Source organism: Eleutherodactylus coqui, chromosome 11, assembly GCF_035609145.1.
Source record: "Eleutherodactylus coqui strain aEleCoq1 chromosome 11, aEleCoq1.hap1, whole genome shotgun sequence".
Taxonomy (NCBI): Eukaryota; Metazoa; Chordata; class Amphibia; order Anura; family Eleutherodactylidae; genus Eleutherodactylus; species Eleutherodactylus coqui.
In genome coordinates this window covers 107408813-107480901 of record NC_089847.1, presented here as the reverse complement: position 1 = coordinate 107480901, position 72089 = coordinate 107408813, and the positions used below count along the sequence as shown (strand labels likewise).

General features: G+C 44.1%; 1 protein-coding gene across 3 annotated transcripts; it reads left to right on the top strand.

Annotated features, from left to right (window-relative positions):
- Positions 1–12784: 12784 nt before the first annotated feature.
- On the top strand, positions 12785–54914 carry CCDC34 (coiled-coil domain containing 34). 3 transcript variants are annotated; one of them, XM_066583225.1, is made up of 8 exons: positions 12785–12868; positions 14561–14804; positions 17564–17693; positions 20351–20458; positions 44759–44917; positions 47769–47910; positions 52160–52267; positions 53366–54914. In XM_066583225.1, exons 2-8 carry the CDS (start codon positions 14563–14565, stop codon positions 53395–53397), a joined length of 921 nt encoding a protein of 306 aa, XP_066439322.1. In that variant the 5' UTR covers positions 12785–12868; positions 14561–14562; the 3' UTR covers positions 53398–54914. The 3 variants fall into 3 exon arrangements, with proteins under 3 accessions (XP_066439322.1, XP_066439320.1, XP_066439321.1); XM_066583223.1 differs by having other exon boundaries at positions 52160–54914; XM_066583224.1 differs by having other exon boundaries at positions 12806–12894; positions 52160–54914.
- Positions 54915–72089: the final 17175 nt, after the last annotated feature.

The window sequence follows — 72089 nt, the reverse complement described above, 5'->3', positions numbered from 1 at the left end:
CCACGTCTAAACCCATCACTATCCACCTCCACGTCTAAACCCATCACTACCTACTGCCATTTCTAAACCCATCACTACCCACCGCCACTTCTAAACCCATCACCACCCACCGCCACTTCTAAACCCATCACTACCCACCGCCACTTCTGAAACCATCACTACCCAACTTCACATCTGAACCCATCACTACCCACCTTCATATCTAAACCTATCACTACCCACCAACACTTGTAAACCTATCACTACCCATCTCCATGTCTAAACCCATCACTACCCACCTCCACGTCTAAACCCATCACTACCCACCGCCACTTCTAAACCCATCACTACCCACCGCCACTTCTAAACCCATCACTACCCACTGCCACTTCTCAAACCATCACTACCCAACTCCATATCTGAACCCATCACTACCCACCTTCATATCTAAACCTATCACTACCCACCAACACTTGTAAACCTATCACTACCCATCTCCATGTCTAAACCCATCACTACCCGCCCATTGGACTGTTCAGTTCGGAATGGGCACTGATATAAATGAATACAAGTTATACTAAATCTTTCCCCATAAACCTATATATCAATCTGCTCAGCTACTCCTGCTCTATAACATCACGCCAGCAGTGTGGACAGCATGTTACAGCTGACATTCCCTTTAACAACTCCTGCATCATATACAAGTTGGTCTGTAAGTGTCCTGTGATGTCGGTGGCAAACTCTAGGCTTGATGGACATCTGCTGCCATCTACAATAAGCACTGTCTCTTGCAGATATGTTTAGAAAGGTCTCTCTAGCCCCTTTATAGCAGTGATAGTGGTCAAAAGGGTACAAAACCACTAGCAGGTTCCCTTTAACACAATGTCAGGAGAAGCATTAAAGGGGTTATACCATGAAATAAAGTTACCTCCTATCCACAGGATAGGGGATAACTATCTGGTCAGTGGGGATCCAACTGCTGGGACCCTCACTGGTCATGAGAATGGGGATCCGAAATGAATGGAGAGGTGGTCATGCATGTATATTGTCACTCAGCTCATTTCAGTGGGAATGCCAGACGTAGCCAAGCACTTGAACTCTGCTATCTCTGTCAGTTCCATTAAAATGAATTGCGCAAAAGTGTGCATATGTGATCACTGTTCCTTTCCTAGTAGTCACATCCCCATCAATCAGAAACTTATCTATCCTGTAGGTAAGGGATAACTTCATTTTGTGGGACAACTCTTAAAAAATGCATGAAAGAAAAATGCTATTGCAAATATTAAAGAATTTGACAGCTTTAGGTGATTTTTTTTGCTAGAAGGGTCCCCTGAAAATAAGCGAATCACAAGGTGTCAGACTGCTCAAAAGTTCAGCAATCACCACCAATCTACTTCAGAACCTGGCAACAAGTGTTCCAATATACGGGAGTGAGTAAAAAACTATCCACACTACAGTTATATTAAAACTTCTGTTGGCTGCACCAACATGCGACGGGCCGAAGAAAGAAGATCCGGCCGTGAAGAAGAGAAGACCTGCTCGGTCCGCTGTGGGTAAGTTATTCTTATTTTAGGTCTCCCGCGGATCCGGACGGCTTCCATAAGCTTCAATAGAAGCCTGCGGGAGCCATCCCCGCGGGAGACCCGCACGAAAATGGAGCATGTCACGTTTTTTTCCATGCTCCATTTTCTTTAAATTCACTTTTATTGACCATCCGCGGGTATTTATCTACCCACGGGTGGTCAATGCATCCCTATGAGTTGCGGATCCGCATGCGGGTGATCCGCTGTGGATTTAAAATCATATTTTGCTCGTGGACATGAGGCCTTAGGGTGTGTCTGGCGCCAATTTTTTATCAATGACTTTGTGCACAGTATGGAGAAAGTGTTCTGTCATGAAGAAGTGTGTATGAACGGATATAGAAGTTCAAGGAAGGTCGCACAAGTGTCAGCTATGAAGAAGGAGCCGGACATTAAAAGGTTCAACAATCAACAGTGCTCGTTATAGTGAGATGCTCACTAAAGAGCTGAAGCTTAAAATTCAAACAAAACGCAGAGGACTGCTATCCAAGGGTATTGTGTTGTTGCTTGACAATGCCTATCCGCGCACCGCTGCCTATATTGTCAACACCCTCAAAGACTTTGTTTTGAGATGTTAAAGACTCCTCCCTATAGTCCTGATCTTGCCCCATTGGATTATTATCACCTGTTTGGTCACCTGAAAGAAGCCCTAAGAGGATGCAGATTCATGTTTGATGAAGAGGTGAAGACAGTGGAGCATTTTTGGCTCGCAGCTTAGCCTAATACATTTTTTAATGAGGGACAGATAGACAAAGTTTATTGAAAAGCATGGAGATTATGTCAAAAAGTAATGTCTTTGTCTTTTTTGAAAGATGATTATGCAGCGTCCCGTAGGGTGACTTGTCACGGTGGCACTTACCAGGCTCCCTCCCGGAGGGACACACACAGCCTCGGCCAGAGCAGCGCTGGGCCTCTTCCGGACACCCTCAGGAAAGGGATGGCCAATAAACATGGAAACAGGATATAAGGTTGTCATGGGTGATGCCACCATTCCGTTACCCACCGGAATGACCCTCAGTGGTAAATAAATAAAGGAGCTGCAGACAGTATTAAAGTACCTCAAGTCCCTGGAAACGGTCTGGGCCTGGCAAAACTTTACTTGTAAAAAACGTTGTACTAGGTACAAATTGCAAAAGACGGTCAGGCAGGCAATACAGCAGATTTGAGGTCAAGGAGGAAACAGGATGACAATGGTCTTGCAGTCTCAGTTATCTGACAGGAACCGCTCCTGGCAGGCGAACTCTCCAGAGGAGGATAGGGGTGCCTTTTCTGGACACGCTCACTCTCAATCTCTCTCACTCTCTCTTACTTCTCTTGCGCTCTCTCCTCCACGGTTCCTAGCATATGAACCCTCAGGAACCGCTCCTCTTCTTCCATACTTCACCACATGAGGGTTGAAGGTTACCCCCATGTGGCTTTCTAGACTCCAACTCCATGAGGGGTTCACTCTTGCTGACTGACTACCAAACCCAAAGTACTCATACTTATAGACGACATAGATCACATGCCTAGACAAATATTGATACTTTGCAGACATCTGCAGTCCCATGCACACATTAAAGGGGTTGTCCCGCGCCGAAACAATTTTTTTTTTTTTTTTTTGCATAGGCCCCCCGTTCAGCGCAGGACAAACCCAAGGGATGTGTTGAAATTTAAAAAAAAAAAAAAATTACTTACCGGAATCCCCTCTCTGCAACTTCTTCCTTCTTTTCCTCCAAGATGGCCGCCGGGATCTTCACCCACGATGCACCGCGGGTCTTCTCCCATGGTGCACCGTGGGCTCTGTGCAGTCCATTGCCGATTCCAGCCTCCTGATTGGCTGGAATCGGCGCATGTGACGGGGCGGAGCTACGCGATGACGCGTAGAAGGGGGCGGAGCCAGAACGCCGCTCGTGCTCGGACCGACCAGAAGGGAGAAGACCCTTCTGCGCAAGCGCGTCTGATCAGGCAATTAGACGCTGAAATTAGACGGCACCATGGAGACGGGGACGCCAGCGCAGGGAAGGTGAGTATATAACTTCTGTATGGCTCATATTTCATGCACGATGTATATTACAAAGTGCATGTATATGGCCATACAGAAGTGTTTAACTTAACTTGTCATCGCGGGACAACCCCTTTAACCTCTCATTTGCTGCAGGTCTGCAATACACATAACAAAATGACTAGACAACTTTGCACGGCGCATCCACAAAAGACATGACTTTTATGGAGGTGTCAGGAATATACATTCTGGGCCACTACAATTAAAATAAATTCTACAGCCAGAGTGCAGATAATTTTTGATGCACCCTCGTGTATATACACATATATAAGTCAGGTAGTCCTTAACCAGTTAAAATGATAACAAGGCCATCTTCTCCATCACCACCCCCATGAAAGATATTGTTTGTGATTGAGAATGTGTCTGGAACCTCATAAATATGCTTTCCTCTAGATAAGCCATCATTATTTGGTGAAGATTGGACCATCAAGATCCCCGTTGATAAGTACAATGAAGGCACCATGGTGCTCCTGCACGAGCCGCACCCCCAATTTTTTTTTTCGATAGGTACAGTGGCTTGTCCAAATCGGCAACTCAGACCATCAATATTTTAATCCCGTAAGACCTCTGTAAATAAGCTATAATGAGCCATTAGCATCCGGGGACACCTATAGTGCCTGTAGGTCATGATGGTTTAGTTTTTGGCTGCTTACTCTTCATTTTTGTATCTACTAGACTCAGTGCATGTAACGTACCTGCGAGCACAAGACACACCACAGGAACTACACACCCACATAGATACTTAAGCATTCATACGACGGCGCCAGTGTGATTTACTCTATATTGTTTAGTGTTTTAAGAAATAAAAGTTAACAATGTTTGACAGCTGAACTAATTGTCTTAAGACAGTTTACTGTATGCAGTTTGTGGGAACATTTCTTAAAAGATTATCAGTTTTAATGAGAAGCATAACAGGGGCTTAAGGAACGATTCCTTCCAGTTATCCCAGGAAAGCCTTTGGGTTTGTCAGTTATCGTTTTAACATGTTATCTACCGATACGTTCGGATTTGACCTGCAATACTTTTGTTTTATTGCTTCTGAGAAAGATCAAAATTTCATTCTTGTTACATACAGAATTTTATAGAAGGAAATCTGTCATCATACCAGTTTATAGTGTTTAAAGCCTTAGGTGATGTACGGCTTTTTCTTTCTGGAATGTCAATTTTCAGTTTTGCCATTTACATTCATTTTTTCTCAATATATAATAATGGCAATTTTGTTCTCCGGATTAAAATTGTATATTTAACATAAAACTTTATTAGGGGCTTTTTTAATAGAAGACTCCCCCGTTGATAAGTTGATCACAACATGTCCCGATGCTGGCCTCACTGCCATTGATATGTTATAATCTGTGGAGAAACCCGGCAACATCACAACAGTACCCAATTAGCCTGCCCAGCAGGGTGACCTAGTGATGTACACCTTCCAATGGCCACCAGGTCTGAGAAGAAGACCACTCAAACAATGTCCACACAGGCTACTATAGAGACTGTTACATAAATCAGTTTCATAATATACGTTGACATTGCACATTAAACCTTAGCAACAATGCAATAATCCCTGCCAACCATAGAATTTCCTATAATAAACTCCAGTATTTACATCTTAAACATTATGGCATTTATCCGACTATGCTGAGTTCACTTTTTCTAATCTCTCTTACAAATAGGCTGTGTAAGGTATGGACAGACTAGATCCAATAAGCGCTTTAGATGCTTTCTGCCTTGACTGATAGATGAGGGTCCTGAATGAGAAGCCCCCCTCTATTAACTAAAAAAATTCCCTAACAGAGTATTTGAAAATGAATTTTCTAAAGCAGGTGACTTCATTACTACATATACTAAGCTAGTAGAAATGCCATCCCAGGACGGTGACTGCAATCTGTATAACTCTCCAGGCTCAGAAAGACTATTTAGTGGAATTAGGAACAACAGAATTCAAAGGTGTTATGGATTTTTAAAATCCATAACCTTTTTATTTTTCCGTCACCATGGCCATATGCGGACTTGTTTACTGTATGGCAAACTGTAGTTTTTAAGTGCCATTTTTGGGTACATATAACGTATTGGAAAACTTTTATACAATTTTTTTAGAGGGCTTGTTTTTTTGCATGACAAACTATAGATTTTATTTGTACCATTTGGGGACACATATGGCTTTTTAAAATCACTTTTTTTAAAGGTTTTTTAATTATGTTTTTTGCCAAGCAGGATAAATAGTGCGTCCAATTTATTGTATAGGTCATTATAATGGAATATTGTGTCCAGTTTTGGGCACCAGTACTTGAGAAGGACATGTCTGAGCTCGAGCGGTTACAAAGGCAGGTGTAGTGGCCCAGTACATCTATTCCTGGCCCCTTCTATAATGTCAAACAGGTCATGCCTTTTGTAGGTGCACTGTGCAAATCGTCTAGTCATTTTGTTATGTGTATTGCACAGCTGCAGCAAGTGAGAGGTTAAGTATTGCATGAGCCTGGGAGATGTTTGCAATGTATCATTTATGTTCTGTCACGTGGTATGATTGAAATTATAAATATGAGTGTTTTGGTTGTTGTTGAGGTTCTTGGCTCGATTCTTTTAAGGTCCTGAGAGAGAGTGCCAACCACATGGGGGTACCTTCAACTCCCATGTGGTGAAGAATGGAGGAGGAAGAGCGGTTCCTGATCATCTGTATGCTAGTGACCGTGAGAGAGTAGGTGTGTTGGTGGTGAGTCAAGGCCAAAATCCTCATGCAAAGGGACTCCCCTACTACTGTTCCTACGTGGCCGTCCTGTGCCTGGGATCACCACGTAGAGGTACTTAAATTCTACTGTTTCCCACATGGCCATCCCGTGCCGGGGATCACTGTGTAGAGGTACCATCCTATTGTTTGGCTCCCAGCACCTCAACTTTGTTTAAATTGTGCCTTTCACCCAATGTACATAAGTAAGGTTTTGCCAGGCCCTGACCATTCCCGGGGACCTAAGGTATGTGATACAAGTCTGCGGCTCATTTATTTACTGCCGAGGGTCTTTCCGGTGGGTAACGAAATGGTGGCGTCACCTGTGACAATCCCTATGTCTGTTTGCAAGTTTATTGGTTATCCCTCACCTAGGGGTGCCCAGAAGAGGCCCAGTGCTGCCCTGGCCAAAGCTATGTGTGTCCCTCCGGGAGGGAGCGTGGTAAGTGCCGCTGTGACAAGCAACCATATTATCCTCCCAGCTCCTCGGTATTATGGTATCTTGATGCTAACAGGAACTCCTGGTGGAGAGAAGACTGACAGGGAGTGACACCCCCTGTACCTCATTGGCTGCATACAACGCTGCCCTGCAGGTCCTGGCAGGCCACTAATCTGCTGCAGTCCCAGGTGGCCTTGCTGATGGAAGTTGGCCGCTGGTGCTATAAGGTGCCTGCTGTTCCAGCGCCCGCTGTATTTGTTCCCACTTGTCCCGGCTCCCGGCCCTGAAGAACCGTCCCCGTTGCTGCTGTAACTGTGCATGGACTCCCCGGGGCTGTGCTGTCCTCCTGCATTCAGCTTCTGTTCGAGCCTTGTGGCGATGTGGCCTCCATGCTTCCCACCGTGCTGAGCGGTGACATGCAGACATGGGGGGTGGGGGCCGCCAGGGAAGCCTCTGCGGTGAACCCTCTGCAGTGAAAGACAGAGGGGGTGCGGGGGCTCCTTCTTGAGCCCCGGCTGCAGGGAACCCGATTCCTGTTGTGGGTATGGGTATGCGCAGGAGGGCAGCGGGGCCCTGGGGAGCCCATGCACAGTTACAGCAGCAGCGGGGACGTTCCTTCAGGACCGGCAGGCGGGACAACAGGGACCAAATACAGCGGTAACAGGGACCTAACGCACAGCGGCAGCAGCAGCGGGTAATGGCCACAGATACTTACAGGACCAGCGGGGCAGCAGCAGCCAACTTCCATCAGCAAGGCCAGCCAGAACAGCAGCAGATTATTGGGCTGCCAGCACCTACACGAGGAGCGTTGTCTGCAGCCAATGAGGTACAGGGGGCGTCACCCCCCCTGTCAATCTTGTCTCTACCAGGACTTCCTGGTGGCATCAAGATACAATAATACCCAGCTCCTCAATGTACACCCTGTGTCCGGGGTCACCCTACAGGATGCTGCACTGGCAACTAAAGTAATTACCAGAATGGAAGAACTACAATACCCAAAGCGGTTATCAAAATTGGGATTATTTAGTTTACAAAAAAGACAGCTGAGGGGCAACCTAATAACTATATATAAATACATCAGGGGTCAATACAGAGATCTCTCCGATCATCTACTTATACCCAGGACTGTGACTGTAACAAGCGGTCGCCCTCTGTATCTAAAGGAAAGAAGGTTTCTCCACAACATAGAAGGGAATTCTTTACTGTAAGAGCACTGAGACTATGGAACTCTTTGCCTGAGGACGTGGTGATGGCGAATTCAATAAAAAAGTTCAATAGGGGCCTGCACGCCTTTTTTGAGAGATACAATATTACATGTTATAATCTTAACTTCAAAAGGGTTGTTGATCCAGGAATTATTCCGATTGCCAGATTAGAGTTGGGAAGGAATTTTTTTACCTAAATGGGGAAAATTTGCTTCTACCTAATAGGGTTTTTTTTCCCCTTCCTCTGGAATAGTAATTACATACCATGGCAGACCTGGATACCAGTGTATGGCGTCCAGTTGCCATCGCAACCCATCAGCTCTCTGCAATTACATTGTGGAGTGCCGATGACATCACAGAGGGAGCCCACTCCCTCTGTGAACCTTTTACGTGCCGCAATGTACATTGATCACGGCATGTAAGGAGTTGAGAGCAGAGATCTATGATCTCATCGATTCCCACTGTGAGTCGCCTCCTGCTCCAGTATAGCGCAAGCTGACTTCTGAGCCCATGCCATCCACAGTACGTAAGTTTACGCCCTGTTGCATTAAATACCATGAGCCCAGGACATAAACTAAAGTCCTGTATCATTAGATGGTTAAAGGCACTGAATTAACCCCTTCCCACTCCAGGACGTACATTTACGTCCTGGAGCGTCGGGCTATGTATAAAGAGAGGTCGCAGGAGCGATCAAAGCATCGCATGTTATTGTCCCCTAGGAGGGCTTAAAAGTAAAGTAAAGTAAAAAAAAGATCAATAAAGATTTTTTAATTGCAAAAAAAAAAGTAATGAAAGTTTAAATCACCCCCTTTTGCCATATCTGTAATTAAAAAACCTAAATCAAAAAATAAAAATACATATTTGGTATCGTCGTGTCCATAAAAGTCCGATCTATCAAAGCAGTACATTAATTTCCCCGCACAGAGAACGTCGTCCGAAAAAAAAAAAGAACGCCAAAAATGCACTTTTTCAGTTACCCTGTTTCCCAGAAAAAATGCAATAAAAAGCGATCAAAAAGTCGTATGTATTCCGAATTAGTACTAATGGAAACTACAGGACATCCCGCAAAAAACGAGCCCTCGCACAACTAAGTCAACGGAAAAATCAAAAAGTTATTGCGCGCACAAGATGACCGCAGAAAATAATTGAAAAAAATGAAATGTCTTTGAAAAAAAAAATTAAAAATACTATAGTAAAGAAAAAACCTCTACAGGTTTGGTATCGTAGTAATCGCACCGAACCATCGAATAAAGTCATCATGTCGCTTTTGTTGCAGTTTGTGTGCCGTACAAACAAGACTCACTGAAAGATGGTGGAATGTTTTTTTTTATTTTTTTTAATTTTACTCCACTTAGAATTTTTTAAAACTTTTTCAGTACATTACATGGTACATTAAATAGCACCATTGAAAACTACAACTCGTCCGGCAAAAAACAAGCCCTCATACAGCGACGTCGATGAATAAATGAAGGAGTTATGACTAGAGATGAGCGAACGTACTCGGATAGGCACTACTCGTCCGAGTAATGTGCCTTATCCGAGTACCGCTGTGTTCGTGCTCAAAGATTCGGGACGCGCTGCGGAGCGGGGAGCTGCAGGGGAGAGCGGGGAGGAACGGAGGGGAGATCTTTCTCTCCTTCTCTCCCGGCCGCTCTGCCCCGCTCCCCGCTCCGACTCACCTGTCAGCAGCGGAGCGCCCCGAATCTTTGAGCACGAACACAGCGGTACTCGGATAAGGCACATTACTCGGACGAGTAGTGCCTATCCGAGTACGTTCGCTCATCTCTAGTTATGACTTTTTTTTTAAAGAGGGGAGGAAAAAACAAAAATGTAACACAATGAACACTTTCCATAGGATAACTATGGAAAGCGTAGCCTGATGTACACGAGCGGAAAATTGCGGCGATTTTCAGCTCGCGTATAAAAATCGCGGCATGCCACGATAAGAAGTTCTATAATGCCATAATGATCGTGGTGACAAAGTGTTCTTCCGCAGCGGTATATCGCTACGCCCGTGGACAGCCGAACTATTACATGGGGTCCTCTACGTCGTGACACAAGAGTAATAAATAACAATAATCAGTAATAAACACACAAACCGCGCAATTTGGATTCTAAAAGGCCAATCAGTAACTTATAAAACACGTCCAAAGATTATGCTGCGTTCAGACTGAAGGATCACACTGGGAACAGTGTTTGGTGACTGAGATGTTAGAACTTTTTTGTGCCGCAAATGCCCCCATGAGAGTCTATGGGAGATGCACAAATATGCAAGGGAATGCGTGAAACGCTGCGCAAAACTGTGAAGAAAAAGAGCAGCTCTGGACCTTATCAGGCTAAATAACCCTTTGTACCACAGACAGGGTGAACAGGCCCCATGGGCGCAAAAAGTACAGTATGATGTGCTGACATGCGCGCAAATCTACCTCATCCAACCTCGTTCATGCACAAATACATTGCGCCACGAAGATTGTTTTTGTGCATAAGGTCGCGTGAAGCTGTGGCGAGCGTTCTTGCGCATATGGTCATGTGAAGAAGCCTTTATTGTAAGATTCACTGATACACGTGCAAAAAAAGCCTTGTGCATTGCGCAAATACGTTGCACGCAATTGGGTACACGCCCATGTGAAGGAGCACTTAGCCTGGGTTCTCACATGCCGGATTCCCGGCGGAAATCTCACGGTTTGGCCGCAGCAAAAAAACGCGAGATTTCCGCCGGGAGAAGCGCTGCTTTAAAACCCGCTGCACTTAGTCGCGGGTTTTGAAGCGGCCTGACCGCTCACTATTCCGCTGCAGCCGCAGCGGATTCGCCGTCCCGAGAAATCTCGTCCATATGGCTGGCTAAACCCGGGATTAGCAGCCGCAGGACGATGTGCCATGGCGACATTCCGGACGGAATTTCCGCGGCAAATCCGCCCTGTGTGAACCCAGCCATAGGCCGCCTGCAGACAGCCGGGTCGGATCTGGCTGCGGGAATTCTGGCAGCGGGACCTGACCCGAGCGTCTGCAGAGAGCAGCGGGTCACTCACCTGCTCCCACGGCCCCGGCTCTTTCATGTGCCCGCGGCCGGGCAGCCGGCGCATGCGCAGAGCGGATTCAGCGGCCGGTGAGTGACGTTTCAGTGTGGGGCTCTGCAAGCCCCGCACAGAAATAGAGCATGCCGCGATTTGTTTGCCGCGCGAGATTTTGCGCGGCCAAATCGCGGCCGTCTGCATAAGATTGCGTTTGTTAAGCAGCTTCTAGGGGCGGAAATTCCGTGGGAAATCCCGCCGTGGAATTTCCGCCCGTCTGCAGGCGGCCTTAAAGGAGTTCTGTCATTAGAAAACACAAAGTCTATACTTACCTATTCCTCCCCAGGCAGCCTTCTTGCTGCACCTTCTCCCTGCCGATCTTCTCCTGTCTCCTGCAGTCCCCCCGGGTCACCCCACCTCCAGCCGGCCAATTCTTCGTCTTCCGGTGACAAAGCATCCATTGCCGGCATTCTCCTTCCTCAGGGCAATGTACCCGGTCACTAGTGATGTAGCATTCACAGCCTAGAAGGGAGTGCTGAGCTATTGCCGAGACTGCATGCGCGTTGTCTCTCTGTAATAGTATATGAACTCTCGCGGCGAGACAGCACTCATGCGCAGTCTCGGCAATTGCTCGGCATTCCTTCCCAGGCAGTGAACGTTGTGTCACTAGTGACATAACCGACGCTGACCTGCCGGAAGAGGAATGCAGAGAATGGATGCATCCTAACAAGAAGAAGAGGATCCGGTCGGCTGACGGTGAGGTAACCCGGGCAACTGGAGAAGAGCAGCGAGGAGAAGATGCGGTAAGAAGACTAACGGGGGAGAGATAGGGAATAGAGATGAGCGAGCATACTCGCTAAGGGCAATTGCTCGAGCGAGCATTGCCCTTAGCGAGTACCTGCCCGCTGAAGATAAAGGTTCGGGCGCCGGCGCGGGGGAGCGGTGAGTTGGGAGATCTCCTCTCCGTTCCTCCCTGCTCTCCCCCGCAGCTCCCTGCCCACCGCAGGGACACCCGAACCTTTTCTCTCGAGCGGGCAGGTACTCGCTAATTGCTGGAGCAATTGCCCTTAGCGAGTATGCGCGCTCATCACTAATAGGGAAATGTTGTTTTTTTTTTTTAACGACAGGACACCTTTAAGGCTTATTCACATGATTATATTTGCCCGTGCAATACACAGTGAATTTCAGTGGGTTCGTTCACACAAATATATTTAGCGAACACAGTATGATTGCTCAAAGAAATACGCAGCGTGCTCCATTTTCCTGCATATTTGCGCATATTAAACTAATTACACTAATTGCCCGTTTCAATTAATGGCAGCATGGTAGAGTGTTTTTTGCAAAAGATACAGCGAAATATACCGATCCGCACGAAAACACACAACGCCCATTCCGCCAACACGCAAGTGTGAATCTGTCTTTTTTATTTCCGTGCTGTATGGCGGTGTTCGGTTTGCACTATATGACAGTACAGATCCGCTTGGCTCATATCCACTTTATGTCTATTAACTCCCTCGGCACCCCGGGCTTATTATATATTTATTATTACACATTTCTATCTCATTGTCTCAGCAGCTGAATACACCGCACAGAGCTGGGAGGAGTGATTGGCTCCTGACCGCACGTGACATCCAGCTGCCAGCAGTTGTTATGGACTGAGCGTCACGCGTAACCAGGAAGTGGTCCGAGGACGGTTTTCCGTTCCCTTGACAACGGAGGCGGGGCCTCGTCAGCGTGTGGAAGCGTGCCTTTTCATTGGACGCATTTCGCAGTGGCCGACGGGATAGCGTTTAGCGCCCGCCATTTTGAAAGCTGGCTGCACTTTGTTGATACCTGTAAGCTGTTGGCGATGCTGCGCCGGTGATAACGGCGGACAGAACTGAGGTGTCCGGTGAGTCAGGGAACGGACAGCAGGATGTAGGTTGCCTGGGCGTCTTCATGGGGTTTGGGCTGGAACCCTCTGCATGTATGCTATTATCTCTATATGTTAAATAGGCTTATTAGGATATATGTGTGTATAGTGTGTGTGTGTATATATATATATATGCCTTTTGAGGTCTTGAATGTCTCCTAACTTTAGAGATACGAAGTCCAGAGGATTCCAAGCAGATATGTTAAAGAGTAGCTGCGCCTTCTCGCTGGAGCGCCTCCGCACTGTCATCCGTTTTTTGGTTTTTCTGGCAGCTGATGACAGCCCCCTGTAATTCTCACATAGTATTGTAGGGGTCGTCCTCGGCTGCCAAGAGGAGATGAAAATGGCCGATGGAGCAGGAGCTGCAAGTGAAGGTAGTCTTAGTGTTGTGCGGAACGCTCCTTGAAGTGTTGTGCCATATGCCCCGCCCCTTTATATAGACGCACTCGAACCGAACGTATTTGACTTACAAGTAATGAATACGACTCCTTAATTACACCCCAAAATGCATCCAGATAGACCTTTAATACGGATTGGGATCAGACCCCTTAAATAATTAGAGACCGAAGAACAGACCCTGCAAACAAATGCAGATCCTCTAAGTGTGCGCAGGGGCGCGGCGCAGGGGGCATGAGTGTGCGCAGGGGGCGTGAGTGTGCGCAGGGGGCGTGAGTGTGCGCAGGGGGCGTGAGTGTGCGCAGGGGGCGTGAGTGTGCGCAGGGGGCGTGAGTGTGCGCAGGGGGCGTGAGTGTGCGCAGGGGCCCAGCGCAGGGGGCATGAGTGTGCGCAGGGGGCATGAGTGTGCGCAGGAGCCCGGCGCAGGGGGCATGAGTGTGCGCAGGGGGCATGAGTGTGCGCAGGGGGCATGAGTGTGCGCAGGGGGCATGAGTGTGCGCAGGAGCCCGGCGCAGGGGGCATGAGTGTGCGCAGGAGCCCGGCGCAGGGGGCATGAGTGTGCGCAGGAGCCCGGCGCAGGGGGCATGAGTGTGCGCAGGAGCCCGGCGCAGGGGGCATGAGTGTGCGCAGGAGCCCGGCGCAGGGGGCATGAGTGTGCGCAGGAGCCCGGCGCAGGGGGCATGAGTGTGCGCGGGGGGCATAAGTGTGCGCAGGGGCCCGGCGCAGGGGCATGAGTGTGCGCAGGGGGCATAAGTGTGCGCAGGGGCCCGGCGCAGGGGCATGAGTGTGCGCAGGGGGCATAAGTGTGCGCAGGGGCCCGGCGCAGGGGCATGAGTGTGCGCAGGGGGCATGAGTGTGCGCAGGAGCCCGGCGCAGGTGGCATGAGTGTGCGCAGGAGCCCGGCGCAGGCGTATTTCTGCTGGCCGCGAGGCACATGGGATACTTACCCGATCTTCTGTGAGACTCCCCCTCTCTGTTTTTTGAGGACTTTCCTGGACATTCCAGCAATCTTGGTAAATATGGGATGTATTTATTCTGTGGTACATCTAGCACAAGGATAAGGTGGCGAAATGTCCGCAGTAACCAATCGGATCTCAGCTCTGATTTTTCAGAAGCCATTTGGAAAATGAAAGCAGCGATCTGATTGGTTGTTGTGGGCAACTGCTCAAGTATAATGAATGTACCCCGTATATAAAGACTGTGATCATAAAACGCATTAAAATAGCAGAATTGTCTTTTATTTTATTTTTTCCATCTCTGTTACTGCCGATCTAGACATGTCTTCCACCACCAGCAATATACCATCTGCTGAAGTGAGGCGCTCTCATTCCACCCCTCAGAAGCCAAGCACAAGTGACTCCTTAATGGGGCGTTCCAAGAGTTGCGATGTGAGCAGCAGCGGCGACTCCACCTATTCTTTGTTGTCACCCATCTATCATGACAGCTTTGAAAGTGACATCGAAGATCATTCGTTCCATGCGGACATTTTGGCCAAGGAAGCTGAAACAAAGAAACCTGGGTAATCGTATAGGTTTTGGCTTCAGCATTAAGCACACTGTTGTCTCCTAACATATTCTGATTGGCTTTGGGGACCTTCTACATGGCCCAACGATTGGGTAAGAACACTCATAGGAGTGTTCATTTGCCTGATCATTGAGACTTGTGATACTGCTCCCGATCAACCAACGAGCAAGCAAACACTTATTCATTGGCTAACAGCATCTTCACGTATATCCAGAAAAACAATCAACTGCTTACAGTTGCACATCTCCACATGCAACAATGCAGAAACCGCACGCAGAAGAACGATTATAACACGTTTTCTCTGAAATTAAGTCTTACCCCTAAAATAAGCCCTATCCTGATTTTTAGAGGGGTTGGAGGGGTTTAAATAAATACTCTATCCTGAGAATAAGCCCTAGCTACACTATATGGGGGGGGGGGGAAGCAATACTTACCTAGAAGGCGCCGTCCAGGTCCCTTCTGTTCGTCTCCGCAGTTCTGTCAGGCTTCCTTGCAGTTCTCAGTGCCAACAGGTCGCTTGCTGGCAATGGAGTTTGTAAACCCCGCCTCCTGCAAGTGATTGCGCTGATTGGTTCTTGAGCGCTGCGGCTCAGCCAATATTGCATTGAATGGCTGTGATTGGTTCATCAAGCGCCGCAATGATTGGCTGAGCCGCGGAGCTCGATAACCAATCAGAGCAATCGCTTGCTGGAGACGGCATTTACAAACCGCGTTACCTGCAAGCGATCTTCTGTCAGCAGCTGAGAACTGCAAGTAAGTCTACTGGAACTGTGGAGACCAGAGGGAGGGACTCGGACGGTGCCTGCTAGGTAAGCATGATAGGATTTTCCCTGAAAATAAGACCCTGTGCCTCTTTTGGGGCAAAAATTATTATAAGACAGGGTCTTATTTTCAGCGAAATATGGAACATACAATCTTTTATCTCATATAAATTCTGAATTTAGCCTGTATGAAGACCAGGCAAACAAGTATAGATCTTATTGATTGGTGGTTGTTACATCGCTCAAATGAGTCGAGTAAAGGGTCCTTAACCGATTTGTCCAACTTTTAGCTGTTTTGCTGCAGGAAGCAGACAGCTCCATACATTTCACAGTGGCCCGCGTTGGTACTGCAGGCTGAATCCCATTTACTTCAATAGGACTCAGCTTGCAGTACCAAGTAGAGTTCGATCTGCTGCTCAGAATTGCCGATAATGCGACAAATAATCCTCTTAATACTTGTGTCATGGGAATGCTGGGCCACAATGTACATAGACCAGTGTGTGAAGTGTTTGACTTTACTAGAAGTGCAGTCTACTAAAGATAATGCAATATCTGCTCAGCGTGGCCTAACTTTGTTATACACGCAGTCCTTTAATACGTTTCGCCATGCTTACTGCACCTTGTTTAAACCTGCATACATGTACTCTGAGACCGAGAGCTACTTCGTACATGTGTGCTGGAAGAGCGCCAGGAGAAAGCCTTATCATTAAATGAAACGTAACTGATCATAATCTCATTTACGAAATCCTCATCCATATTATCTTGGCTAACTCCAGTTCCAGACAATGAGAACACCCTAAGGCCATATTCAGACGGCCGTATGCAAGTTGTGTCCGAGAATTTTTGGCGTAGCGGGCAGTGCACGGCTGCTCATCTGAGTACTGTGCAATCTGCCTGGATTGTAGACCTTGCATGTCGTATTCTCGTCCAGGACATGGGTGAGAATAGAACTTCTCTTTTTTTCGCACATGGACCATCGATCCTTGTGGAAAAGTGCTAATTTCTATAGCCTCGTAGGCTGTGATGGGTCTGCGTGCCGTCCGTGAAATACACTACATTGACGGAAAATAAGGCCTAAGGCTGCCCATACTCATTAGGATTGTTTGCCCGATAGTCATCTCTGCTGACACCCCCAGACGCATGCGCGATCGGCTTGGATGAGCCTTCATGTGGAAGAGAGGGAGATGGAAGCGGGCAGACACGCTTATGAGCAAAACAAAAAAGGTCGGCCAGTTGAAATCCAACTGTCTAATCCTTATCTTCCCCCAAATCTGCTGTCGGGAAAGAGTTGGGAGGCCCCCATACACATCAGGTGATCATCTGGTACTGCGGATATTGGCGGGTCTGCCCAATTAGTATCTAATGTGCATGGCCACCATAAGGTCTTGTAGTAGGCTGCTTTTCCCAAAAACTTCTCTGTAACCCAGTGATTGTATAGAAGGGCAGGAGTGCCCCAAGCTTAGCTACATTTTGGGCATTTACTATCGATAACCTATCCTCAGGATAAGCCATCAGTAGTTGATTGTCCGGGTCCCCAGCTGCTTAGGATCCCTGCCAATAAGCTGATCTGCCTGTCAGTGCATTGGGGTTGGAGCCAGAAGTGTACTAGAAGGCTTCGCTCCCATTGAAATCAATGGAAGCAATGCCTTCTATTACACTTCTTGCTCCAACCACAGTGAGAAGCCAGAAGTATAATGAAAGGCACCCCTCCCATTGATTTCAATGGGAGTGAAGCCTTCTATTAGACTTCTAGCTCTGACCCCAGTGCGGATGTCTGCACTGACAGTGGACTGAGGAATCAGCTGATTGGCTGGGATCCTCAGCGGCAAATCCCTGTCGATCGACTATTGATCACCTATCTTGAGGATAAGTCATGAATAGTAAATGCCCGGAAAACCCCTTTAATAAATGCATACCTCCAATATTGATGATACAGAACAATGGATATAGCACAGGCCAAACTAATGTGTTGTAAACTTCACTTCTCTTTCAGTAATCGGACCCAAGAAGGGACCAGCGCGATAGAACAAACATTAGCTGATTTGAAGCTCTCTCCTTGGGAAACATGGCTGCTTAGCAAGGAAAGACGAGGACGAATTGAACTGCAAAAGAAGCTATCAGAGGTGAGTGCGCACACAACTATCAGGTCTACCATTCACAAACCTTCTACTGAAGCAAGACCGTTCTTGTCATGCCAGTTGGTTGAGGGTCGCAATAACTTGTGTGACTCAAGTTGTCTAGCCTCAACCTTACATTTATCATAAAAACCCAAAACAATAACTCTAATGACCTATAATGGATATGAACGTGGGGTGTAAGCAGCAGGCCGAATGGGGAAGCCCCTCCGATGTCACATCGTCTTGCTCATGACACAATTTTGGGATGCCAAGGCAGCATGGAGCCTTATGAAGGCTTCTGGGCCTGTCGTAGATTTCAGGGTTAAAGCTTAAAGGAGTTGTCCAGTTGTAAACTATTGAAGGCCTAGACTCAGGATAGGCAATCAATAGTAGATCGGCAAATGCCTTTTGCCCGGGACCCCTGCCCATCAGCTGTATTCTGAGCTGGTGCTCCTATGCACTGAACTGACTTCTGCAGAAAGCCTACTGCTCCCTTCCCACTGCTGTGGCCTGGCTTGGTATTGCAGGCCAAGATCCCATGCATTTAAGTGAGAATTTGGCTTGCAATACCTAGGCATATTGCAGTATATTGTATAAACTATCAGGTGATCACAAGTTCAAGTTCCCCATAGGAACTAAAAAAAAAAAGAATTTTGAAAACTTTGACTATTAGGGCTCATTTACCCAGTGTATATACGCAGTTAATTTACGCACGTCTTTTTGCAAGCATAACTCCGTGAATAGAACCCATTGATTTCAATGGGTTCATTCATAATTGCGTATTTTGACAGCGTAAAAATAAATCCCGGCGTCTCCTATCTTTGTGCATATTTTCGTGCCAAAATACTAGTATTAAAGGGGTTGTCCCGCGAAACAAAGTTGGGGTATACACTTCTGTATGGCCATATTAATGCACTTTGTAATGTACATCGTGCATTAATTATGAGCCATACAGAAGTTATTCACTTACCTGCTCCGTTGCTAGCGTCCTCGTCTCCATGGTGCCGTCTAATTTTCAGCGTCTAATCGCCCGATTAGACGCGCTTGCGCAGTCCGGTCTTCTCCGTGTTGAATGGGGCTGCTCGTGCTGGAGAGCTGCTCCTCGTAGCTCCACCCCGTCACGTGTGCCGATTCCAGCCAATCAGGAGGCTGGAATCGGCAATGGAACGCACAGAAGACCTGCGGTCCACCGAGGGTGAAGATCCCGGCGGCCATCTTCGCAAGGTAAGTAAGAAGTCACCGGAGCGCGGGGATTCGGGTAAGTACTATCTGTTTTTTTTTTTTTTCAACACATGCATCGGGTTTGTCTCGCGCCGAACGGGGGGGGCTATTGAAAAAAAAAAAAAACCCGTTTCGGCGCGGGACAACCCCTTTAAGCATATGGAGAGCGTAAATACGTTGCACAAGAACGCGCACAATTGTGTAAATATGCTGCGTTTATCTTTACACGACCGAAACCTGCATTACACCTGTTTGAATGCACCCTTAGAAAAAATAAAAAATATTAGAAATTCAGCCCCCCTCTTTCCAGTCTTCACTTCCAAAAAAAAATTAAAGCCATAAAAAATGTACATAATTGGTATCGCCTTTTCTGTAAAGTCTTAAATTGCAAAATGTTGCGTTTTTTTATCCCCGATGTTGAATGTCATATAAAAAAATATAATGCCAGAATAACTACTGATCCAAAGTCCTACGTATCCCATTATAGACCACTAAACTACAGCTCGCCCCACAAATAACAAGCCTTCATGTAGCTTAATCAAAGGAGGAAAAAAAAAGGAGTTACGGCTCAAAATGTGGCTGCAAAGTGCAAAACCTTAGTAAAATATATAATAAAAACTACATATTCTTAGTATCGCTGTAATCGTACTGAGGGTGCATTCACAGGACCGTATATCGGCTGGGTTTTCACGCCCAGCCGATATACGGCGTCTCTCTCTGCAGGGGGAGGAGGCTGGAAGAGCCGGGAGTAGTGCTCTGAGCTCCTGCCCCCTCTCTGCCTCCTCTCCACCTTCCTGCACTATTTTCAATGAGGAAAGGCGGGAGGGGGGGTCGAGCTAATTCCTTGAACTTAGCCCTGCCCCTGTTCCGCCCCCTCTCATTGCAAATAGTGCAGAGGGGGTAGAGAGGGGGCGGGAGCTCAGAGCACTGCTCCTGGATCTTCCAGTCTCCTCCCCCTGCAGAGAGAGACACCGTATATCGGCTGGGCGTGAAAACCCAGCCGATATACGATCGTCTGAATGCGCCTGACTCGCGGAATAAAAAGAGAACGCCCGTTTTATTTCACCATAATGACCAAAAATGGCAGAAATGCATTTTTTTCCATGTCACCCCAATCTGACATGTTTAAAAGTTTTCCCAATACCTGAAATCTTTATCAAATCCGTAGCTAATTCACATCTCCTAAGCGCTCCACGTGAATCTGCGCCGTAGTCTGTACATCATCTAAAACCTGTCACTCCTTAATGCGGATTACGTAGTTGAAAATCCACTTGCTGATTTGCAAATTGAAAAAGGGTTCAATCTGCATGCGGATCCATGGCTCAGCTGGGGCTATGGAGGTGGGATCCATGTAGAAGACCCCAGCGAGGATGCCACTGTCTGAACATACCCTGTTATTTCACTATTTAGATCTTACGTCTTAAGTTACGTCTTTGATTCAGGAATTAAAAGAAGAGGAAGAAAGAAGAAAGCGGGAACAGAGGAAAGAGCAGAAAAAACGTTTGGCTGAAGAACAACACAAGGAATGGGTCTGGAAGAAACAAGAACAGGTAAAGCTGTAAATCAAACGCTCTCACATCATTGCCGACTTCATGAATTAATATTAAGTTGCAGATTATATTGCATAAGTCTTTACTAGGTGGTTTGCACCTTGGGCACATAGTTTTCTAATTACCCCCCTGTGTTTTTAGATGAGAGTTCAGCCTCTTCAGAGTAGATTGGTTGGCTATTAGAATATCTTTCTTGTATAACTTGTATAATTTCTTAATTAGCCACATGAAAGATATGCAAAACATTTGGAAATGACTATATATACATATGCTGAGAAACGAGTAATGCTGATCAATTTATAGAAGATTGTTACTAAAGTTAAAGGGTTTGTCTCGCGGCAAACATCAAAATTTTACATTAGCCCATTCCCCCTGTCACCCCCCCCCCCCCCCTGGCATAAAATAGCATTTTAAAGCGGTTTTTAAACCGCTTGCTACTCACCGGTGTGATGAAAGATGAACTTATAAAATTCTTCTCCCAAGATGGCCGCCGGTCCTTTCCCAGGGATGCACTGCAGTTTTCTCCCATGGTGCACCGTGGGTCTTCTCCCATGGTGCACCATGGGCTCTGTGCGTTCCATTGCCGATTCCAGCCTCCTGATTGGCTGGAATCGGCACACGTGATGGGGCGGAGCTACACGATGATGCGTAGAAGGGGGCGGAGCCAGAACGCAGCTCGTGCCCGGACCGACCAGAAGGAGACGACCCTTCTGCGCAAGCGTGTCTAAAAAAGCAAGAAGACCCCGAAATTAGACGGCACCATGGAGACGAGGACACCAGCAACGGAGCAGGTAAGTGAATAACTTCTGTATGGCTCATATTTAATGCACGATGTACATTACAAAGTGCATTAATATGGCCATACAGAAGTGTATAACCCCACTTGCTTTCATGAGACAACCCCTTTAAGTTCCAGTCGATGTGGCCTCTCCTCTCCTATTGCCCCCATTCTGGTAACACTTAAGATATGGCATAAGGCCTTGCAGCTAACTCTGTGGAGGAAGTCACGTGTTCCCCGCATGCTCCCTTGTGGGATAATCCACATTTGCTGCAGAGTCTGCATTCTGGAAGCTTCATAGGGGGAGTGACCTCTCTGACATAATCCCTGGGGGAACCTTCTGCACTTTCCTGCAGTTGCAGTAGCCCACGACCTGCCTGAGCACTCTTAGGCCTCATGTCCACGGGGAAAAGAAGAATTAAAATCTGCAGCGTTTCTCCCGCACGCGGATCCGCACCCCATAGGGATGCATTGGACACCCGCAGGTAGTTAAATACCTGCGGATGTCATTTTTCCCGTCAGGCGCGGATCTCCATGCAGGAAAAAAAATGGACATGCTCCATTTTCGTGCGGGTCTCCCACGGGGACGGCTCCCGCAGGCTTCTATTGAAGCCAATGGAAGCCGCCCGGATCCGCTGGAGACCCATACCAGAATTAAACTCACCTGCTCCGGACAATGCGGATCTTCCTTCCTTCGCGGCCGAATCTTCTCTCTTCGGCCCGGCGGATGCCGTGCACATCCGCCGGGCCGAAGAAAGAAGATCCGGCCGCAAAGGAAGGAAGATCCGCATCGTCTGGAGCAGGTGAGTTTATTCTGATTTTCAGCCTCATGTCCGCGGGGCAGGAGGGACCCGCTGCAGATTCTACATGAAGAATCCACGGCGGGCCTGATTTTCCCCGTGGACATGAGGCCTTAGTTAGAGATATTACCAGCTCTGACATGTGATCGGGGCTCGGTTTAAGGGCCTCTCCATATCGCTATCCCTGACTCGGTCGGAAGGCTTGGGACAGATGTGTAATCTAGTAAAGGCACTGTTCAGTTTCTATGGGGGAGGGTGGTTCTTTCTATTCTCTGTCCTTTTCCCCCTTCTTTCTTTTCTTCCTGTTGTTTTTGGGCTCCGAGACTAGTAGCCCGTTTTGGTTTGCTACTAATGGCTACAGCTTTTTGGGAGGTCATCTGACCCTGAACTGATGATAATTGATAAGTCATAATACGTAATATAATCTAGAGTAGAATAAATACGAAGAACCTCTAAAACAATACATAAAATTTAAAAGGCGTCTGCAAAGAACATTATTTAAAATGTATCAACAACCTATAACAGTCATACAGGAAGAAAAAGCCACAGTGACCTGGAAAACTAACACCGAGCAAAAGACTGAATCATGAGGTGTAAGAGGCCTCCCCTGACTTTTATGGTTGTGCAACCGACAGCGGGTATGTAATAAGGAGCCACAGTACCGCCACATGCTGCTATACATGCCCCATGCACTCAGCTTTTCGGCATGCATAAGCCGACAGTTTCCATTCTTCTAAGTCCACGCCGTACGTATGTACTACATTGACTGGTGGTGGTGGGGAAAACTGTGGGGACAGAGGGGGAGCAGGGGGGGGGGGGGGGAGGGAAAAACACACTTTGGGTCTGATCGCTTGACCTAAAAAGTATATTTTAACCCCTTAAGGACCAGGCTGTTTTGTACCTTAAGGACCAGACACTTTTTAGGGATTTTACCCATGTGGCGGTTTTACTGCTCTATTTTTTTTCCTTTAGCTACCAAAATTATTTTTGCTGCGGTTTTTTTTTCCGTGACATATAGGACTATTTTTTTAAAAATCTTTTTCACTTACTTTTTTGTCCGTTTTTTTAGTTTTATTGGGGGGTAAAAAGCTAAAAAAAATCGTTTTAACATAATTTTTTTTTAAATTATTTTTATATTCACACTAAAATAAAGTATGGGAACGGGTTCCTCTACTTGTTTCGGACATTTTGATATATAGTATGGTTTTGGTTTACAGGGCGCATACGGCGGTGGTTTTTGTTGGCGTCTGCTTTGTGTTATTCTCTTTCTTTTGTATATATTGTTGTTTTATTCTGTTATTTTGTTTTACTTATTTATGTAATTGTGTTTTTTACTATCTATGTCCCCCATGACGTCATATAAGACCTCTGGGGACATTCACATTTGTTTTTTTTCCTTTATTTGACACTTTCCCACTGTAGCTGGGGCGTCCATAGGAGCCCTAGTTACAGGGGAAAGCAACCCCTGTGGTGACATTAGTCACCTGCAGAGCTGCCAGGGTCTAAGTCTAACCCTCCAGCTCTGCATAGCAGGGAATCCCGGGAGGTCACAAGACCCCCCCCCCCCCCCCCCCCCCCCGAGGCTCCCGTAGTGAAAGAACATCTTACTTTCACTTTCCCCATACAGTGCTCACTGTATATCGGGGAAGCAGAAGGCAGGAAGGGTTAAAAACCCCTCCTGCCTTCTGCTCCGGGTTATCAGCTGTTCCTAACAGCTGATAACCCGTTCCTGCCTCTGACTGGAAGGAGACTTAAAGCACCGCCATAATTTTACTATCGGCGGTGCTCTAAGCCCAGGACCAGCTGCCGTAAATTTACGGTGGCTGGTCCTAAACGGGTTAAAGTTATGGTTACCAGGAAAATTTTAACTAGACTGTAAAAAGTAAAACAACATCCTTTCTATTTGTTCAGACTGTAAGACAAGCATTTCATAGGCCAAGTGTATTAAGAAGCGCATGCCTTTTTAATAAATTTGCCGCATCTCTAGCTGGCTGTGTGCCAGAGAGTCACATCTACACTAGCCAGAGGGCATAGATTTTTGCTGTAAGTCAGGCCAGCTTCTGGTGTAAATCATAGAAAGTCTTTAGTCTGCAGGTGGCCACGCCTCCTTCCAATAAGCCCTACCTACTTTTTAGAAAAGCGTCAAAGGTTCTAAAAAAAACCCAAAAAGCTGCAAGTACAACTTTTGCAAAAGTTAGTGTTTTTTTATGCCAGAATTCTGGTGACAGTATGTTTTGTAAATCGCCCCTCGTGTATATGTATAAAAAGATTTAAAATGGAATGTTTTTATCACCCCTGGACTCAAATTATCCAGAATCTGAAGGAAATTAACCTTTTACACCTGTGCAGGATCATTGATTATATTTTCTTGCAACCTTGACCTGCGTAGCTACTTCTTGAATAGAAATATATGCAGTATTAGAATTTAGTCGTCTGAACCCATGGATAGCGGCAGAGCTGGATGTTTCTTCAGTGTGTATGGGGGAGTCTGAATGATCTGGGACATTAGATTTCCATACCAGATCCTTTTGTACCCTGAGAGATACGCTGCCACCAGAGCTGTTGGGCTGCAGCCTAACTGCATAATCACACGTGGCAGAGTCAAATGCTCGTGAGTATGGGGGAGCTGGGAAACGCATGTCAGAAGACCGTTATTGAAGGTGTATGGGTAGCTTTAAGGTAAAATACCCTATTACATAGTAACATAGTATGCTAGGCTGAAAAAAGACAAATGTAAATCCAGTTCAGCCTGTCCCACCACCCCCTCATTGATCCAGAGGAAGGCAAAAAAAAAAACCCGCAATGAGGCAGAAGCCAATTTACCCCGCCCTGGGGAGAAAAATCCTTCTCAACTCCATCATGGCAGTCAGAATAATCCCTGGATCAACACTCTTCAGAGAAGGTTCCTTCCTGACTCCAAGTCCAGCAGTTGAAAGTTTTCCTGATCAACAACCCTTCTGTCTATGTAATGTCTACATCCTGTAATATAGCGCTCTCAGAAGACATCTAGTCCCCTCTCAAACTCATCTATGGATTTTGTCATCACCACATCCTCAGGCAGAGAGTTCCACAGTCTCACTGCTCTTACAGTAAAGAACCCCCTTCTGTGTTCGTGATGAAACCTGCTTTCCTCTAGACGTACCGGATGCCCTCTTGTTACCAAAGCAGTCCTGGGTATAAAGAGAGCCTGGAAGAGATCCTTGTATTGTCCCCTCATGTATTTATGCATAGTTATTTGGTCACCCCTTAACCGCCTTTTTTTCAGGGTAAATAATCCTAATTCTGACAGCCTTTTTGGGTATTCCAGTCCTCCTATTCTGTTTTATTAATTTAGTTGCCTGTCTTTGGACCCCCTCAAGCACTGCAACATCTTTCCTGAGCACCGGTGTCCAGAACTGTGCGCAGTATTCCATGTGAGGCCTGACAAGTGCCTTATATAATGGGAGGATAATGTTCTTGTCCCTCACCCCCAAACCTCTTTTAATAGACCCTAGGACTTTATTTGCCTTTGCAGCAGCTGACTGGCATTAATTGCTTTAGTTAAGCCTACAGTCCACAAGTACCCCCAGGGCTTTTTCCATATCACTTTTCCCTAGCAGTACCCCATTTAGTGTATGTTGGTGACATCTGTTTCTCCTGTCCATTTGCCTAACCTTGATATCATTGAATGGCTGTGATTGGTTAACTCAGCTGTTACGATCGTGTGGGCAAACTAAGCACAGGGCCCACACGGTGATCAAAGAGACGGATACACACAGGTTTCAGGCAAACTGGCCCTGTGCTACAGGGAGAATGGCATGGCCCTACCTAAGCGGGGACATCGCCCTAATAAAGATGCTGGTTCTTATGTGCTGCAGACTAAAGCGGATTGGCTGCTGGAGAATACCACACCCAGCCAGCTCAATTAACCCTCACCTGTGAGATGTGCTGCTAGGAACCTTAGTACTACAGATCCCAGCAGCACACCCTGACATCAGCGCCGGCTTTCATTGGCTGACGCCGCACTGAGTTAGCCAATCAGAGCATTAGCTTTCTGGAAGCGGGACATTCAAGCCCTGCATCCAGAAAGAAATGTTCTGTTGGTGTGGAGGAGGGAGCGACAGCCTGCAGCCGCAGATCATCGCAGAACGCCGCGGGACGTGAGTATCTTTTTTTTTTTTTTTTTCTCCTCTCTCTCTACAGGTAGTTAGTCCGGCGTATAAGACGACCCCCGACTTTGGAGAAGATTTTCCTGGGTTAAAAAGTTGTCTTATGCGCCGTAAAATACGGTAGGTCCTTTTTGTAGTCGCATATTATCCTCTGTTGTATTAATTATCTTGTATAATTTTGTATCATGAGCAAATATCAATATTTTACTGTGCAGTCCCTCTATCAGATCTATCTATACATTGATAAATATATTGAACAGAATGGGGCCTAATACGGAATCCTGTGGCACTCCACTAGCAACGGTGGCCCAATCAGAGCACAAACCATTTATTACCACCCTCTGAGCCAGTTCTTTACCCAGATACACACGTTTTCTCCCAGACTGAGCTGTCTCATTTTATATATCAGCCTATTATGTGGAAATGTGTCAAATGCTTTAGTAAAATCTAGATATACAAGATCAATAGACTCTCCTAGGTCCAGCATAGAACTTACTTCGTTGTAAAAGCTGATCAAGTTGGTTTGACATGATCGTCGCCTTATGAACCCATGCTGATGAGGAGTAATTCCGTTGTTTTCCTTGAGGTATTCCATGATAGCATCTCTCAGGAACGGCTCAAATATTTTTCCAATTATTGAAGTGAGACTTGCTGGCCTGTAGTTACCAGGCTTTCTTCTTGACCACTTTTTGTATATTGGAACCACATTGGCAATGCGCCAATCCAGCCATACAACGCCGGTCTGAATAGAGTCCCTAAAGAAATAGCTGTCTATCGATTAAATTTTATTCAAAAAAATGTTATTGCTCTCAGAGAAATAGAATCATCTTGTAGATATATTATCTCAATGGCTAAGAAAGAGAAATGATGTTAAAGGGGTTGTCCTGCGCCGAAACGGGTTTTTTTTTTCAACCCCCCCCCCCCCCCCGTTCGGCGCGAGACAACCCCGATGCAGGGGTTAAAAAAGAACACCGGAGAGTGCTTACCTGAATCCCCGCGCTCCGGTGACTTCTTACTTACCTGCTGAAGATGGCCGCCGGGATCTTCTCTCTCGGTGGACCGCAGGGCTTCTGTGCGGTCCATTGCCGATTCCAGCCTCCTGATTGGCTGGAATCGGCACGTGACGGGGCGGAGCTACACAGAGCCGGCATCCAGCACGAGCGGCCCCATTGAGGAAAGAAGAAGACCCAGACTGCGCAAGCGCGTCTAATTTGGCCATTAGACGCCGAAAATTAGACGGCCTCCATGGAAACGAGGACGCCAGCCACGGAGCAGGTAAGTGAAAAACTTCTTATAACTTCTGTATGGCTCATAATTAATGCACAATGTATATTACAAAGTGCATTAATATGGCCATACAGAAGTGTATAGACCCACTTGCTGCCGCGGGACAACCCCTTTAACAGTGCAAGCTTTCAAGACTAGAGTCATTAGATATATTATAGCAAAATATGTGAAGAAACACACATATATACACACAAAAGAGCAGTGATATGGCTTGACTCATTTGCATTTATAATAGTGAAAGGGTAAAATGGTGGGTCAATCAATAAGTCAGAATCTGAAATTGAAAGGGACCTCCAGGGTCATCAGGTCCAACCCCCTGCTCATTGCAGGATTCACTAGATCATCCCAGACAGATATTTGTCCAGCCTTTGTTTGAAGACTTCTATTGAAGGAGAACTCGCCACCTCCTGTGGTAACCTGTTCCACACATTGATCACACTCACTCTCAGAAAGCTTTTTTTAATATCTAATCTTTGTCTTCTCCCATTCAGTTTCATCCCATCCCTTCTAGTCTTTTCTTGTGTAGCCCCTCAGATATTTGTAGACAGCTTTTTTTTTTTGCAAGCTAAACATTCTCAGATCCTTCAACTGTTCCTCATAGGACATGATTTTCAGACCACTCAACATCCTGGTAACTCTACTATCAACTTGCTTCAGTTTGTTAATGTCTTTTAAACTGGGGTGCCCAGAACTGGATGCAGCATTCCAGATAAGGTTTGACTAAGTGCTTTTATCCACTAGCGTCTTTTTTTAACGCTGCGATATCGCAACGTTTTTTTCAATGGGACTTTCTAATGTTAAAATCGCATCATGCAAGAATCGCAAAAAGCACAAACTTGCGATTTTTGTGCGATGCGATTTTAACATTAGAAAGTCCCATTGAAAAAAAACGTAGTGATATCGCAGCATTAAAAAAAAGAAATGCTAGTGGGTAAAAGCCCTTAGACTACTTTCACACAGCCGCGAAAATCTCGCAAGATTTGTGCTGAAAGCTGCGTCGCAGGATCGTAACTATACTGATGTGCTGGAAGGTGTTTTGACACAAAAACGCCTCGTATCTGCGAGGACACCCTTGCGTTCATGAGCACGATATCAGCCCAAGTTTCACGGCCTGATATTGTGCTTGGCCGTGTGTAGGTAGCCTCAGGAAAAGTAGAAGGGGATAATTACCTGATCTAGACTCAATGATTTTCTTAATACATTCCAGAATTGTTTGCCTTTTTTTGCTATTGCATCACACTGTTGACTCGTGTTCAGTATACCCAAGTCTTTTTCACATGTGCTGCTGTTTAGCTCAATTCCTTCCATTTTGTATGTTGTGTTTTTTTTCGTTTTGTTTTGTTTTTTCTCATTTTTCTTACCCAGATGTAGGAGTTTACATTTCTGCTTGCTAAATACCATTCTGTTAGTCGCCACTTACTGTTCAAGCTTTTCTAGATCTTTTTAAACTCTCTATCTCTCTCTTCTCAAGTGTTAGCCATCCCTTCTGGCTTTGTGTCATCTGCAAATTTGATCAGTTTCCCATCAATTCCCTCCTCCAGATCATTTATAAAAATGTTGAACAACACTGGGCCTAGGACAGAGCCTTGTGGTACCCCACTTGATACATTCTTCCACTTGGATGTGCAGCCATTTATGACCACTCTTTGAGTATGATCACTCAGCCAGTTGTGAATCCACCTAACAGTTGCCTTGTCAATCCCATATTTGGTCCTTTTTCCAATAAGTATGGTATGAGATACTTTGTCAAATGCTTTACTAAAGTCAAGATACACTATATTCACCGCATCCCCCTGATGAACCCAGTCGGTGATTCTGTCATACAAGGAAATTAGATTAGTCTGGCATGGCTTGTTTGTTACAAACTTTGGATTTCTGCATCTTCTATCAGTGTGTGGGAGGGAGCAAGGTGCGCCATGACCTGGTATAGATTGCATTGACATACAGAAGATTGCCCAGACAAAGCCATAGCAATTGTGAAATGCTGTAATTGGTTAACCTTCAGATATATCCTGATTAATGATATTGTTGTGTCTACACCAAGAGGTCACATTAACCGTTGTTCAGGACAATGGCTTTCTATCTTGATAAAGTATGAGATGACTGAAAATAAAAATGATGTAATTATATATTGTTTATCTTGATTGCAAGTAATATAGAAGTTTAAGAATACTGAATGTTGGCAGTGAAAAGAGGAACGATCAAGTTTGATCCATGTTGTTTACAGTCATGGGAAGTATGTGCGTACTGTATGTACAGGGCCCAGTGCACCAGGCCCACTCCTTAGTAGAAAATAGTACTGCTCGCTGTCAGGCGACTCGATGCAGATGCACCTTTTGCTATATAGTTCTAGTGGCCCTGGGTTTGTAGGCTTAGCCATTGAAGTGCAGACACTGAAAGATGTAAAAACATAATAATTTCCCACTAATCAGCCATGACTTTAGACAGCGTGTGCACCCAGCTTTCCTTTCCCCCATCCAATTCTGGTGTTTCCTATTCGTTTAACCCTTTGCAATCCAATTTGGAATTCAGGGGTTTCTAGGGGGCTTTCTCTTTCTGTCATTTTACAATGGCACCATCTGCTGGCTAGAGCCGGTACTGCAGTATGGGACATGTTGGAGAGGCCCCTGACAACAGAATGGCCAGTAATATACAGTAAGAATACCCTGCCAGACGTCTTCTAACATTGAAGCTGTACAGGCTTCAATCATAATGTCTTCAGACTTCAGACAGTGGATTGGAAAGGGTTAAGGTACTCTCCCACACTCGAGTCAGGCCTTAGTAATAGGTTCCGCAAAGGTATATTGATAACTGCCTGATTCTTGGTTTTGACCTGTATTTGTTCACCCAGCTTTCCCGCTTTTTTCATATCCTGACCTCGGCTTGTTAATTGACCATGTTTTGCTTGATTGCCGCCTGCTCTGACCTTTTGCTTGTCACTCTGCTTTGCATGAACTCCAGCTGTCCTGACTTCAGCCCATTTTATCGACTACCTTTTGTGCCTGTCCCTCTAGAACCACGCTGTCGTGTTTTTAACCTGTTCATGTCAGCTACCACTGCACGAGGCTATACTTAGGCCTCATGTCCACAGGCGGGTCGGGTTCTGCATGCATGAACCCGCAGCGGAATCTGTCCCTGCCTGCGGCCGAGGACCGTTCATACCTACCCGGGTCTTCACTGCGGATGTGTGCGGAAGCGACCAAAAAAACCCCTCTTTCTTTCTCGTAGAATCTGCAGCCCAACCACAAAGTCAATCGCGGACAGGGCGCGAATTGGACGACTTCCATTGACTTCAATGGAAGCCATCTGTGAGGGAACCGCACTGAAATTGAGGGTGCTGCGATTTGATTTCCACACTCAAAGGTGCACAAATCAAATCTACATGCTAAAATTCAGACGTAGACGTCCACGTTTCCCTATAGGCAGCTTGAACTGCACCCACGTGGATTCCGAAATTCAAATCCGCCCATGGACATTGGGTTAACAACTTAGGGGCCACTGCAGCTAAGATCAGATCCCTGAAAAAGGGTTTAAAGGGTGAACATTAGGGGGTTTTCTAGGTGCTACCCTTAGGAGTAGCCCAAAGCCAAATCATTCGGTGGCACAGTAGGTTCACACCCGTTGTGTGGCATTAGGTTTTGGCGAGGCCCCTCTTAAACCTTTTTATCAAATTCACCATCACCACGTCCTCAGGCAGAGAGTTCCATAGTATCACTACTTCTACAGTAAAGAACCCCTTTCTATGATTTTTTTTTTTTGCTCTAGACATAGAGAGCGCCCCCTTGTTACAGTCGCAGTCTTGGGTATACATAATGTTGGGAGAGGTCTTTGTATTGACCCCTGATATATTTATACATAGTTATTAGGTCACCCCTTAAAGGGGGTTTCCAGGGAAATACTATTAATGACAGATTCCATAGGTAGGTTGGAGCTTACTTTTCCAAGAACACAAAGTGTCTAGGTGAGACCATTTAGCGCATCACTTGAGTCCTTTACATGGTAGGATCTGTCACCGCAGTGTATACACAACTGTAGAAGCATTTATCTGGAAGCCGTGCCGTGCGTGTTCAGACACAGCACTGGTATGTAAAGGTGTGACTGCTTTATAAGTCAGACCCAGCCTATCATGTGGAAACAATAGTATTGAAGTGTGTGCCAGATGGAGGCTCAAAATAGTAATCAAGTTGTACATTAACCCGAGCCATTGTTAATTCCTGCTGTACAGTAAATTATTAGGATGATTTATAAAACGGCTTTTGTGGATGTTGCCAGGAGATCTTCTGATCTTGCATGAAACGTCGTAAATTTAGCCAATGAGTGCCGTCATCTAATACGGTAGTCTTGTTTAGAATCATTACTTTATTAATAAGGTAATGTAAAAACGAGTATGTTAAATGACTGTAAATTGATTTTATCCTTTATAAGGATGGTTTCACGCCTGCAGTTCAGCTTTCCTGCTCCGTTTGGGAAGAGGGAGAGGGGAACGCCCATAGCCGAATGGCTCCCTCTCCGATTGGAACCGAACAGTGCCGAACGGACCCTATTGATTATGACTAGAGATGAGCGAGCACACTCGCTAAGGACAATTACTCGATCGAGCATTGTCCTTAGCGGGTATCTCCCCGCTCGGAAGAAAAGGTTCGGCTGCCGGCGCGGGTGAGAGGTGAGTTGCGGCAGTGAGCAGGGGGGAGCGGGGGAGAGAGAGGGAGATCTCCCCGCTGCTCCCTGCTGCTCCCTGCCCGCCGCCGGCAGCTGAATCTTTTCTCCCGAGCGGGCAGGTACTCGCTAAGGGCAATGCTCGTTCGAGTAATTGCCCATAGAGAGTATGCTCGCTCATCTCTAATTATGACTGGTTTCTGCTCAGGTGCCCGGCTTTTGAATGGAAAAAAAATGCGCTGCATGTGGCGCTATTTCTTCCGGTGTTTTGAGCCAGATCTGCGACGGAACCTCCGACCGGACGTGAAACCGGGCTATTCTTCATATTGTTGTGTCTTCTGTTTGGTCTACAGACTTTCCAGACAATATGCATACTTTTTGTTGTTGGTTCGTCGTCTTCCTTGTTTTTCTTCAGCTCTTTCAAACATGCCGTATATACTCGAGTATAAGCCGAGTTTTTCAGCACATTTTTTTTATGCTGAAAAAGCCCCCCTCAGCTTATACTCGAGTGAGGTAAAAAAAAAGCGCAATACCTCCCAGCCGGCGTCTGTGACATCACTGAATGGCTGTGATTGGTTTACTGAGCGCCGGCTGTGATTGGCTGGCGCTCGATCCAATCACAGCGCCTCCTCACACAGTGCTGACGGCAAGGGAATTCCAAACCAAGCCAGGGAGATGACAGCGGGAAGAAGTCTGAAGCAGCTTGCTGCACCGCCGGGGAGAGCATCACGCCAGGGACATCACGCCGGCTAATATCTGCGTATATATACGATAATTGTCTTTTTCAAGGAGCTTGGTCTTCTCATAATAGTCCTAAATTTGGCTCTGCTCACATTTGCATTGGAGTGTTTCTTACAAATTCCATAATATTTAACGAGAGAATTATTCATGCAGCACTATTCTTCATTTTTCACCATTGTACATCAAAAGGGGTCCACTGGGCTTTGTTGCATAATGGATCTGGCAGAGCGTCGTGGCTTATGATTTTAAAGGGGTTGCCCGGAACTTTGGTCATTTTTACTAACGATGGTAAATTCACAGAATAGGTCATCAATAGATGATCGTCAAAGGTTTGCCATTCGGGATCAGCTGTTTCCTGGCACTGCTTTCAATATGGTCAGCGCTGGCCTATTCTGAGACTAGGTCAGCAATAGAAAAAAATGCCCAAAGTCCCAGACAACCCCTTTATTGGAAGCCTCAATGCTAGTGTGAACACAGCCTAAGATAACTCTTCAGTCCAGTTATTTGTGCTTCAGCTAGAATGATGGGCATGATTTGCCAATCCTGTGGTTCACAACACTTGGATAAAGTGACCATCTGATCTATGGATGAAATCTTGTCCTGGGACCAGAGGGACCAGATCTATTACCTGTTGTTGGTCTTCTGTGACGGGGTCCCACCGATCGGCTGGTTCCAAGTTCTCTCAGTTTTTGGTCATCCAAGATGGCTAACACAATCTTCAAAATGTCTAATTCCCACAGTGAATTTCACCAGGTCTCTGATTGGCCGTAAACGAGGCCTGGAATTGGCTGATTGGAGGGACATCGGTAGAAAAGAAAAAGAGCAAGTAATACGGTATACCCTGCACCCTGTGGTTCAGGTGCACATTTTTGTCCTTTGATCAAGAACGTAGCTTTCTTTAGTAAAACTACAACAAGCTAAAAATGATTAGGTTAGCCTGTAGAGAAGTGGCAATACATATCTGGTTCTGCCTATTAAAGGGGTTTCACACTTTTTAGTTAATTTGTTTCAGGAAGTAGACTGCAAAATGCATGCAGCTCTATGCATTTCGCAGTGGCCCAGGTGGGTAGTGCAGACTGAATCCTATTGCAGTAAGCAGGACTCAGCCTGCAGTACCATCCTGGGCCACTGCGCAATGAACGGAGCTGTCTGCTTCCTACAGCTAAATGGCTAGAAGTGGGACAGCACATTTAATGTAAATGGGAGATACAGAACGGCTGACTCATTCCATCTTTGGCTGTGCTCCTCTTGCTAAGGATTCCCCTATATGCCAAGGTATATCAGGCAGTTGACCAAGTCTCGAGTTTTTTATAGACTTTGAGCGATAATCGAGCAGTGCAAATTCAAAAAAATTGCTCACTATTCGTTCACTTGTCATTAGTTTTTATGCTGAATGAAAGTGAATATAGCTGGCTGCTTGTTGCGTGTAAATGCTCCCCACTCGGAGCTTCACATAGCACTGAGCGAGAAGCCCGCCATAAATGTAGCCTGCCAGTGGTCAAACTCATTGCTGGAAGTCTAAATTTTGTAACAACCATTCTCACACGACCGGATTTCTATTGCTATATCCGCAATCGTCACCCGCGTGGACGATAAGCTGTATTCCGCACGCATTAAAAGAATAGAACGTTCGTATATCCGCTCAGATGAGTGAAGCGGAAATAAAATCGCAGCATGTTCTATTTTTGTGCGGATACCGCACGGATGGCTTACTTTGAAGTCATTAGAAGCTGTTTGACCCGCAACCCATCCGCAATTGACATTGCGACTAGGCTGCAGGTACCCGCGTCATCATTTTAAAAAAATCTGTACTTCACATGACCGACGATGAATGCCCGCGATCGTCCGCATCACGGAGTAAATAAGGTACACGGAGTCGCCAGCTAGGGACAGAGCTGGATTCCGCTGCGGGCTCCCACATGCGGAATCTGACCCGTCCCTGTGTGAGACCGGTCCTATCCAAAAAGGGCCAAGCAGCTGAATTTTTTTTTTTTTTTTTTTTTTAACCAAATCCATATCCTGTTGACTGACTCTTAGTAATCTAAGCTATGTTTAAACAATATCCAAGTTCTTCCCTAATGCTATCAAGCCGTCAACATGTGTATGGCAATATACTCTTGTCCAAGAGTCGGCTATATCCACAGCCCCCCTACCTCCCCTCTTTAAACATGAATTCTCGACATGTGTGTGCGTGTTTATTGCGGTGTGTTGAGGGGAATAGGATGCTGTCAGACACCTCTGCGAGGGGCTTATTTCCTGGAGAAACAAAAGATCAGCATGTTGAAATCTTTCTAATGTCTATAAGGGCAGCCTGAAAGTCTGCTGACAGCAAATGTTGATGGACAAGACAAAGTAGCGTAGTATGTAAGGCTGAAGTCGACATACAGTATATTCATGCAGTTCCGCCTATTCAGCAATGCTGATCCAGAGGAAGGCAAAAAAATGAGGTAGAAGCCAATTTTCTTCATTTTAGGGGGGAAAAAATCCTTCCCGACTCCAAGTCTGGCAATCGGAATAATCCCTGGATCACCACCCTTCTAAAAGTCATTGGTGACTAGAACATGTAATATTATTATACTCAAGAAAGGCACCCAGGCCCCTCTTAAACCTTTTTATCAAATTCGCCATCACCACGTCCTCAGGCAGAGAGTTCCATAATATCACTACTTATACAGTAAAGAACCCCTTTCTATGATTTTTTTGCTCTAGACTTAGAGAGCGCCCCCTTGTTACAGTCGCAGTCTTGGGTATACATAATGTTGGGAGAGATCTTTGTATTGACCGCTGATATATTTATACATAGTTATTAGGTCACCCCTAAAGGGGGTTTCCAGGGAAATGCTATTAATGACGTATCCGTGCAATGGGTCTTCAATAGTTGATCAGTTGGGGTCTGCCGCTTGGGCACCTGCTGCCAGCACTGAAATACACAAAAGTATGGAGTGAAGGCTGCTGTTCCAACCCCATACCTTTTGTAGTGGCCGGCGCTTGTAACAGCGGGTACAACTCCCATTGATTTTAATGAGAGCTGCGCCTGCAGTTACAAGCTCCAGCTACTACACAAGGGTTGGAGGAGCAGGTTCCGAGCAGCAAATCCCAGTCCATCAACTGTTGATGACCTATCCTCGGGATACGTCATCAATAGTGTTTTCACGGAAAACCCCTTTTAACAATCTCTTTTCTAAGCTAAATAACCCCAATTTGTATAACTTTTCTGGACATAGTAGTCCATCCATTCCATTTATTACTTTAGTTGCCTGCCCTTGAACCCGCTCAAACTATTGTATGTTCTTCTTGAGTCGTGATGCTTAAAAACTGTACACAATATTCCATGTGTGGTCTGACCAGTGATTTCTAAAGAGAAGGAACAATTTTCTCGTTGTGTGCCCCTAGAACTCTTTTGATGTACCCCATGATCGATTATAGCCTTTGCAGCAGCTGCCTGACACCAGTTGGTCCAGTTGAGTTTGCAGTTGGCTAAGATCCCCAAATTCTTTTTCGCATCAGTTTTGCCCAGTGATTTCCCATTTAGTATGTAACGGGGATGTATAATTTCCCTTCCCACGTAGATAACCTTACATGAGTGCTCTTTAAAGAAGACCTGTCTGCTCTCCTGAAATGTCTGCTTTAGTAAATACTTGTATTCTCTATAAAATACCAATTTTGAAGCATCTTTTCTGTTTACTCTGCATTGTTGTTCCTCTGTTATTTCTCCTCGAAATTTATGAATTAATTGACAGTTGGGTGTAACCAATGGGGGGTGTTCTTAACACAGTCCAATTAGTGCTGACTGTAGGGACATGCCTCTTTGACAAGGTGAATGGCAACACCCAGTTGTCAATGCATATTACTTGGAGGAACAAAAAAGATAAACTAGGTCAGCACTACCCAATGGAAATATATCTCAATAGAAATCTATAGGTGCGCGTTAAACCATGGCTGCAACATACATAGAAGCAGAAACCAAAAAGTGGCAACAGCACGCAAAATACATTTACTATCAGAGGTATACATACCTATAATAAATACTCTAACTACATTAAATAATGCAAGGTTCTTGGTATATCATTTGATCAAATTACATTGGCCCATCTACCATCGCCCAGGTACCAAGCTCAGTTGGGTCCTAACTAGAGATGAGCGAGTAGTGCCTTAGCCGAGTATTTCCCCACTCGTCTCTAAAGATTCGGGGGCCAGCGGGGGTGGTGAGCGGCGGGGGAGAGCGGGGAGGAACGGAGGGGAGATCTCTCTCCCCCCCCGCGCGTTCCCCGCCGCAACTCACCTGTCACCCGCGCCGGTCCCCGAATCTTTAGAGACGAGAGGGGAGATACTCGGCTAAGGCACTACTCGCTCAAGTAATGTGCCTTAGCGAGTATACTCGCTCATCTCTAGTCCTAACACTAATACCAGGTGGTAAATCTCAGCCTGGGATAGTTTGGTTCCTACCTCGGCACAATGTAGAGTTCTAAGAAAAGATGCTCCAAATTTGCTAGAATAGATCTGTCATGAGATCTAACAGTCGCTCTTTTGGCAAACTTATAGGGCTGAAGACTTAGAGGAACTTTTATACTTTGCAGTGCAAACTTTGGGCGTGATTGCAAGCCTTGTTGTAGTCTTCAGGCTTTAGGACCCTTCAGGGTTAGATGATGACGTTTGCCTCCACTAGCACAGTAAAAAGTTGCTCTCGAAGCTTAGCCAACAGCAGTAATTTGTTTCGGCACATCATCTTCCCGAATCCTGATGTTTCTCCAACTTTTTACCTTCTTCTCTCTTTGATCGTATGTTTTCCTATTTATGCTCCTAATGATGATTTTTATTATGATAATGGTTGACTAACTCTCACAAAAAGGAACTGCATGCAAAAGTGAGAACGTAAATCCTTGAAGTACACAAGTCCTCGTTCTTTGATGTCACAAGAGGAAATAAACCAGATCTTTGAAGAGGACATGTTTTATCCTAAAGCTCCGACTAATCCAGAAGTCCACGCGTATGTTATTACACTCTAAATTACGGCCGGCATGCAACAACTGGTTCAAGTATTGCGTGAGAAATTAAAGTCCATGTTTAGTTAAAAAAAATCTATACAATTCAGCTCCTACAAATATACATAGATATATCATGAAAGAACAATGAGCAACTGCATAGAACAAACAGCCAGGCAAAGACGAACCGTCTACGCTATACAAATGAGCTGTCAGAAAGGAATTTCTGTCTGTTTTTTCCCCTGATTCAGCCATGCGGCTATTGAATTAAGCTGGTAAATATCTGCTTATCGCTGGACTAGATTTATGTGCTGTCATTTTCTCGTCTACGTGCCGCGATTTCTGTTGGCTGTTAAGCACAGTTGATTTGCTGTGAAGGACTGGAAAGCCTGTATTCCGCACGTACCGTGGGCCTTCTACAGACCTGTTACCTTTCAGAGACAGACCTGGAAACGGCATGAATGTAGTGATTTTCTTCTACAGTCACGGCGTTTGTTGAGGACTTGTCAGTAAGTGTTGTAAAAGAAAAAAAGGTGAACCTGGAACGTTACATTTCTCCTAAATGAGGTCGTTTTACAGGAACACCGACCATAAAATTAATGGGTGCAGGAACTGATGAGGAAAGTCAACTTGAAGGCAAAGTCGAAACTTCATTTCAATTCGATCTGTGGGCTTGTTCTAGCCTACAGCAGAAAGGTCTCCTTCACTCATTGCCAACCCAATCATCTGTTTAAAGGAATATCCTATCTCCTGGTAACATCAAGTTTGTTTTTCTCAATTTAGATATACACCCACAGATCCTCTGCAATCCCGCAATTATAATGTATTTCCTTCACTATGTATTGGGTATTTTCTCCAAGTTTGTCTAAAGCTGGTTTATAGATCCAACATTCAATAACTACTTTCTTCTTCTTCGTTTGGACATACACCCTCACGATCTCTGTCTTTCACCAAATCACGCTTTTCTCCTAAAATAAAGTCTCTAGTAGTACTTCTTGACTCCAGTTGTCGAGTACTTCAACAGGGCACAATTTAAAGACTATCAGTCATCACCTTTGAGCCCTACAATGTAGTTTATGGGGCTTGAAGGTGAGAGGACGAAGGGTTCAGGTTGCTTTTCTTTTTTTTCTTTACTTATTGGGTCGCCCATTCCAGTTCAGCGCCCCTGAGAAATCGGTGCGTGCACACATGGTGACTCTTTTCACAAGGGTGTGTGCACACATGCTGCCATAGGGATGTCTTGCTGATATTTTTTGGGGGGCACATTGCTGGAACGGTGGATCTCGTGTATATAAAAGCAGCTTCCCGAAACCCCTGTCCGCTCAACCTTTGAGACCCATAAGGTAGTTTATAGGGCTCAAAGGTGATGCCAAATGCCTTTTATGGATATCCTGTAGATAGAACACCTGTGGAATTTTCTGAGGCACTGATTAATAATTATATTACCTGTGGAATACTAAGGAAATCCTGAAACCATAACCTGTTGGGGAGAACTTGTGGACTCAAGTTGAAATACACTGGTCTATGAAACAAGACAGAAGAAACTTAGTTGTAGGATGTTACTCGTTGTACAACCCCATTGCGAAAAAAGTGTAAAATGTAAATAATTGTAAAGAAAAGAAGAGTGCAATGATTATAACCATATCTTATTTACCATAGAACACAAATCAGAATGTGAAAGTGAGATGTTTTTCCATTTCATTTGAAAAAAAGTAACTTATTTAGAAAATGATGGCAGCAACACATCTCACAAAAGTTGGGCAGGGCCATATCTGTAAACATCTGGGAAGTGAGAAGACCAATTGCTGGAGTTTTGGGAGATGAATGTTGTCCCATTCTTGTCTGATGTGGGATTCTAGCTGCTCAACAGTCCTGGGTCGCCTTTGCCGGATTTTTCACTTCATAATGCACCAAATATTTTCTTTTTGGGGGAAAGGTCTGGACCCCAGACAGGCTAGTTCAGCACCTGGACTTTTCTTCTGTGAGGCCATACTGTTGTGATGGATGCAGTATGTGGTTTGACATGGTCTTGCTGAAACGTGCAAGACCTTCCTTGAAAGAGACTTTGTCTAGGTGAGATCATATGTTGTTTTAAAACCTCTATATACTGCCCAGCATATCAGTCCTGCATTGAGCAGGGGTTTGGACCCGAAGACGCTTGAGGTTCCTTCCAACTCTACCAGTCTATGAGCATTGATTGATAGTGCCTTTCAAGATGTTTAAGCTGCCCATGCCACAGGCAATAATGCAAGCCCATACCATTTTGAACTGTGCGCTGATGAGCTGGATGGTTCTTCTCCTCTTGAATCCGCAGGACACGGCATCCATGGATTCTAAAAAAGAACTTTGATTCATCTGACCACAAAACGGTTATTTCCATTTTGCCGCAGTTTCCATTTTCAAAGTCTTTGCAATTTTACGTTGAGGAATATTTTTCTGAAATTGTTCCATAATTTTTAGATGCAGTTTTTCACAGATTGGTGAACCTCTGAACATCTTTCCTTCTGAGAGACTCTGCCTCTCTAACATGCTCTTTTTATACACGGTCATGTCACTTCGCAAAAAATTAATCCTCTAGCTGTTTTTTATTAGTGCCACTTAGTTTTCCAGCCTTTTGTTATCCCTGTCTCAACTTTCGTGAGATGTGTTGCTGCCATCTATTTCTTAAAGAGTTAATTATATATATTTTTTAATTAAATGGAAAAATGTCTCCCTTTCACCTTCTGCTATGTGTTCTATTGTGAATAAAATGTGGTTGTAAGAGATTTCTAAATCTCGCAGAAATCTGCTCATGTGTACTTGGCCTTATATAGCAAATACTGTACATATTCTGTAGAGCTGTACACATATTGTACATAGGGACTCGTAATCTAGATTTGTTTATTAGTGTGTGTTTGGGAGGAATCCGGAGTGCCCAACGAAAACCCATGTAAACACAGAGAGATCATACAAACTCTATGCAGTTATGTTGTCTTTGTTACCATGAGGCCGGTCAGGGACCTGGGTGGCAGTGGCGCAGTTCGCTGCGGCGTTCTGGGATGGTGTTGCGCCCACGTTCAAGTCGGCGAGTGGCGGCGCCGTGCTCCAGTGTGCGGACGCGATTTGTGTTGCATGCGCGTGCCTGCTATGAGAGGCGCGCACGCTCTATCTCTATGTTATAGTGGCTGGCTGGGAGCTCCAGTCAGCCGGCTTGATTGGGTGGAGACTCCCGAATATAGTCTGGCAGCTGCTGATAGCAGTTGCCAGTTATTGGTTCCGTTCCCTGTGTGTCTGACTTCAGTCCTGCTCCAGTGAAAGTTACCTTGTCTTACCTTGTTCTGTGGTTTTCCTGTCATGTTGGTTTATCCTATTGGCCTAGCCTGTTGATACTAGTAAGTTGTCATCTGCATAGGTACGGCGGTTTCTTCCTGTCCTGCCACTAGGCAGCGTAGGGTCAGGGTTGGCGGCCTGGACCTGACCACCTTTGGGGCTACCTCCAGGAAAGGACATTGGCATGGGTGAGGGTCAGGGAGTCCCGTGCCATGCGTACCTGTGCACACTGCTAGTACTGTAACAGTCTTTCATTGGATTTGAACCCAGGACCCCAATGCTGCAAAGCATTAATGCTAACCGTGGAGCTGCTGTGCTGACTGAGGACAGTATGAAGTGACAAGTTGGCTTGCATGGGTTTACCAAAATGTATAGAAGAATTCATGTTCTTTTCTAGAATACTTTGCAGAAATATATCATAATTTAAGGTGACCATGCATACATAGTAACTGTTGGCCAAACACTCATTCGCCCGATACCTACTCCTTCCAACTCTACCATTTTTGGATGAGCATGCTTCAGTTTTCAGTTGCGAGAGGGGATTATGCTGCTACCAGACATCTCTGTCAAAAACCTAACATGTCTCATTTCCACTTCACGCATTAGATATATGGCTGATCACACCAAGATTGTCAGGTTCAATTGACTGGATATGGGCACATTTTGACATATGGACCAATTTTTTTCTTTTTAAGTGCTAGTTATGCATGGCCATAAAGGTCTACTGGTCTTCAGGTGCCCTGCTGGTCTAGAGGTGCTCTACCATGCCAATATATTACATTTCATCAACCTAATATTGTGGTCGAATACCTTTTTGAAGCAACATAGATAAAAAAATACTGCATCAGCCTTGTCCCTCGATGAGCCTAGAGCTCGAACGTGTGGGATCATTTACCATATCTGACTGTATGAGTAATTGTTGGGCATTGTCCTAAAACCCTATGATTAAAGGATTATGGTGATTTATCTAAAAGCCATCTTGGAAACAGTGTTGCCTATAAATTTTTATAACGCATTTGAAAGATTGTTTTATATGTATTCGGATCGCTTATAAAGTAACCAGGTGTTTCCACATAGGAGAAGATGAGGTACGAAGCCGAAAGATCCGTAGAGCTAGGTGACAATAAAAGGAGCTGCAATTATCTCCGCTGGCTAACAGCCAGTCTGCAAGTACAACTATTAGTTAATGTGGCTCCAAGAAGCTGGTGGGGCTAATCGCTAAGGGTATAATTAGCAAATCAGAAGCTTTTTTTTTTTTTAGTTAATGTCATGAAATTGTTCTGGCTGTAGTGAATGTAGAGCAGCAGAACGAATAAAATAGGAAGCAAGAGATTACATCGACATACAAATGAATAGAACTGAATGAATTGCTTTAAAAAAAAAAGAGGAAAAAAATTATTTTTGTTCACTTTTTCCATCTGGGGACAAGAGGGAAGTGTAAAGCTGCATGCGGGGCATCCAAAGATAATTATTTAAAAGTGCCCTTTGGAACTTGAATCGCACAGAGGAAAACCTAATTTCCTTTTGCTGCGTTGGGGAAAAATATTCTGTCTAATTTAATTATTTTTTTCTATGTTGAGTACGTAGTACATTACTGCGGAAAGCAATAGTTTCAAGCAGTGGGTATATATATATATATATATATATATATATATAGTTTGTCAAATAGAATGTAGTCAATAGTAGTAGCGACATCGAGTGTATTACTCTGCCGTTTGTGGTTGGGGATTGGCCACCTGTACTCCCCTCGGCTCTCCTCCGGTTAGCAACGAATGTCACGGATTGTCACAGGTGGCTAATCCCCAACCACAAATGGTGAAGTGATGCATTCGATGCCGCAGCTATTGGCTGCATTCTCTTCGTGAGACACAAAGGTAAAATTAGTTTACTCTGACATTAGTGGTAGTTAATAGGAGACGGATTATCCTTCTAAAGGCCAATTTAGACACAATGATTATCGCTCAATAATCGTTGTATGTAAATGTACCCATCTTTCACTTTTATGCTGAACAATGCATTTCAGTTCTGCATGAAATCCATTTTTCGTCAGAACAGCTGATAAGCAGGACCAGACGCTGTGTTCTGCTGGGGAGCGCCAATAACAGCTGATTACATTCTCTCAGCTGACCGCCCTGCCAGCAGAACAAAGGTAATGTGATCAAGGAACAGTGGGAGGTCTGTTTCCAGGTTACAGCTCCCTGCGGCTCACACGCTACTAATTGGTACTAATAGGCATTAGTATCAATTGGTAGTTTATGCAAAATAATCGCTCAAAAGCCATCTTTTGTGGTGTAAATGCATTTTTACTCAAAGCTTTCTAAGGGTCCATTTACACCAAACTTGTCGCTCATTGAAACGACTCTTTTGAACCACAATCATTCCAAGTAAAGGGGCATTAACTTCACCTTTCAATTGTTGGCATTGTGAGGTATTTTCCACCTCTCTATTTGCAATACCTTTTCAACCCCTCCCCCCCACTCAAAAAAAAAAAAAATACACTCACCAGTATCATTTGCCGAACCTCCACTCTGATTCTGCCCACCAGGCTTTGACTGAAGCAGTCATGTGACCACTGCAGCTAATCATTGGTCTTCATAGTCACATACCTTATACTGCAGAGGCCAGTGACTGGCTGCAGTGGTTAGTTGCGTAAATCCAGGTATGTCATGTTAACAAAGCTGTCAGGGAGGACCGGAGTCATGGGAGATCTAACCGGTGAGTATAGTGTATTTTTATTTTTTTTCCTTTTAATTATTTTATCACGTTTCCTACCATAATAAATTAAAAGACAATTCTGACAAATTGAACTTGGACAACCTTCTAAAATTACTTGCAATAATCCAGAGTATTTGCTAATTCGGCACATATATAGGTGTCTACTGTTTCAAGTCAGCTGGCATTCCAATATGTAGTTGTCAACTTTTATTGCTTTATGCATCTAGATTTTGCTACAGAATAATTGCAGAAAATCCATTTTCGGCAATATGTGTTGTGTTGAAGTGCCCTTAAAGGGGTTGGGTTGACTTCTGAAGACAACCCCATTTCTATATACCCTGTTAGTGCATTTGGACAACCTAGAGTAGGTCCTCCACATGGCAACCTCTTGTATAAACCAGAATGCTCTAATTCTGATTAAATCAAGATGTCCTTGTGTTACACAGATGGACATTCATCTTAAGGGCTGCCATGGAATACTATATTTCCCTTGCCACACCTACTGCAGGAAAAATACCTAACGGGCTGCAGCTTACCCCAGATTGTTCGCTGATTAGACAAGCCCTTTAAGTAGGATTCAATATCGCATGCTTTTATGTAGTATATTGATATAACTCCGTAATAAGACACAAACTCATGATCTTATAAGAAGGACCCCGATTTCACAGAGGACCTAGAGTTGCGTGTTCTAAGACGGATAAATCCGATGTTTGCATTGTTGTTTCTGTGTGTCAGCCCATGTGTCATTATTCCTGCCTGCTCTTACCTGTAGGGATTTGTGGTTTTTAAACAATTCTAAAGAAAAACGAGATGAACTTGATAAATGGTGTTGAAAGCTGTCTTATCTACAAGAGGAAGTCATGGTGGTGGTCTTTCTCATGCAGGAAAGAAAAGAGAAGGAACAAAAACTTGTGAAAGAGAGGCAGGAAAAAGCATTGGAAGAACAGCAGAGACATTTAATAGAAGAGAAGAGTAAAGAGAAGTACCAGGAGTGGCTGAAAAAGAAGAAGGAAGAGCAGCAGGAGAAGAAGAGGAGGCAGAAGGTTTGTATCATGTGATGCACAATAGCAAGTAGGAAACCTCAAACTGTGGGGCACAAGGCCTCAGGGAACCCAACTCCTAGACAATTGGATTTGGGAAAAGTTTTCCTACCCATTATATTTTAAGAAAAGACCATGATCTACATAGCGGCACTTGTGCCAGTCTGATCGTCCTGACGTGTTGGAGAGTTGAAATAACTAGTTTGCTGTCACAGAAAAGTGTAAATACAGTGCTGAAAGTGAATGATTTGTTTAGCAATGGGTCTCAAATAACAGAAGCTTCCTTTTGAGCATTGGACTATTACCTAAAAACCCGTGATGTCATCACCTCCAAGTGTCATGTAAAATCGGTAGCTGTTGGGACCTGATCTGTGTCCTCTCAGCATTCTCATGGAGGCAGGTCACTGAGAGTCACTGGTCATTAGATCACTATTATCACTTTTCTACGTCACTAATTTTGGGAGGGCATAGATCATGTCTTCCCAGCATCCTTCTGACATAGAAAATAAAGAAAAAAACAATTAAAAAGACCCTCCAGTCAAGAGCTAAAAATCAATATGTAAGCTGGCACCAAAGAGAAATGATAACCTGCTATTTATTTTTATTTTTTTTGCCTCAGATCTTGCTTCCTGGCTATTTTTTTTTTTTAAGCTCCGCTCTATTTGGACAGTGGCTATAGTTGAACTGCAGCGCCTAATAAGGGGTTGGCTGGGACACACCCCCTGCCTTATCATTGTCTCAGGCTACAGAGGAGGCAGTTTGAACCAGTGATGAGACAGGGGGTGTGTCTCAGGCTACTTCAGCACTATTGCTAAACTTTAATCGCAGATCACCGATCTGTCGTAATAAAGCTAAGCTAAAAATATAGCCAGGGAACCACTTCTGAGGAAAAAGAAATAACCGTAAATCATTTCCTGTAGGTACTGAATTACATATCAATTTTGAGCTCCTGACTGAGGGGGCGCTTTAATAGTAATGGAACATTGAAAACCGTAAAACCTTTATTAATAATAAAAGAAAAAAAACACATTCTAACCACTGATACAAATCACCTGCACTGCCAGGCACCATCCTTCAATATGGACACATTTTTATATTGGCATTATGCACCCATGTAGTAAAGCAGCCATATCACAGAATAGGTCTATAAAATCCACACAAATCTGTTATTCATTTTTGTCTGCTTAGAGTTGCCTTGATCTGCCCTTACAACTATAAAAACATATTCTGTACACAGATGATTTATGTGTACTTACAAACCCTACCTACTTAAAGGCAGGCAACATTTATAGAATAGGGACAATATTGATTAGGTGAAATAGTTGTGTTTAGTATTGTTATACACATAAGAGTTTAGGGATTATTTTAAGGCATAATCTATTTGGCTTAAAGGCTATGCAAACCTTTATGCATGAAAAATCAATACACACAAATCTTACCAAGTCCCTGCAAAAATAAATGATACACGTATCTGTTTTCGCATTGAGTTTTCCTTCTCATGCATTTAGAATGCCTCATACTTGGTATATAAGTTCTCCTACATTCAAGCTGATTAACTGATCTCTCTCATGAAGGTTCACAAGCTCTGCTCCACCTCTTCAGAGGCTGTGTAGCATAACCATGCCCACTCAATACTACACAGCTATCTCTCTTTTATCTCATCCTCTCACTGAGTAGCTGCTGGTCCATTCCCCCTCACTGCTGATAAGAGCAGAAAATTCACCAGCCCTCTGTAATAGTAGCTTTCCCTGCTCTCTAGCCTCCTGATCTCCTCCACCATGCCTCAGCACTGTCATACAGCCCTCTGTAATAGTAGCTTTCTCTGCTCTCTATCCTCCTGATCTCCTTCACCAGCCCCTGACACTATCATATAGACCTCTGTAATTAGCTCAGTGGAAAGGTAGTGAATGCACAACACAAGAGGAGTTAATCAGTTCACTCTGAAGGATAGAATTTGCTAAGATTTCAGTCCTCCAGTCTACAGTTTCTTGGAAGAAAATACAAGCATAGAAATCAAATAATCAAAAATGTTTAATTTAAACTAATTTCAGAGCGTCTTCATTTCTTAAACACCGGAATTGAAAAATAAAGAATGCAAAGATGTACATAACTTAAGTAATTCTGCCTATGGACAGCTCCTCAATTCGGTTTCTAAGAAATGTCCTGTCATGTAAAAAAGTGATCTGAGTAGAATCTGCTTTAGATACATTCCTCTTCCTTTAGAAATTGGGTGGCCGCATGAGTATACATTACTTTGTTGCTGAGCAGGTAGTGCTGTGTCTTCAGGGAAGGCCCTCAAGCTCTAATTAAAATGTTTTGGTTTTTTTTGTGGTGACTGTACTAGCCCTTCCGGAAGACCCATACATTTTATTTTATTTTTATTTTTCCTTGCTTTTAACCATTTTGTGGGTGCAGCACATTCCATTAACCATGAATTACTATCCCTCCTGGAAACTGAGAGGATATTAATAAGTTCCATGAATACATTTATGGAGCATTTGTAAAATGGCAAATAAGAAACCGCACCGAGGTATAAGGCCTTGAGGGAGATTTCAGAACAGCCTACGTATTTTTTTTTTTTTTTTTAATGAACTGTGTGGTGATCGGAAACAGACCTGACCTTGCATTTGCAGAGCAATAGAGAATACACATCACACTAGCTGCTATGGGAAGCATCCATTACATGGTACAACTAGGTGGAACCTGCATCCTAGATGAAGGGGATCTACAGCATGTCGGCTGCTTTATTTTATGCTATCCATTATTCATTAGACTTGGTTCGAAAGGTTATTATGCAGAGGGGAGAGGGGGCAGAAGTAATGTTGTAATTGGTATCTGATGTGTTTCTGTGCAGGAAGAAGAAGAGAAATGTTTAGCCGAGCTGAAGGAAAAAAAGGAGATGGCAGAGCGGATGTTCAAGGATTGGTTGGAACAGGCCAAAAACAAGCCACGTCCAACGCTAAACAGCTATGGCTATGTCAACGGGAAATTAACAGGTGTCTATTATGGCCGGTCTCTAAATACCCTTAACCAGTCATGGTGCATCCCAGTTGTGGTTAGTGCACAGGTTTCAATGGCTAATTGTTGGGCTGCACCTGCACTCACCATCGTTTCCAGTTGCAAGTACAAGTGTAGCCCAGCAATTGGTGAAAATACTAGTGTGCTACCTGTGACTGCGAAGCATTGTGCATGGGTACTCTTTAGGATTAGACGCTCATTAAGTTTGCAGATACCCCTTTCAGCTAATGAAGAAATGCAGATTTTATATATTTTAAAAATGGCATTGAAGTGGTTGTCCAGGTATGGCCAATATTTTAAAACATGGGGTGCAAACGTACTAAGATAATGAAAGCACCGTTGCCTGTTCTTTCCTCTGGCGATTCAGCTCTGCAACTTCCGTGGTCCTCATGGAGAACCAATCAGAGGCCACTGTGGTCTCGCACATCATGGCTCCCAACATCTGAGCCTACAGAGGTCAGGTGGTAGCTGTAAACAAAAGACCAGGAGGATCGTGGAAACTGCAGCGCTGAAGGAACCAATGGGAGAGTCCGGCTGCTTTTATTGTTTTAATACATTTCTACCCGTATCTGAAAAGAAAATTGTTCACGCTTTTTAAAGGGGTTCTCCAACCAAGAGAAGTTATTCCCTATGCACAGGATAGGAGGTGATCCTCTGGCGTTTGACCGCTTGGACCTCCAACGATCATGAGAATGAGGGTCTTGAATGTGCCCGCAGGAATGGTGCATTGGTCACCACTGCTCCAGTAATTTAATTGGGAATCTTGGAGGTAGCCAAGCTCTCGAACACTGCTTTCTCCTACAGTCTCATAGAAATGAAAGGAGCAGGGGTGCACATATGTGACCATTGCTCCCTTCATTCAGGACCTTTGGGAACCCAATTCTCATAATCAGTGGTTGGATCCCCACAATCAGGTAGCTATCTCCTATCTTGTACTGGAGGGATAACTTTTTTCTTGGTTGCACAACCTCTTTAATAGGGTTGATGAAGCTTAGTTCAAGTTCCACCCCCCAGGCCTTCACAAAAAAAACTGTGAAAGCAATGTGACTTATCTTCATCTTTTGGATATGTTAAAGGGGTTATACCAGAATTATAAGTTAGCCCCAATCCAAAGGATAGAGGATAATTTGCTGATCAGTGGGGGTTCTCCTATTCTCCTTACTGCTGGTTTATTCCATCCCCACAGTGAGGAGGAAAATAAATTGAGCGACGCTCGTGCAAATGGGGTGCCACTCTAGTTCTCTATAGCAGTTCTGCTGAAGAATAATTAGCAAGCGCTTCAGTACTTCAGCCCCATGGAGTTGAATGGAGCCCCAACTGTGCATTCTCGACCAGTGCTCCATTTACTGCGGGCGGGAAAAGCATCCCTGCAGGGATCAGAGCGGAACACAGGACCCCTGATCTCAGCAATGAGACCCCCACCTATCAGCAAATTATCCCCTATCCTGTGGATAGTGGATAACCTGTAATTCTAGTAAACCTCTTTAATGCCGCTGGTTCTACCTTTGATACTAAACTCAGTCGATCTGTCAGTCTGGTACCAAGAGGGAAGACAACATGTAATTAATAATTGCTATATTCTGTTCAGTTGGGGTTTAACAAGGTTTCTATTGTTTTCTTTTTTTTTTTTACAAGCATAAAAACAAATGTACAATGATTTTCCCATTTAAAGTTTTACAAGCTATAGTGTTTTATGCATGGTAAATACATTTACTGCCGTTCTGGAGTGGAGACAGGCCAAGCATGCTTTTCATACCTTTGTTGGAAGCTCATAAAGTGCTGACAGTTTCCATTGGCGTCTCGAACACCCCCCACCCCCACCCCTGTGCGTAACATATGCCAGAGCTTACATTTAGGTCTGCTGTGAAGTGTTTGGTGCCGTGTCCTCATGGGTGAAACGTACTGACATGGTGAGCTTCACACATTCCTGCTGTCAACCACTGTCTAGGCCTCCGTACTCACAATCACTGATTAGTCAATCAGAGGTCAGTCACTCGGTCTTCATGGTCACTCGGAGTCTGACTTTGGCTCTCGCCACGACTCTACATCTGTCACACTTATACTCGTGGTTGGCAGATAGATAACCTTCATGGTTCATTGAAAGGCGTAGAGAGACTATATAAATAAATCATAAAGACAAGGCTTAACAATGATTCCTTGCCAAACAATAGCTTATGTTTAACAAGAGAGAACTGATGGGGATTGCACATGGCTCTTCTTGGGTTGTGTATGTTTGCAGATTAGTGTTGTACATGGATTTTCCATCCTTGACTTTTCTTTACATGCATAATTCACTCATCTTGTATCTACTTCTAGAGAACAAGGTAGGAGAAAACTACGTCTTCTGTCCGCAGGAAGAACTGTTTTGCTTTCAAGAACCTTTTAGTCTCTAAAGGTAGCAATTCACATTGGGCTAAAGTCCAGGATAGACGAACCATCAATGTCTATCTATTAGATGTTTCGATGAAGTTTGTTTGGCAAATGTCAAAGTGGGGGGAGAATGGTGCATATTGAATTTAATATGCCCAATCCTTTTATTCTCAAGGGAGATAAGTCACCACCAGAGGCTTACTCCTCACTCCTTGTTGAGCACACACACGCTTGGCCAAGCATGACTCAGTGTCAGGAGATCGGAAGGAACAGCTGGTGGCTAAACGACTGTTTTAGTCTACTGGTGTTGATTGTGTATGGCCACCATAAGGTCCCAAGGAGTCCGGGGAATGCTTCCTGTTTCCCTGCTGTCACACCTGAAAGTAAATGCTTGGACAGTGCAGAGGACTCATCTCTGCAGGCTGTGCATGCACATATGCATTGTTCTCTTGTGAATGTCCACACACCACCTATAGAGAGAAGTCTGCTGCACTGTCCGCGCATCTGGTAACGGCAAGGGAAGGGGGAGCCAGGTGAGTATAAAAGGTACATAACTAGTTTAGCAGCACTCGTACACATTTAATATCTGTATAAAATTGCACAGCTATTGTACATACTAACCGAATAAAAATACGAGGTTTTCGGCACATATTTTGATCAAAGCATGTGGACCCATCTGCTGCTTCCAAGCGAACATTATTGGACGGGTACCTAGCTCAAAAAGGCATCTCTCCCTGGGCAGAAAGCCTCCAAATAAATGGGAAATCTGAATACTTGGCTATATACTTTCATTAAACTACCTAGGACAGATTAGTTAATGTAGTGCAAGGCAAAAGTAAGGTAGTCAATCCCCACCAATGCCATGCATACGAAAAACAAAAGTCAGCACTTCTAACAATTAAATTAAATGGGAAGGTACACGTTAGCCATGGCTGGGACAATTCTAGTAACAGAAACGCACAACTCGGCACTCGTACACATCTAATATCTAAATGCAATCGCACAACTGTTCTCTATACCAACATCATAAAAATGCAAAGTGAGTATAAAAAGTACATCTCTGGACTCCTTGGGACCTGGCCTATGAGCACCGTAACTTAGTTTATGGTGCTCATAGCTGATGACCGGTTCACTTTGAAGGGTTCATCCATTTTGGACGATTGCTTTTTCTTGGAAGGGTCATGATAATACAATGGTCATAGGGTGTCCCACAGCAGAGATTCCCAGTGATCAGCTGTTCTCTGTTGGGCAACTTGGCTGCACAAAGTGTTCAATGGCAAAGGTTTTTTTTTTTTTTTACCTGAGATCAGGAAAATTGGCTTTCTCCCTTTATGGGTGTTTTATGCCTTCTTCTGGCTCAACATTGCAAAATATTAGGCCGAACTGAATGGACTTACGCTTTTTACAAACTGTTGCTTCCTTTTCCCCATGCATGGAAATTAGTATTAAACAACTCTTATTGTCAAGTAATCCAGAGAATTCTTCATAGTCACTCCGCTACATCTAATAGATGAGGATTCTGAACCGGGGACATCCCTCTATTTACTCTGAAGTCCCTAATGGGGAATTTGAAAGGGTCTTTTTTTTTTCTTATACAGACATACCCTTTAAGTTTCATAAACCTCTTAAGTACATTGATTTCAGCCAGATCCGTGAGCGATCCAGGGTTTATGGAAGCAGCCTGACTGTCTCCCTCCCCACCATTGGGGTAAATCAAGGTCAAATAGGTTGGATTCTAACAAACGTAAAAATAAAATAAGCATCACCTTACATGCCAGCATTTGGTAAAACAACACGGCGCTCTCGCGCTTGTGGTGGACGCTCTTCTAATAATTTATACTTATGTGATTGTTTTAGGTTATTATGATGGAAGCTCCTATCCTGCTCCAGGGTTTTATAACCCCATCCCATGGAAACCTATTCCCATGCCTCCACCACCAAAGGAGACTGGCAAAAATTCATCCGGTAAGAAGAAAAAGCGACCGGCATCACACCAGTCATACAGATCTAGCACAACTATTGTCTTTAAACCAAAGGACAATCTTCAAGTTGGTGGAGGGATGTTTAGAAGATAAACGTGAAGTCTAGAAGATAACTGGAACATCGATGAGGTGGATGACGAAAGAACGATCTTGGCTTACCTTGATAATGGAAATAACCTCATCACATGTACTGCGTATGTTCCAAAAGAGGGGGCAGGAAAGTGCTACAGAACAGAACCAGCAGCATTATGGGGTTCTATGGTGCTGTAAGTTGGGTTCATTAGAAGCCTTAAGGACCAAGTTTCTCATCTGGGATGCAAACCGTTAAACACCCCAATAATTGTTTATAGAAGGGCTTGTAGAATTGGAGTGTTCCACAGTGGAGACCCAACACCTAATATTGCAAAGGGCTAAATCTGCACTCAGATCCACAGCAAACAATTGACATATTAGAGTCCGTAGTGCATGTCAATTGTGGATTCTGTGCTGAGATCTTCCTCACCATGTAGATGAGATTTTCTTAAAGGGAACCTCTCATCGCCTTGCAGGTCAAAGGTGACAAAGTCTAGGGGCTATGTTTCATACTCACTGGGTGCCCCATCCATGTGAAATTGGCACCCACACAAAGAGTAACTCTTTTCAGACTGCTATGTGTGCACTTTCCCATTCATCTCCATGGGAGGAGCTCGTGAACAGAGCCACCTGACAAGAGTCACTCTTTATGCATGCGCCAACTTCACGGGCACATGGCAAAGGAACTGGGCATCCGGTGAGTGTGGAACACGGCTTCCCGGACTCCCCATTTCCTCACCTTTTGAGCCCCATAACTTAGTTTATGGGGCTCAAAGGTGGTGGCCGGCTCCTCTTAGGCTTCATCCACATGGTTTGTACTGTAAATGCTGTGGATTTTCCAATGCGGAAGATCTGTAATGTTTTCGCCTCCCCCCCCCCCCCCCCCCTTATTTTGCTTCCATTCCAGGAGTCGGAATAACATTCCTTATGTGATGTTAAATAGTCTTGTATAAAAATGACAAAAGTATTATAGAAGTGATACCTTTCTATTCTATTTACCTGCTTCCAGAGCACAGAGGCTTCTTCATCAGGGAGCACTGAGACTAATCTGCAATTCTGCCATTCTCTTAATGCACCTGGAAGATCAGGATGAGCCGGTTAGATAAATCTTGTCCGGAGAAAGTGGACGTATGTCGGCCGTCTGCAAAACTACGATTGTTTATCTACAGGCATGATGCTGGTTGTCGGAGATTCCTTTTTAAATACCGTTTTACAAGGGGATTAAACTGGTTTTAGAATTTCAGGTGACATTTATTGTCTGGCAGAGAAAGTAACATTTTATCAAGTAGCTAACCTGTGCAGATCCTTTAGGGTCCTTCTACTGAGGCGATCAGCATCGGACATTCATCCCAGTGATTATCTCTTCTGTACTGTCACACAGGAGTGATGTTCGATCAGTGTATGGAAGCGGAGCGGGTTAGAGATCTCTTCCGGTTGCCCTCCAATCACAGTAAACAGGCAGTTGTTCATAGATGAGCGTCTGCCTGTTCACACGGCCGATCATCGGCTCATTTTACTGAACAATAAACAAAAACCAAACAAATTATTGTTTGTCGTTGAGTCGCTGGCAGAATTTAAGGTGGTTTCTTATCTGCATTGGGGATTCCACTTTCCTACTCAGTTCAGTGAGCAAAAAAGGGGAACCTCCAATGTCAAATGGCTCAGTCTTGGGACGAAACCGAACAGTGCTGAATGGACCCCATTGACGATAATGGAGTCTGTCTGCTATCTGCCCAGCTTTTGGGCGAAAGAAAAAGCGTTGCATGCAGCCGGATTTGTGATGGAACCTCCAGTCGAAGGTTCTAACGCAGATGTGAAGCCGGCCTTATACTGAACGATTGTCTTCAGTTTTCAAGGTCCAGCAAGAATCTGAATGATGATCGTTCCATGTAAAAGGGCTCTTAGTGGTGGTAATAATTCTGTGCCAGGTACTGTCCTATGTAAAGAAGCATCCAGATGAACCCTATGGAAGCTGATTATTTTAGTTTGACTTGTGGGTGGTAGCGACAACGGTGAACTTCCCCTTCAAATTACTTCCTCTTGATTGAAAAGGGTTGCACAGCATTAGAAAAAACATGAATGATTTCTTCCCTAAACAGTGCCACACTTGTTTACAGGTTGTGAGCGATATTGCAAGTCACCTCCATTCACTTCAATGGAACAGAGCTGCAATACCATACACAACACATGGACAGGTGTGAAACTGTTACTGGAAGAAAGCTGCCATGTTTTTTCCAATGCTGTAAACCTGTCTAAAGGGGTTTTCCATGGAAATACTATTGATGACTTGTCCTGAGGATAGGTTATCAATAGCTGATTGGCTGGGGTTGGTTTGGAGCCTGGCTGATTGGATGCGGTCTGTCAGTGCCACCACTACACCCAGTGGGCGCCTGATCAGTCACCATCTAGATTTTATTTATTACTCTGTTTTTTCTTGTTAATACAGTTTTTTTTATAGAAAAGGATTTTAATAGGAAATTACTAAACAAATAATTGTGTATTAAATAGTTTTATTTAAAATTGTAAGAGCTATTTTTATAATTTGAGTGTTTTCTGTATTGGTGTTTTTTACATTTCTAATAAAAAATTTTAAGAAAGCTCTAATTTTAACTTTCTTGGATTATTTAAAATGGTCTGCATTAAAGGGGTTGTTCCGTTTTTAACATTGATGACCTGTCCTTGAGATAAGTCCTCTAAAGCTCATCGCGTCTGCAGCTTGGGATCCCCAGCGATCACTTACTCCGCCGAGCCGCTGCGCTAATGTACAGAGCTACTTAGTTGCCAGAAGCAGACAACTCCATACATTCTAAAGTGGCCCGGAATGGTAATGTTTACTGAGTCCCATTGAAGTGAATGGGACTCAGCCTGCAGTACCTCTCGTACTGGCCTTACCGTAACATAGCATGTACACAACAATCTACATAGGCAAGACATTCCCATCTGGGCCACGGCACAATGTACGGAGCGGTCTGCTTCTGACAACAGAGTAGCTCTGTACATTAGAACAGCTGATCGGTGGTGGGCCCCTTTCGATCAGCTATTGATGCTCTATCCCAAGGATAGATCATCGGCAATGGGACAAGGTCAACAACGCTCCATTCCCTTTCAGTGCTACTGTAGAGATAGCCAAGCAGCAAACACTCCTATTTCCGTCAGCCCCTTTGAAATTAATGAAGCACCGACCACGCATGCTTGGCTAGCACTCGATTGATTCTGTTGTCACTGTGGAGAAAGAAGCAACCCCCCACAGTGACAGGTTGAGGGGGACATGGCACATCCATTCTCAAAATCAGCAGGGGTCTCAACAGTGAGACTCCCAACAAACAACATAAGGTAACAAGATAGAGCCTCATGTGGTGCAGAGTGCTAAGCAGCAGAAATGCAGACCTAAGCTCTCGCTCACAACCAGAAGGTTGCTAGTTCAATCCCCGCAAGGTTCAGGTAGCCTTTCATCTTTCCGAGGCTGGTAAAATAAGTACCCAGCTTGGTGGGGAGTAATAAATAAATTGATAGCACTGCAGAATAAGTTGGCGCTTTACAAGTAACAAGATTTTATTTATTTATTTATTTTTTTCTCTTGGCAAAACCCCTTTTAAAGTTAAACAAAAATTAACTTGGTAACCACCTTTAAAAAAAATCAAATGAAATTGCAAATAATTTTAAAAAATTCAAAAACATTTTAATTTTTTTTAAATATAATTGTCTAAATTAAAAAAAAAAACAACCTCTGCCTAGTTTTTGGCTCCACGATTTATGTACTCGATCATCTAATATTCTGTGTATATCCTTTTTACGCCGGGACGTTGTGCTGCTTGTTCAGGCTTAATGTTTCCTTTTTAAAGTATATTTGTACAGCGCAGATTTATATGATTTGTGTATTTGCTGTTGCAGAGGACGGAGGAAATGATTTGTACGCCTAAGGCATCAGACTGAAATTTGTATACGAAACAGGGACAAGTCAAATATTGAAATGCCCTAGTAATGTGAATTTAACTAGCAGCCGCTTCCTGCTTCCCGAGAACAAATAAAACCCCCTTTTTTTTTAATATTAATCTTCATAATAAAGTAGACAAATGAAGACGTCTGACTTAAGACTTTTTAAATACCGTCTGCTCATTAATGTGTGAAAGGCTCCAGGAAGAGTGACTGTTACCGTCACTCTTTGTGTACAGTAATCCCTTTTAATGAATATGCTCTAATTTACGGAAACGGTTCTTTAAGACATATGGTATCAAATAACCGGGGGAAGAAGTGCGCGGCTAGAACATGGAATGCACAACCAACCGATTTTATGGCATGGGTCTGCTACCTGTGGCTCCTCAGCTGCCGTTGCCTGTCGGGGTATGCTGGAAGTTGTAGTCTTACCATTGGATGCCGTTGACTTCTCTAAGGAATGCTTGTAATATGTCAATGTCATATGAGATTGTCACATCTCCCTCCGGCATTGCTTGCCCCAAATGTTCTTTCTGTGCAGTCTGGTATGCACGGCACCTGAAGTGCTTGAAATACCGGATTGTACTATTTCCAGGGAATTCGTATCATATCTGGATCATTTTGGGTCACAGAGTAACATACATTGTATGGTAGGGTTGCATGCAATTGCAGTGGTTAACCTTTTCATGACCAGTGAAGAATACACTGCTGGGAATTTTTACTGCAAAACCTAACCGCTTAGGCCTCGGTCAGACCAGCGTTTTTTTTTTTTTTTGATCCGCACAAAAAGATCGCCGCTCACATGTGGAAAAATCACGTGAACGAAGCTATAGGCGTGATCTACATTTGCATATAATTTGCTCATTTACACGTGCCATGACTTTTATAAGGCTTTTTAAAATTATTTTTTCCACTGACTTTTTTTTCCAGTTTTTTAGTTTTATTAGGGTTAAAAAGCTAAAAAAAAAAGATTTTCTTATTTATCGTTGTTTACTTTTAAAATTAGTATATGCACACTAAAATAAAGTACAGGAATGGGTGCCTCATTCGCTTTTGATACAAATGTTCTATTAGAAAAATGTCTCTGCGCTTCACGATATTGTGGTATGAGAGAGATACTTGTCCAAATGGTAGAAATTATAAAGAGAAAAGGCACTTACTGGACAGGAGGGGGATATGATGTTCAGAAACCCCCTCCTTGAAGTGTAGACACCAGCATCAAAGGGAAGTACATGAGTCCACTGAGATACAGTCTAAAGCTTTAATGTAACAGGCAACGCGTTTCGGTGCTTACACATTCGCACCTTTTTCAAGCCAACATAAAATAACACATACATTAAAGCTTTGGAGTGTAGACTCCAGCATCAAAGGGAAGTACACTCGAGTCCACTGAGTCCAAAGGTAATTTTTTTTATTTTTTATTTATATATATTTTTATTTTATAATGTAATTTTTTTAAAACTATTTTTTAAAAATAGCATAGAATAAGAGAGCCAACGTTGCAACATGGTACACCTCCAGAACACCAGCCCTAGACTTCCAGGGTTAGGGACAAGATTCAAGATGCAGGGCTTACATCCAGGCCTCTGGACACACAACAAGATTTAGGGTACAGGGTACAGAGATACAAGATTCAAACTTTGATTTGGGGTGATAAAAAACACCCAGATCTGTAACTCAGGGTACATATGCAGATTTACATCCGAAACTCGGGGTTCTGAGTTCCACCTAATACTGGCCCAGGCTCCAGATACAAAGTTCCTAGTATATGAATGCTGCAAGGAATAAAATTATCAGACTGAGAAACAAAATAACCAGGATAAAGGAATAGAAAACTGTGGGTTCAAATAGTTCAGTGCTTGCCGTGATTGGCCAGAGAGGAGGTGATGTCATCAATCCCTGGATGCAAGAAGCTCATCGCTGAACAAGGCTAGGAAAGACAAGACTTCAGAAAGCATGACGGGCAAGGCTGGAAGTCTCAACTGAGACTTCCAGAGTTCAAGTTCAGACAGTTCCTAAGAGACCGAGGAAAAACAGCACTGTGAAACCGTTTTATCTAGGGTATTTTGTTTTGGGGGGGGGGGGGGGGGGGGGTTCCAGGGCTCAAAAAGTATGGCTATAAAATGTTGTGAAATATAAAAAAACCAAAAAAATAAAGAATACTGCCCTCCTTCAGGGGATCTTTATCCAACGTGGGAGCCCTAATTCCTGTCTCTCCGAACCTGGAAGAAACCGACTGAGGTCTCGTGCTATTCAGCACTGGACGGGAAGCCATTGAAGGAGGTGAGCATGTTTTTTTTTTTTTCTGTTCACAACTTTGGAACGTCCTAAAAATATGAGTCCTGGAAAACCCCTTAAGAAGCAAAAAAAAGTAAGACCATGTCCCTTTTTACTGACACGTGGTGTGGCACTATTGTTAAAAATGATCTCCGTGAATTCCTCAAGGCGATTGATTGTGAGAGCTCCGATGAAGTTTTCTCCCCAGCAATGGAGTCATTACTTATTCAACATTTCTATATGGTGGCAGTTAAGTATGGATCAAGCTGGTGCATGTAACAGCCTGGAGGCTACTGTGTATGCTTTACTCAAGGTTACAGAGTGCTGGCATTGGGCAGGAGCCGCATCTCACCCTGACAAAGCTACTAAGCTACTTAAACCCTGTAATGATAATTAGATCACTGGGCTTGCTCTGGTGCAGCTGAAAGTTGATTAAGGCTCTGCCAATTCCTGTAACGATTCTCTAGAGGTCTTCTCAAGGTCATACTGTATCTTAAAAGCATACCCTTTAAAATAAAGAATCATCAATGGATGGATATAAGATCTTTCATCATCTTCTATCGAATTTTATGAGCTCTTGGACCATCTTTTCTCAAATTATCAACATTTCTATTCAAAGTTGAGGGACAACTAATATGGAGACTATTTTAGCTCTCACATAAGTTGTCACTCAGTATTCTCATGGTGCTAAATGGCAAATTTAGAAAGTTATGCAGAAACAGGTGAAGGGGAAGGTTAGCTGCGTAACTAGCCAGATGTGCCATTAAGGGGAATTCGAATGCTGAGTTACAATCCTGTAATGATGACCATATTGGTATTCACCAAGGGGGTGTTTATTTCTTTTATACAGATTATATATATATATATATATATATATTTTTTTTTTAGGGGGGGGGTGCCTTTTAAAGGAGTCCGACCACTGGCACACCAACTGATCCCAAAGGTCCTTGAATGAATTAAGCATGGTTGAGCATACATGCTGCTGCTGCCTTCATTTCAAAAGAAATGCCAGAGATGGCCGAGTGGAGCAACAGTGGACATGACTTGACCACCTCTCCATTCATTCAGAGACCTTGGGGACCCCCTTTCTTTGGATCAGTAGGGATCCCAGCGGTCAGAGTCCTACCAATCAGATAATTATCCCCTATCCTGTAAGTGAACTGCCAGAGATGGCCGAGTGGAGCAACAGTGGACATGACTTGACCACCTCTCCATTCATTCAGAGACCTTGGAGACCCCCTTTCTTTGGATCAGTAGGAATCCCAGCGGTCAGAGCCCTACCAATCAGATAATTATCCCCTATTCTGTAAGAGAACCCGTTAAAGTGATTGGCCAGAGTGAATAATTTAAGATGATGAAGTTGGGGCTCACTAGTTCTATTCAGCCTATTGAGATTCCTGCTGATCAACAGATCGCCAGGCCCATTGTCCATGTAGACAGCGCTGGAAGCAAATAGCACTATCCGTATTACAGTGGCCTAGTTTGATACTCCAAGCATAGCTCCTACTGAATTCAATGATAGCTGTGTCTGCAATATCAAAGCGGTCCAGTGATCTGCAAATCAATGGGGGTCCTGAATGGTGTATCTCTAAGGATCAACTATTGAAGACCTATCTTGAGGATAGGTCATCAGTAGTAAAAGTCCTGGACAATTCCTTTAAGTCGACTTGAACAGAGAAATTCAATTTACAAATGCGATGATAAGTTGTCTTTAAGAACCAATTTGGAAACTAGTAAATCTGGGATAATTAATCAAAGCAAATACAGATCACAAAAGGTTAAGAAAAGAAATGCTAATTATAATTATAGCTATTACGTTGAGCAATTCAGATATAAAAAGGGGTGTTGCACTATAAAACTTTATACCTGTGTGTCGCAATTTTTGTCAGTTTTATAAGTTTCACCCTGGGGTGATGAGACGTTGTTTGAACTGAATATCTCGGGTTTCCTTCCTGACCCATTTTTGTAATCTTCAATACTGTAAATAACAAAAAGGGATAAGGTAATGGTAAAACAATTCTTTAGAAGTGAAATTGCACCGTTGGCTGATTTCATAAGATTTCTCTACAGGTGTTGGAACTCTTTTCTTGTAATCTAAAGCTCCATCTACCCTATATAGCCATGAAGTGGAATGATAAAATCCTAGCTGTCTGCTGCCAAAACGAGAATGATTTTCCTGTATACACATTTATTGAGTTTTGTGGGAGCTCTATATGGTAAGACCCAGGGGCGTAACTAAAGGCTCAGGGGCCCTGATGCAAAACATGAGCTGGGGCCCCCACTCTATCTGTATTTGTACCTGTACCCATACCTAAACCATGCTGCACAGAGACATAACTTGAAGCTTCCGGGCCCCAATGCAAAACCTGTAACAGGGCCCCCAACTATAATGCTTTATTCATAGTACTGGGCTCCCTATATGGAGAAGAGAGGCCTTATAGGCCCCCTAAGGCTCCTGGGCCTGGGTGCAACCACATCCCTTGCACCCTCTATAGTTACGCCCCTGGTAATTCCCATTGATTTCAATGAGAGCTGCGCTGGCAATTATGAGCACTGGCCACAGGGGGCGGAGCAGTGTTTCCACACCAACCTCTGACGCCGATGTATCCTAGTGGCAGCTGCCTGGATAATCCCTTTAGCGCAATGGGATTCCAACCCCTTTGCGAGATAAATCAAAACACTGATACCATCAACAATATTCCATGGAATGGGAGATGATGACAATGTGATATATTGTATCAATATCCTGCAAGAACATTAAAGGGATTCTGTCAGCAGTTTTGCTTAGATGTATGTAGGTGCTGTCGAGTCGGGGGTGAAGATAACTTTAGTAAAGTTGGTAGTAGCCACATCACTGAAAAAAAATACATCTATTAGGCCGGCATTACGTGAACGCATGAGCATTTGTGCGTGCATGAGCATAGCGAGCATCGGCATATTTTACTGTACCTTTTGAGTTCGCAAGACATGTTCATTTGCACGTGGCAAACAAAGACGCACCAAGTAAAATGGCTAATTAGTCCTAATGAGTTCCAGATGTGTTCATTTTCCTGCGCAATTACTCAGTGCTTCACACATCTCCTTGCGTATTGCGCACATTTGAACATCCCAATTAACTTCTATGGGAACCTGGATAATTAGTCTAAGTATAAATGGACTGGGTTATATCAAGCTACGTCTGTGGGGACAATTGGGGAAAGTAGGATGTAGCAGGTTCCGAGTTTAAGATGGGCACATGGACTATGTCAGAGGTCTCCAAGCTTCCTCCTACGTGGGGACGGCTGAGTGGCATGCTGTTGGTAGCGTGTTCGATCACAGGAGACCTACCTGGCTTGGCACAAAATAATTTTTTGAGACTGCTGCATCTTCAAAATGCTGTCCTATTTCTTCTCCTTCGTGTCCTTCTGCGTATCACGCCAATGTGACTTCGGCCATTCACTTATTTAAAGCGATATACACTATTTTTATAAAGTCTTTATATTTACCTCTAAGGCATGTTATATTGAACAAAACGTTACAAACAAATCTCCAGGCCTGTCACCACCCCTTTACATCTGCAGACATTACTAGCCCCCTCCAAATTTCTAGAGTACTGACCATGACCAACTTTTTTGCAGTTCAAACACTTGAAATAATCCCCTAACCCCCAACAATTCCCCGAGTTTCCATGAAAGGTCTTTGTTTTTCTAGCTTGGTAACCAGCATCCACATGACCTGAGGACATTTGTGAAGCCACCCACAGGACATTGGATAGCATATCTATATATGGATCCATTTAGAAGACGTTGAAATAACTTGGGTAACCTTTTCTATAGTGGTCAAAACAAGATGTTTTGAAGTGATTCCTATTTTCTGTAGCATTAAGGTATTGAGTGCTTTCATGACCATCCAAAGCAAATAAACCCATCTTAAGACTCATTCTATGTTGTTATTTCAGGTGCCTGGGTGTGTTTCCATCTTTTTCCATCTTCTATAAGCCTTATATACCTCCTTTAAGGCCTCTTCAAAGACAGCGTGTCTTGGGATTAAAATATTTAAGCAGATTAAGACCTATCATGCATTTCTTCTGGTGCATGTCGTAGATGGTTCTTACCGCTGTTACCTTCTGTTACGAATTACTTGGCATAGATCCTCTAAGGAGTATGATAGATCCAAGGTGTGTGTTTTAAGCAGGATGGATAAGTATAGATATTAGCCTGAGGAAAATATTTCTTCAATATGTGAATGGTATGGTGACCAAAAAGGACTGTGTTGGAAGCATGTGTAAGAGCAGTAATGTTAAAGGGTAGTATTCCTTTAAGGCTCTGAATACGAGTACATAGGGGGAGGTTCTAGTAGTGATAGACTCGGTACACCACTCTGCCAGTGGTGCCTGGCACAACAGGCTTCGCTTTCCACTAAGGGGTTCGCTTTCCACAGAGACATGGAATACTCAATGAGGAGGTCAACTACATCGGAATGAAACCTAATTGGGACGTATCGCTGTTGGGGCTTGTAGCTTGTATATGTTACTCAGGGTCACACCGAAAAAGTGACAAAACCTCATTCATTCTTTTTCTTTTGCCTATCCTACAAGTGAGGGATGTGAGGAATGCATCGGCTCTGTTTTGCTAAGTTTTTGTAAAGGGTTGGTTATAAACTGTGTTGGAGTCTGTTTCTGCAGCATGTAGTCCACACCCATATGTCCCCTGACCTCCGCACTGCACATTTTGTATTCTGGAGACACCTGCCCTGCATTACCAGGACAGCAAAATAAGATTTCGTGCCCAGCCACTTGTTGCCCTGCTGATCTGACCCATGCCCAGACTATTTCTCATTTTGCATAGATCTGTTTGGTGGTCTGCAAGGATAAATTTCTTCCAATGGACTGGAAGTCAGCTGCACGACTGAGATGTTCTCCGTTGACAATATAGCAATAATCCAATCCTAGTTTTCAATTTTTGTGGTGGGTGTTACAGTATTCAGCTGCTTTTAGATGATACTAAAGGGTTATCAAAGCCTCATCAGTGAGGAATTAACAGCCTAATTATTATTCAATGCATCGGAGAAGAAAACAACGAGAAACATTCAAGTGATGTTTCCAAGCTCTTCTGTTTTATAGTTCTGATGCAAGAGGCTATATAGTGTTGTATGCCCCACAATCTCAACAATTCAAAGTCTGCAGCATGTGTGTTACTTCTCTCTTAGTAAAACATTACAAAGTTTAATTATGAGAAAGCTGCATGCTCAGCATCTGAGACCCTGTTAGTAAAACTTAACCTACAATGTGTGTGTTTTGAGCACATACTTCTTGCTATGCACATGGCAGAAATATAATGCACACAACACTACCGCATAAAATATAAATCAATATTTTCACATTTTCGATGAAAATCCAGTGGCACTACTGCATAAAATTTAATTCAATACTATCACAATGGGACAACATTTTTCTGATATAGAACTTCAAATCTTTAAGATTAAAGGCTATGCACATCTTTGCACTCCCTTTTTAATATCAATTATTGGGCTTTTAGAAATTAGAACTTTTTGTAATTAACAGTTAGAGAGAATATACTGCATACTATATACTGCTCTGCTCACACTGCACAAGAGTTCTATACTCTGGATGTAGTGCTCACCAATATAGGTCAGAAGCGGCGCTCCAATGGTATGTGGAAATGCAGTAGAAACAGGACTGGTGTAAAGGGAGACTCACCGCAACTGAACCGTTCCTACGTTTTAGGCACCGGTCAGTTTGTTGGTCCACGTGAGCCTCTCAAGCCAAGATTTGATGAGATAGAAGTTAACGGTCCTAGGACATCCCGGAGGGAGAGCGGCAGAAGGCAACTCCAAACAGATACGTTTAAGGAGGAAGAGATATGCAATCAGGATAAAAAGAAAAAAAAAAACTCACTTTTGTGCTCCGTCACACTATATCATGGTGCTGCGACGCGTTTCGGCTTATACCAAGCCTTTTTCAAGCATAAGAGACAAGTAGCAAGCTGCTGTATAAGCCGAAACGCGTCGCAGCACCACTAATTTGTTTTAAATGTAATAAATTGATCTACAAGAATACGCCTTCTCTATTGGATTTTCTGCTTCCTTGGAGGTAAGGGGTGCCAGGAGTCCAGGCACCCCCTAACAAGTAAGATCCCCACATACATTGATATAGTTTGACGGAGCGCGAAAGTGAGTTCTTTTTTTCTTTTTATCCTGACAAGCATATGTAAACGTACCCACAGACTTTAAAAGCTAAATGCATACCCTCTGTAGCTGTATTATTGTATGTAATTTTTTTGATGAGCTACGTCTTTTAACAGTGAGTCAAGGGCGGATATATGCAACTAAGTCTGCATATAGTTGTATAGTCTAACGCAGGTGTACTCAACTGTATTTAGTGATCTGAATGCGGACTAAGGATGCCAGCTGTCTAGATCCCACAGAACTGCCGCCATGCATTCATTGGGAAGAGGATATTGTCCCCTCCAATGTATCTAGCTAAACAACTGTCAGGGTCCTGCACACCAGGTCCTGGAACTGGCAAGCATCCCAAAGTTCTATGTGGCAGCACCTGGAAGTGAAGAGAATCCAGGAGCAGTAAGTATATATTTCTTTTTGCCTGGTCTGGGGTGATAATTAATTTTAGAGGTCTGGTCTAGAGTCTGATTCATTTTATGGGTCTGGTCTGGGGTTTTGATCAGGGGTAGGGATCTGTAATTAGGTTTGATTAACTTTATAGGTTTGGTCTGTAGTCTGAATGAATTTAGGGCTTTGGGGTCTTAAAGGGTTTTTCTTCCACTAAACAATTGCCGACCTATCCCCAGGATTGACCATCAATAGTTGATCAGTGAAAACCCCTTTAATTCATTCAAGCAGTTGATCAGGTTTAACAAGTAATAGAGGTTTATAGAAATGGTTCTACAAAGTCTGCCATAATGTTAACGAGACAACATCTTTACTGCCTGGGCTACAATTAACAGCATTTAGAAGTATGCATTACAGCAGCTTCATGGGCCATTCATACAATGGACAGGAACTAGAGATGAGCGAGTATACTCGCTAAGGCACATTACTCGAGCGAGTAGTGCCTTAGCTGAGTATCCCCCCGCTCGTCTCTAAAGATTCGGGGGCAGGCGCGGCTGACAGGTGAGTTGCAGCGGGGGGGGGGGGGGGGGGGGGGGGGAGAGGGAGAGAGAGATCTCTCCTCCGTTCCTCCCCGCTCTCCCTCGCCGCTCCCCGCCCCCGCGCCGGCCTCGGAATCTTTAGAGACGAGCGGGGAGATGCTCGGCTAAGGCACTACTCGCTCGAGTAATGTGCCTTAGCGAGTATACTCGCTCATCTCTAATAGGAACTGATCCATTGACCTCTCGGGTAGACTCTCCTAGGCATGCTCTGTAACCTGTGCAGGGATAATTTTTTAGGGAGGGGGAGGAGATGAGCTCAGGTATTTCGGATAGTGGATCCTGTGATATCTATATATAGGTGTTACCTTTCATTATAACTCAATATATGATGATAATGAGATAACTGCTGAATAATCAGACTATTATTATGATTAGTGGTCGGTGTGAAAACTGCAAGATACTAATTGGATTATTGCATTTTTAAAAACTATAGGCTGAGACATAAAAAATGTAAAGAAAAACTCACCAAAGATTCTTAGGGCTCCCACACACTTTTTTTTTTAGCGCTGCATTAGCACTACATTTTTAATGCGAATCTCAATGGGACTTTCTAATGTTAAAAACGCATCACACAAAAATCGCAAAGCACAAACTTGCGATGCGTTTTTAACATTACAAAGTCCCATTAACATTTGCGTTTAAAAAAATGCAAGTGCGTGGGAGTCCTAAAAAAAAGTTTAATGTAAAAATTTGATTTATACAATAGGTCATTTCCTCATGACGTATTCCCTTTAGGCTAGTTTCACATGGGCAAAGGTGATATCAGGCACTTTTCACCATGTGAAAGCCTCGTGGATACAAGGTGTTTTCATGTAAAAGCAATGGGAGAACTCTGCAATTATCTGTGACAGCAACTGTAGGGGATTCCTTCATCGCCGCCGTATCTAAAGGGATTCCCCGCGGGGATGAAGGAATCCCCTGTCGCTGCTGTTACAGAGAATAGCAGAGTTCTCCCATTGCTTTCAATGGGGCAGACGGCAGCATTGAAAGCAATGGGCGATATTACAGGAAAATAGAACATATTGTGATGTGTTTCTCGCATAGCATTGCATCCCCGTGCCATGCGGAAAAACATCACTCATGTATATGAACCGATTCAAATGTATGGGGTTCATATCTGTGCCAGATTTGTGCATCTTGTAAGGCATATATCTCAAGTCATTTTATCGCCTGTGTGAAACAGGCCTTAAGAAAATGAATCAGTCCAATTAATTTGGACCTATAAAGAATTAAAAGATGGTAACATAGTAACATAGTATGTAAGGCCAAAAAAGACCTATGTCCATATAGTTCAGCCTGTTGATCCAAAGGAAGACAAAAGATCCAGATGAGGTACAGGCCAATTTTCTTCATTTAAGGAAAAAGCATTCCTCCTCGACTCTAATCAGGCAATCCCCGGATCACCGACCCTTCCAAAGTAATTAGTGATTATAAAATATAATATTGTATCACTCAAGAAAGGCATCCAGGCCCCTCTTATACTCTCTTATCGAGTTCACCATCACCACATCCTCAGGCAGAGAGTTCCACAGTCTCACTGCTCTTACAGTAAAGAACCCCCTTCTATGTCTGTGTAGAAACCTTCTTTCCTCTAGATGTAGAAGACTTTGTTACAGTCACAGTCCTGGGTATAAATAGATGATGGAGGAGATCTCTGTATTGTCCCCTGGTATATTTATACATAGTTATTAAGTCGCTCCTCAGCCGTCTTTTTTCTAAACAAAATAATCCCGATTTTGATAACCTCTCTGGGTGTTGTAGTCCGCCTAATCTATTTATTACTTTAGTTGCCCACCTTTGAACCCGCTCAAGCTCTGATATCCTTCTTGAGTGCCGATACCCAAAACTGGGTGGTGTAACAAGTGACTTGTAAAGTGGAAGAACAATGTTCTCGTCATGTGCCTCTAGACTTTTTTTGATGCACCCCATGATCCTATTTGCCTTGGCAGCAGCTGCCTGACACTGGTTGCTTCAGTTAAGCTCACAGTTAATTCAAACCCCCAAGTCCTTTTCCATGCCAGTGTTCCCCAGTGGTTTCCTATTTAGTGTGTAATGGTGACATGTATTTCCTCTGCCCATGTGCAGAGCCTTACATTTATCAGTGTTAAACCTTATTTGCCACTTTTCTGTCCAAACCCCCAACTTATCCAGATCCTCTTGCAACTAACCACCTTCTGTCCTCTTTTGTGTTAATTTCTAGAGATGAGCGAGTATACTCGCTAAGGCACATTACTCGAGTGAGTAGTGCCTTAGCCGAGTATCTCCTCACTCGTCTCTAAAGATTATGGGGCCGGTTCGGGTGACAGGTGAGTTGCGGCGGGGAGCGAGGGGGAGAGAGGGAGAGAGAGATCTCCCCTCCATTCCTCCCCGCTCTCCCCCGCCATTCTCCGCCCCCGAATCTTTAGAGATGAGCGGGGAGATACTCGGCTAAGGCACTACTTGCTCGAGTAATGTGCCTTAGCGAGTATTCTCGCTCATCTCTATTAATTTCTTTACATAGTTTTGTATCATCTGCAAATATTGATATTTTACTGTCAATGTCTTTCTATCGGGTCATTAATATATTAAAAAGGTGTTTAAGGCTGGATGTTCACTTTTAAGCCACCCCTTTGTCCTCATACAGCCTTTGCTAATAACAATCTGCAAACCGCCTTGCAGCAGACAGTTAATACTTAGCATCATGATTGATCTCCATGTGATGGACTTGCTGGGTTAACAATATCTATTAGACTTAGTTTTCTAAGTGTGTCTATAAACACTGTCATTTCAGTCTAGTAGCCAAGTGAAATCTACTGTATGCTGGATGTTAGACTAGAATATGATGAAGAGCACTTTGTTTAACAAGGAATCAGCTCCATAAACTAATCTAGACTTAATAAATAGGATAATTATGATCTTACGTAGAACTGCTGCCCGAAACAGTCCTAAAATGGATAAGCACATGCGTACCGCTATCTGACAGCTACGTTAGTAATGAAAAATCTTGACGTTTCTTATAAACAGTCAGCGCGGTCCGTCCGTCTGCAAGGCAGCACATGTTGGGGAGGAGGATGCTTTGCAATTAAAGTCATGATATAACCAAACAGCTGCAACTGTATTTGGAGAAGCGTGGTTAAGGTGGATGGAGTAGGGTAGCGTAGATCTTACCTAAATCACATATATTATATAAATAGGGGATTCCGACAACCCAGAGTTGCAATAGAAAGTAAGTGAACCCCTTAAAATGACTTAAATTTCTGCAATACTTAATAAAATGTAGACTGCAGACAGTCAATCCTTTACGGTCTTACTCTATGACTGTGTGTAGGAAATGGGTTCTATGTGTGAAAGAGACCAACTCTCTAAGGATGCATTCCCACGAACGTATATCGGCTCGGTTTTCACGCCGAGCCGATATACGTTGTCCTCGTGTGCAGGGGGTGGAGGATGGAAGAGCCAGGAGCAAGAACTGAGCTCCCGCCCCCTCTCCACCCCTCTGCACTATTTGCAATGAGGAGAGGCGGGGCTAATTCTCGCAGCGTAGCCCCACCCTCTCCCCGCCTCTCCCCATTGCAAATAGTGCAGAGGGGCGGAGAAGAGGCAGAGAGGGGGGCGGGAGCTCAGTTCCTGCTCCTGGCTCTTCCATCCTTCCCCCCCCCCCCCTGCACACGAGGACAACGTATATCGGCTCGGCGTGAAAACCGAGCCGATATACGTTCGTGGGAATGCACCCTAAGTGCGGTAAATTTATAAATGAGCCTATTTGGTAAATCTCTCATTGGTGAATAGGGCACATTCTGAGTTTTGTTATAGAGTTAATAAGGGTAAAAGGTAAAGTCCCCTGGTGCAAGCACCAAGCCATGACTGGCTCCTAGGGTGATGTCACATCGTGACGTTTTCTTGGTGGACTGTCTTTGCGGGGTGGTTTCCCATTGCCTTCCCCAGTCATCTTTTACTTCCCCTCAGCAAGCTGGGTACTCGATAAGGCTACAGTGGACTAAAGAGAGCACATGGACTCCAATTTGTAGCTTTGCAAGTTATTGTTTGCAGTGAAGTGTGAAATGTCTGAGGTCATAATAGAAGTTTGGTTATATATTAGTGGGTTGTTGTGGGAACCATTGAACTCATGAAACCCAATAGTCATTTATTCTATGTCAAAAAGCTCTGTTGCCTTTGTAGTGGTGAAGGTTTAATTAAATGGTATAGAGAGAATCATCGCTCATTAATAGGTCATCAAAAGTTGCACGGCGGGGATCCACTGCTTCGGATCACCACAGATTGGCTGATCATTAGGCCTGCTGTATGTGCAGCTGAGCCAGATGTTCACATTGGGGTCAGAGCCGAAGTGTAATAGAAGAAATAAATGGCAACAATTCTTCTATTTCAATTCCAGCTCAAATTGCAACATGGACTTCCAGCCCCCAGGTCGGTGGATCACGAGGATTTCGAGTGGTGGACAATCACCTATCAATAGTAAATTCCTGGAAAACCCCTGTAAGGGTGAGGACATCTACAGTTGATACAGTAGGAGACTCCCTGGCTTGCTCTCTCTTACTAGTGTGTTATCTCTTTGCCATGGTTAAAACGTTTCAGGGTATGCATACTGGTATGGTGGCACCTGTAGTTGTATACACTGTTATGAGGACATCTGTGTCTGACATAATGTTATCTGTAGCTAGAATGCTGTTATGGGGGCACCTATGGCTGAAGCTCTGTTATATAGGAACTTTCCCTGACGCACTGTCATGGGGACCTCTGTGGCTGAATAATGTTATGAAGTCAACTGTGACTGACACACTGAACTAAATGGAGACTGTGCTTGCAATACCATGCTGGGCCACTGCAAAGTGTACGGAGCTGTGTGCTTCCAGCTCTGTACACTGACACTTTGGCCCAACAAACAGCTGATCAACAGGGGCCCTAGGTGTCTGAGGCCCCAACAATCAGCTATTGATGACCTAGCCTGAGAATGCTATAGGTCTTAAATCTTCAGAGCTATAAACCCCCTTAAAGGATATTTTTTGGTAATGAAGACTTTTTGTAATTGGTTTGGATTTAACATTTTGGTTTGATTTGTTTCTATGCTTGTATTGTTTTCCAAAGCATTGCTGACTGGAGGACTAAAATCATGGCAAATTTTGTCAGAGTATAGTGACAGCTCCTCGCCTAGCCTGCTCCCCTGTTGTGAATGTGCACTCACTGCCTTTCTAATGAGTTACTAGATAGGGCTGTATGACAGTGTCCGGGAGCGGTAGAGATCAGGAGGATAGAGTTACATTAACGGAGACTGTAATTCACTCTGGTGAACTTTCTGCTCTTATCAGAAGTGAGGGGGAACAGGATCAGCATCTACTCAGAGAGAGGATGAAATAAAGGAGAGATAGCTGTGTAGTATTGAGTGGGCATGGATATGCTACACAGCCTCTAAAAGAGGAGATGGGAGGAGAAACTGAGCTTGTGCACATTCATGAGAGAGAGAGCAGCTAATCAAGGCTGGAAAGGCCCCTGAGTCAGAAACTTGAACGTAAGAGAACTTGTATAACAAGTATGAGGCTTTCTAAATGCATGAGAAAGAAAACTCAATGCAAAAACACAGATAAGTACATCTTTTTTTTCTGCAGGGCGTTGGTACGATATGTGTGTATTGATTTTTCATGAACATGGGTTTCCATAGCCTTTAAGCTAGAATCATGAACACAGTTAGTGCCAGTGTTCAATAATCTATCCCATTGTGTTTTATTCAGGTATGCTGACTATGCAGTGACTTAATGGTTGGAGTTATGCTCATTTACTTTATTATAAATCTGTGTAATGTTAACTACATTGTGACCTATATGCTTGGGTTAAAGGGATGGCTCACTCTAGAAATTCCTATTTCCTTGAAGGTTACTGTGAGGATAGGCACATTGCATAGTACTCTGCTTCCAGGACCCAGCAACAAATGTTTACTATAAGGGCAGCACCAACAGAGATGAAATGAAGTATTACACAATGGCCATTAAAATCAATCGGTTGTCCATGCAATGCATGGGTGGGCTGGGTCCTCTGGAGCAGGGGTCCCCAACTCCAGTCCTCCAACAGATCATGTTTTCAGGATATCCTATAGTAAGAACACCTGTGGCAATGTCTGAGGCACTGAAAATAATTACATCACTTGTGTAACGCTGAGGAAATCCTGAAAACATGACCCCTTGGCGGTCCCCCTGAGGACTGGAGTTGGGGAACACTGCTCTAGAGCAAAATTCGGTCTTTGGAGGTGTTCTCCAACCCTGTCTAATAGATGAGTGTCCCAAACTGGGCATCCTCTAACAACTACTTTAATATGCCTGCAAAGTGTTAAAGGAGATGTCCCGCGCCGAAACGGGTTTTTTTTTTTTT

Coding starts and splice junctions, on each gene's coding strand:
- CCDC34 (XM_066583223.1), top strand. CDS start 14,563: ATGTCTTCCACCACCAGCAATATACCATCTGCTGAAGTGAGGCGCTCT. Junction 20,459..44,758: donor TCTGGAAGAAACAAGAACAG/GTAAAGCTGTAA, acceptor TTTCTCATGCAG/GAAAGAAAAGAGAAGGAACA. Junction 44,918..47,768: donor AGAAGAAGAGGAGGCAGAAG/GTTTGTATCATG, acceptor GTTTCTGTGCAG/GAAGAAGAAGAGAAATGTTT.